The sequence below is a fragment of the Pelophylax lessonae genome (genome assembly GCF_965119305.1).
Source record: "Pelophylax lessonae genome assembly, chromosome: 6".
In the NCBI taxonomy this organism is placed as follows: domain Eukaryota; kingdom Metazoa; phylum Chordata; class Amphibia; order Anura; family Ranidae; genus Pelophylax; species Pelophylax lessonae.
In genome coordinates, this window is record NC_138773.1 from 7443567 (window position 1) to 7515655 (window position 72089).

Here is a 72089-nt window from a genome sequence, read left to right on the forward strand (position 1 = left end):
AGATATTTGTCTATTATAAATATATGATGTGTGGATAATACAACTGCATTATGATTCAACATCCCACATGCTTTCTATTGTATGTACTTCATTTTCTTCAGCACAATGTCCCCATATCAGAGCTTCTTCCATTGAACTGACTCTTCCAGAGGAGACTCCTCCAACCTCTCCTTTATCAATAATAACCTCTGGTGGGGGTATTAGAGGAAAAATATTGAAGGCACCTTAGAAAGAGAACTTCAACATTCATTTTTTTTCTACTCTACTCTACTCTACTCTACTCTACTCTACTCTACTCTACTCTACTCTACTCTACTCTACTCTACTCTACTCTACTCTACTCTACTCTACTCTACTCTACTCTACTCTACTCTACTCTACGCTATTCTACTCTACTCTACTGTGCTCTGCTCTGCTCTACTCTACTCTACTCTGCTCTACTCTACTCTACTCTACGCTACACTGGTGGGGGTATTAGAGGAAAATATTGAAGACACCTTAGAAAGGGAACTTCAACATTCATTTTTTCTACTCTACTCTACTCCAGTCTACTCTATTCTGCTCTACTCCATTCTACTCTACTCTAATCTACTCTGCTCTACTCTACTCTAATCTACTCTACTCTACTGTAATCTACTCTACTCTACTCTACTCTACTCTACTCTAATCTACTCTAATCTACTCTAATCTACTCTAATCTACTCTAATCTACTCTACTCTAATCTACTCTACTCTACTCTACTCTACTCTACTCTAATCTACTCTACTCTACTCTAATCTACTCTACTCTATTCTGCTCTACTCTACTTTATTCTGCTCTACTCTACTCTGCTCTACTCTAATCTACTCTGCTCTACTTTACTCTACTCTAATCTACTCTACTCTAATCTACTCAACTCTACTCTACTCTACTCTACTCTACTCTACTCTACCGTACTCTACTCTAATCTACTCTACTCTACTCTACTCTACTCTACTCTACTCTACTCTACTCTAATCTACTCTACTCTACTCTAATCTACTCTACTCTACTCTACTCTAATCTACTCTACTCTACTCTAATCTACTCTGCTCTACTCTACTCTACTCTACTCTACTCTACTCTAATCTACTCTACTCTAATCTACTCTACTCTACTCTACTCTGCTCTGCTCTGCTCTACTCTACTCTACTCTACTCTACTCTGCTCTACTCTACTCTACTCTAATCTACTCTGCTCTGCTCTACTCTGCTCTACTCTACTCTACTCTAATCTACTCTACTCTAATCTACTCTACTCTGCTCTGCTCTACTCTACTCTTCTCTACTCTACTCTACTCTATTCTGCTCTATTCTGCTCTAATCTACTCCACTCCACTTCACTCCACTCCACTCTACTCTACTCTTCTCTATTCTGCTCTACTCTACTGTGCTCTATTCTACTCTACTCTACTCTACTCTACTCTACTCTACTCTACTCTGCTGTGCTGTGCTCTATTCTACTCTTCTCTATATAACTAAATAATGCGTAAAGTATTCATAAATAGTGCTCAAAAGTCTTCTATAGGATGTCCTAACTACAATTTACCTTAATTTGAATGCCATAGCAGATTGGTGATTCTGGGTTTTCCTCTTCATTTGCTGTAGTAAGGTCTCACTTTCTGGCAGCTGCTGCAGTCACTTCAGCTCTGTGGTGTGAAAATAGAAATATACTAATCTTCAGACTGAACTGGGACCTGTGTAAATGAGCCTCGGGCTTGAGTAACAGGTCCTCATAATAATATATTGAATTTAATGCTTTTTAATCATTTTTTGTGGTCCTGATCATACAGGTTAAGACTTCTGGAAAATGGCCTGAATCCATCAATTTTTAGGTAATGTCTCTATTTTCTCAGTCTGCCCCATGCATTGTGGAGTAACTGGGATATTTCATCCAATATCTGAGAATTTTGATGAAATTATGTTTGTTATAAATACTGTATGTTATAGTTACTGTATATAATGAGGACTAATAGTTACATGTAATCATTAGTTTTGTGGAAACAGGAGTGTGCCTACAGGTGTAGAATGCCAGCTCCTACAAACCAAACACATTTCCACAACAATGGTGTGGTTCTTTTCCACAAAGTAGTCTTTATTGGATCCCAAAACAAATGACAACGTCAAAAAGAGTATATGTAAAATAATACATTAATTAGAAGCCTCCAGAGTCCCCAGTTCTCCTGTCATATATTAGCAAGCATATAGACATCCCCCTATCCAGTACAGATGTCCAATCTATATGATGCACCTAGAAGGCTTCCATGCATGCAATAATGTATATTATATTTCAGACCTTTCCTTCCATAATACCACTTTACCAGCAATCAATAATCCTTCCCTGATATACAGTTTCCTTCCCCATCTACCAAGATGTAAAGGCAACTGGTTGGTTAATTTTGTTTTACAAAATTAGCTCCTTGGCCTCATTTACTCCTTGTATTGTTTAACCACTATCTGCCCATGCTATAGGTGAAAGATGGCTGCAGCACAAGCTACCGGTGATGGGAAGGCATCCATAGATGTCCACCCATTATCATGCTGCTCATGCACCCCCTGCGGTGCATGGGCAGTGCGCTCTGTGATCATCGAGTCGTTTGGACCAATCACAGTGGCCCTTTACCACGTGATCAGCTGTCAGACAATGACAGCTGATCAAAGAAGTAAGCAGAAGCTGATTAGCTATTTTTTTCTCCTCAGCGTGAGGAGAAAAGAAGAAAGCCAGTAACTGGCTTCTGTTACAGGGACATCTGTCCCAATCTGTGCCCACCAGTGCTGCTAATCAGTGCCCACCAGTGCTTCTAATCAGTGCCCATAAGTGCTGCTAATCAGTGCCCCCCCAATGCTGCCAATCTGTACCCACCAGTGCCCCCTATCAGTACTTATCAGTGCTGCCAATCAGTGCCCATCATCAGTGCTATCAGTGCCACCTACCAGTGTCTATCAGTGTCCATAAGTGCCACCTATCAGTGTCCATCAGTGCCATCTCTCAGTGCCCTTCAGTGTCCCTCATCAGAGCCCATTAGTGCCACCCATCGGTGCAGCCTCATCAATGCCTCATCATCAGTGCCCACCAGTGCCACCTTATCAGTATAGCCTCATCAGTGCTATCTATCAGTGCCCATCAGTGCCAATCAGTGCCCTTCAGAGCATCTTATCGATCAGTGGCCATCAGTGCAGCCTCATAATCACACATCAGTGAAGGAGAAAAATTACTTGTTTGCTAAAATTTCTAACAAACTAAAAAAAAATGTTTTCTTCTTTAGCAAAAAATAATAAAAAAATGGTGATTAAATACCACCAAAAGAAAGCTCTGGTTGTGTAAAAAACATTATACAAATTTAGTTTAGGTACAGTGTTGCATGACCACGCAATTGTCATTCAAAGTGAGACAGCGCTTAAAGCTGAAATTGGCCTTGGCAGGAAGGGAGTGAAAGTGCCCAGTGGGCAAGTGGTTAAGGCAAAGTTGCATTCTCTACCACTTTTGCATCTAAGTAAACAAATTACCATAAAAAATACAATTTACCATAAACCAGTACCCTATAAATATTTAAGACCCCTTAAATCTATTTTCCAAATTTTAGTTTTTCGATCTGCATTTTTAGAACCCATGTTTCTGGTAAATAATTAACAATATCCATTTGAATAGAATTAGCAGACCAAGAGTCGACCAATTCTATTGTACCAGTCCTGAAGATGGATTGTTACTTCTCTTTGCCAGGAACACACACATATATATATACACTGTATATTACACATACAAATCCTATACATCCTATAATGTTGTAGGGGGAGACATCCTATAATGTTCTTGATGGTAACAAGAAACCATTACATATTTTCCGCATGCAATTGTGATCAACATTTTTTAATTTGGTTGGGGAATTCCTCTATTGGATATTATAGACATAAATCAAGCCTGTCAATGCATTTCAGAGGTGCATTGTGATTCATGTCTGTTTTCTTTTTTGTATTTACATATCTTATCAAGAAAAAAAAGTTTCAAAAATATTGCAATGAGAAATCAGACAATTTTGAAGGAGTTCTTTCTCTCCGGACTGTCTGACCTTCCGGCCCTTCAGCTCCCTCTCTTTCTCTTCTTCCTTCTCATCTACCTTCTGACATTAATCTGGAATTTGCTGATCATTGCCCTCATAGTCACCGACTCTCACCTCCATGTTCCTATGTATTTCTTCCTTGGGAACCTGGCTGGTTTGGACCTCTGTTGTTCCTCAGTCATCGTCCCACGAATGTTATTTGACCTTCACACCAAGAGCAGAAGGATAGGCATACCAGCTTGTATAACGCAAATCTTCTTCTTTATATTCTTTGCCAATTCTGAGATTTTTCTGTTGGCTCTCATGTCCTATGATCGATATATTGCAGTTTGTCATCCATTACATTACATACAGATCATGAGTTGGAAAGTATGTGGTCAGTTGGTCTCCATTGCATGGTGCTTTGCTTTGGTGAATTCTTTAGTTCACACACTTTGTGGATTCAATTTAAAATTTTGTGGATCAGATATTATAGAAAGCTTCTTCTGTGATCTCCCTCAGTTCCTTCAAATCTCCTGTAGTGACATTTACATCAATATTCTACTCATCTTTCACTTTGGTGGCATCCTTGGAGGCGGGTCTCTGATACTGACCTTCCTGTCCTATGTCTATATATTCAGAACTGTCCTACAAATCAAAGTTAAAGATAAAATGAGTAAAGTTTTTTCTACGTGTACCTCTCACCTGACAGTGGTCTTCATATTTTATTGCTCCATTATGTTTAGTTATTTTCGGCCAAGCCCTAAAAAACATTTTGCTGGAGACAAAGTGGTGTCCATCTTTTACACAGTGATTGTTCCTCTCCTCAATCCTCTGATATACAGTCTGAGGAACCAGGACTTGAGAACAGCAATTCACAATGCTTTTAGAAAGATGTCTCCATTGTAATAGAAATTCATCTAAACAAATCCTCATTTCTAGGTATTTTCTAGACACAGAAGTATCTTTATATCTGACCTGTGTCAATAAATCAGTAAAAAGCTGCTTTTATTCCCAGCTGTAGAAATTATTTTCTTTTTACTGTTAGAATTATGTTTATTATATGAAATATATTTTCCTAAGAGCTGGTTATGACAGCTACCAGCTGTCTGCTAGACTAATATACACAAAAAGGTGGATGGTTACCTATAAAAAAAAAATGATCTGGTAAATGTTTGAGTACCATTATGGTAAATATGCTTTCCATTTTCCAAAAGTAGGAGCAGGCGATACATTTGTACAACCCATATTATACAATTTCCCCATTCAAAAAAATCCAAAATGACTTTCAGAATTTGGACCATTTAACTGACAATTCTACTTTTCTTGAAATTTTATTCATATTTGGTTGTGTTTTAATATCAAACAGTGGCGGCTGGTGCATTGGGGGCGCAGGGGCACCACCCCCCTATCCATGTGCCTGGCCCCCTAATGCATGCAGGGGCGCCGGACGTATGGAGTTCAATGGGGCTTTTTTTTGTGATTAGAGCCAGAGGCTCTAATAGGCTAAAAAAAAAAGGGTGGGCTCGGGGCGCAGAGTACTGCGCCCCGAGCCCACCCAGTTGTGTGACAAAAGCGAATGACAGTTCACTATTGTCACACGGATCCTCCTCCTGGCCAATCAGGAAGCGGGTTATGAGTCCAGTTTCCTGGTTGGCTGAAAGGAGAAGCCATGCCATTGGGCATGGAGGAGGAGGGAGGAGACGCAGAAGACTGAGGGAAAAAACCTAAGCCGCCACCGCCGCCGCAGATGTCCAGGCAGGGTGAGTGAGTCAGGGTCCTGCTGGGGTCCTTGGGGGGAGGTATGGTGTGCGGCTTGGTGTGGTCCGGGGGGGGTATGGTGCGGTCCATCTACAGCCCCCCCCAGGCCCATGGAGCACCAGCCGCCACTGATATCAAATGATTCTGGTTTTAGGAAAAAATGATTTTACCTTGAAACATGTAAGGAACACATCAACCAACCTCACACTTTGTCACATATATTCAAATAAAATATTCTATCATTTCTTTAATGTAGTATCAGTACCACTGTCTTCTGATGCAAACAAATTTGCATTGTTTCTTCCTTACATGGGTGGAATGGTGCCGTAATAAATGTCCTCTGAATACTTTTGTCTTTCCCTTCTACTCTGAAATTTAAAAGAAAAAAAAAATGCCACCCTACAAAAAAAAAAGAAAAAAAATCATCTGTAAATTGTAGATATTAGTTTACTGCATAATCATATTTTATTTTATTTATAGTCTGCTTTTTAAAGAATTACTGGATAACCAATTTAGTATACTTATTTAGTGTAAAATTATGTATAATTGTAATATACTGTACCATATCACAAAAAATAAAATAAAAAATAGATTACATATTTATTTTGGTCAATCACATGACTTTCCTAAAACTATGGATTTAAAAAAACGTAGTCTGTAAGTGAATAGTGAAATGGTTTAAAGACTTCATTCAGATAGAAGTGAATATTGATACATACTCACCATGGTGTAAGGTTTTATGTTGTTCATGGAATATTTTTGCAACATGTAAGCAACTTGATTATACTACAAGACTGGTCAACTACTGTCCATACCAAATGAGGTTATACTGTATACTAAGGGGCAAAAACATGTAACTTGTTTACTTATATTTCACTCACACAAGGTTGGATTTTTAAACGGAACATTTGATCTTCTTATTTACCAGCATTCTGTGTGCAAAGTGTACTTTAACTTGTGTATGTAAAAAGTATTTTCCTGGGTGGATGAAAACTTCTAGTTAACTTATTTATTTCAAAATTATTTATATTTGTGTAGCCCCCCCCCACACACACACCCTCCAGAGGCCTGGGGGTGGGGCTACACAAATATACACAACATGTGTTGGCGCATGAGGATTGTTTCTACAGCATTCTATCTCGTCTGGCTCAAGTCTATAACTTTCCAGTACTATTGGTTTTATTATTGTTTTAATGTGACACACTTAATAAAATTTAAAATTTTACTGAAATCAAACTCCTTATTTCTGGTCTGTACAGTCCGACATTTGGGTGCTCCTTTTTTTTTAGAAATTGAAAAAGTAGCTAATAGTTGCCAACATTCCTTAACCACTTGCCTACAGTGCACTTTCACCCCCTTCCTGCCCAGACCGATTTTCAGCTTTCAGCGCTCTCACACTTTGACTGAGAATTACTCAGTCATGCAACACTGTACCCATACAAAAATGGTGTCCTTTTTTTCACACAAATAGAGCTTTCTTTTGATGGTATTTGATCAATACTGGGCTTTTTATTTTTTGTGCTATAAATAAAAAAAATACTGAAAATATCGTGAAAAAACGCATTTTTCTTTGTTTCTGTCATACAATTTTGCAAATTAGTCATTTTTCTTCACAAATTTTGCCCAAAATTTATACTGCTACTTATCTTTGGTAAAAATAACCTAAGTAAGTGTATATTATTTGGTCTTTGTGAAAGTTATAGAGTCCACAAGCTATGGTGCGAATCATTGAAAATTGATCACACTTGATCACACCTGATGTACTGATGGCCTATCTCATTTCTTGAGACACTAAAAAGTCAGGAAAGTACAAATACCCCCCAAATGACCCCTTTTTGGAAAGTAGACATTCCAAGGTATTTAATAGGGGGCATGGTGAGTTTTTTGAAGTTGTCATTTTTTCCCACAACTCTTTGCAAAATGAAGATTTTTTTTTTTTTTTTTTACAAATTGCCATATTAACAGGTTATTTCTCTCACACAGCACATGTATACTTGCAACTACACCCCAAAACACATTCTACTACTCCTCCTGAGTATGGCGATACCACATGTGTGAGACTTTTTCACAGCCTGGCCACATACAGAGGCCTAACATTCAAGTAGCCCCGTCCGGCATTCTAGGAGCACAAATTACACATATAATTTCCTGACAACCTATCGCACTTTTGAAGGCCCTGGAGCACCAGGACAATGGAAACCCCCATAAAATGACCCCATTTTGGAAAGCAAACAGCCCAACGTATAATTTTTGAGGCATAATGAGTCTTTTGAATATGTAATTTTTTTCCACAAGTTTTTGGAAAATGTGGAAAGAAAATGAAAACACATTTTTTTTTACACAAAGCTGTCCATTTATGCAATATTTCTAACACATAGCATGTACATAGCAAAAATTGCACCCCAAAATACATTCTGCTATTCCTCCTGAGTATGGCGATACCACATGTGTAACACTTTTTCACAGCCAGGCCACATACATAGGCCTAACATCTAAGTAGCGCTTTACACAAAGTTGTCCATTTATCCACTTTAAGACTGGGCCTATTTTTGACACTTGGTGTTTACAAGCTAAAATCATTTTTTTTGCTAGAAAATTACTTGGAACCCCCAAACATTATATATTTTTTTTTAGCAGAGACCCTAGAGAATAAAATGGAGATCGTTGCAATATTTTTTATCACACCATATTTGCGCAGCAGTCTTCCAGATGCGATTTTTTTGAAAAAAATTCACTTTTTTGAACTAAAAAATAAGAAAACAGTAAATTTAGCACAATTTTTTTCCATAATGTGAAAGATAATGTTACGCCGAGTAATTAGATACCCAACATGTCATGCTTTAAAATTGCGCATGCTCACAGAATGGCGCCAAACATTGGTACTTAAAAATCCCCATAGGCAACATTTTAAAAATTTCTGCAGGTTACTAGCTTAGAGTTACAGAGGAGGTCTAGGGCTCAAATTATTGCTCTCGCTCTAACGATCGCGGCGATACCTCACATGTATGGTTTGAACACCGTTTACATATGTGGGCAGGACTTGCATATGCGTTTGCTTCTGCGCGCGAGCTAACGGGGACAGGGCGCTTTCATTTTTTTTTTTTTTTCCTATTTATTTTATTTATTATTTTTTTATTTTTACACAGTTTAAAAAAAAAAATGTTTTGATCTTTTTTATTCCTATTACAAGGAATGTAAACATCCCTTGTAATAGAAATAGGCATGACAGGTCCTCTTTATTGTGAGATCTGGGGTCAAAAAGACCTCACACCTCACAACTACACTAAAAAAGAAAAGAAAAAAAAAATTGTTGAAAGAGAAAAAAAAAAAAAGAAAAAAAAAAAGCGGCCCTTTAAACCGGTTGCTAGGCAACGTCTTTTGACGTAGCTCCGGTCCTCCAAGACCATAGAGTTGAGTGAGGGCCATCTTGCCCTCACTCGACTTCCTGTCTCTGAGGATCCGGGACCGGATAGTTTTCCCCGCTGGCGGCGGGTCCGGTAAGCTGGGAAAACGTCTGGGACGCGGCAGGAGGGGGGGGGGCACCTCTTCCCCTGCACCGTAAGGGTAATTCCGCGGCGAATCTGCCACTAGGACCACCCTTATCTGAAAGCCGACCGCCCGCCGTTTAAAAAAATACCGGGGTTATGGGGGCTATCTGCTGCCATAACCCCAGTATTTAGCTTTTAATGGCCGACGCATATAGGCGGTCAGTAAGTGATTGCATGTATATGGCAAACAGGTGAAGATGACTGATGGGGTGACAGGTGACGATGACTGATGGGGTGACAGGTGACAATGACTGATGGGGTGACAGGTGACAATGACTGATGGGGTGACAGGTGACGATGACTGATGGGGTGACAGGTGACGATGACTGATGAGGTGACAAGTGACGATGATTGATGGGGTGACAGATGACAATCACTGACGGGGTGACATGTGACGATGATTGATGGGGTGACAAGTGACGATCACTGATGGGGTGTCAAGTGACGATGATTGATAGGGTGACAGATGACGATGACTGATGGGGTGACAGGTGACGATGACTGATGGGGTGACAGGTGACGGTGATTGATGGGGTGACGGGCGATGGTCACTGATGGGTGACAGGTGACGGGCGTTGGTGCACGGCGGTACTGATGGCAGTCTCTGGTGACAGGTGAACTTTAGGCTATGTCCACATGTGAGCGTAGCGATCCCGGGCAGAATCACTGCGATTCTGCCCGTGATCCAGAAATCATTGCAAATTGCGGGACGCCTGCCGTGCATTTCCTGGGTCACGTCATATGACGTCCGCCCAGGATAATAGCCGCACCGTCCCGCCGTCATATGACAGGGGCGGGCGGTAAGTGGTTAAACTGTAGAATAATGGAGAAGAACCCTCATAATGGGACTTTTATTGGCAACACATAGTTAAATATAAAAAGTTGTGATTTTGAGTCAACTGTTAAAATTAAACAAAATCTTTATTGTTGTAGCAAAAATATAAAAAATATATACACATTACTCAATATTAAAAAGAGTATTGCACAATTCCTAGGTAATCTCTAGTGCACTCAGATTTCCAATTGATAGCGCCAAACAGGAAAAAGTGATAGACAACCAACGTGTTTCAAAATGTCATTTATTTTTTTTCTAAAATAAGAACATAACAATTAGAGATGGCCTTGCGGTTCAGCCGGCGGTCGGTTCGCGGCAAACTTTGCTCGTTCGCAGTTCACCGATCTTGCAAACATATGGCGTTGTTTGCGGCGGCCATATTAGTTTACATTGGGGAGAACTTTGACTCATGACACAGCCGTCAGGTGGTACAGGACAGCCAATTGAGACATTTCAGCACATGGACATACCCCCTACCTTATAAATAGACCTGAGCTGGCTGCCATTTTACATTCTGCTTTTTGTCAGTGTAGGGAGAGGTTTGCTGTGTGCAGCAGGGACAGACTGTCAGTGACACAAATCGCTCTCTTATAGGTCCACAAAAGTCCTTTTAAGGACTGGTATTTGGCATAGGTGTACTGTCTATATTGTCTCTTTTGTCAGTATAGGGAGAGGTTTGCTGTGGGGAGCAGGGACAGATTGTCAATGACACAGATCGCTCTTTTATAGGTCCATAAAAGTCCTTTCAAGGACTGGTATTTGTTATAGGTGTGCAGTGCACTATATAGGGCTGTAATACACTTATAATATACTTTCTAATATAGAAAGCATATTATAGTGGATTTGTATTGTGCACTGTGCAGCATTGTGAATGGTGTGGTGAGCGTTTCTGCAGCAATAATACAAACAGTGACAAAAGCACTTTAAAAAAGGTTTATAACTGGTGTGATAGACCAGTGGCCCCCCAATACCATAGATTGAAGTAGTTAGTGTTATATAACAATATACTTTCATAACAGCATATTTGTGTCCTGCAAAAATATTGCCTCTTTTGCTGTGTTAACTCTGCTGCACACAGTGCCAAATTTACTGGCCAATATTTGTAGAACTGGTGTGATAAACCAATGGCCCCCCAATACCACAGATTGAAGCGGGGTGTTATATACCTTCTTCCACATATACTGCGCTTCTCTATAGACTTTTGTCACAGGGTAATTTAAAAAATGACAGGCAGAGGAAGAGGCAGGCCCTTACGCAGGGATGGTAGAGGTAGGGTAGGAGCAGTAGGCCGGAGCCAAAGTGTGAAGTTTCAGAAGGTGCGTTCGGTTACGTCAAAGGACGCACCAGACTTGGTTGAGTGGCTCACTTACCCTTCCTCTTCTGCACCCTCCTCATCCTCTCTATCTGCACCCTCTTCACTCACTGCTGTGTGCACCCCCAAAGACACCACCATAAACACCACCACCACGATATACCCTCCGCTTGAGTCACTGGAATTATTTTCCGATCCATCACAAGACATTTGCGATGCGCAGCCATTCTTGGCATCTGATCAGGAAGAGGAGGTAGCAACAGCCGCCACCCAGCAGTCTGACGACAGTACCCAGATCAGCGAAAGGAGGTTGGTCCCTGCTGTTGCTGCCTACTCCGAGATCTCGAATGTTAGTGGTGGGGAAGGTAACATCGATGATGACGTGTCTATGGACGTCACGTGGGCGCCCACAAGAGAGGAAGAGGAGGGGAGTTCAGAGGGAGAGATGGACCAGCAGATAGGGAGGAGAAGCAGGCAGAACTTACATTGCACAGGAGGGACAAAGCAGACTGCTAATATATCAAGAGCGAGCCATCAACCATGTACAGTCACATCTGGCGCTCCCAGGATGCCGGCACATGGCTCCACAGTGTGGGCTTTTTTTAACATGTCCGCTGCTGACAATAGTGTTGCCATCTGCAGCCTTTGCAGTCAACGCAAAAGTCTCAGTAAGCCCAGCACTCACCTAGGGATGACCGCCTTAAGAAGGCACCTGGACTCCCATCACCGAGCCCAGTGGGAGCAACGCGGTCAGAAACCACAAAGCCACACTCCAGGCTCTCACCATCCAGCCTCTTCTCCTTCCCCTTCTCCTCTCTCCTCACAATTGTCCTCCACTCAACCTTCCATCATGCCATCCTCACGTTGTTCTGGAAAAAGGCAGGCTTCCGTGGCCCAAATGTTGGAGCGTAAAAAAAATTATGACGCTGGATAACCCTCTTGCCCAACGTTGGACTGCTGGCTTGTTGGAAAGGATAGCCCACAAACTACTGCCATATCAATTTGTGGCCATTGGAACATCACAATGGAAGGTCCCAGGAAGCAAATATTTCTTGAAGAAGGGCATTCCAGAGCTGTATGGCCATGTTCAGCGGCAAGTGAATGTATCTCTGGCACACAGTGTCGGTGCCAAGATACATCTGACCACAGACACGTGGTCTAGCAAACACGGGTAGGGAAGGTATATAACTTTTACTGGCCACTGGGTGAAACTTCTGATGGCTGTCAAGCATGTAACCCGTGGCACCCGTGTAGATTTGGTTTTACCGCCACGGATTGCATGCAGGCCTGCCTCTTCTTCTCCTCCTCCTCCTCCATCCTCGCTCTCCTCCTTGGCTGACTCCTCCTTTTCCACTGCTACCGTCTCTCCCGCTGCGCCGCCCAAGATCCCCAGAACCTATTCCACATGCCAGGTGAGATGTTGCCATGTTGTGCTGCGTCTTGTTGTGCCTGGAAGCCAAGAGCCACACTGGTCCTGCACTCCTTTCAGCTTTGCGTTCACAGGCAGATCAGTGGCTGACACCGCTCAATTTGACAGTTGGTAAAGTGGTGTGCGACAACGGTGCCAATCTGCTGAGCGTGCTGAAACAGGGCAAAATTACACACGTGCCATGCATGGCACACGTCCTGAACATGGTCATGCAGCGATTTGTGGCAAATACCCTGGGGTCCAGGATGTCTTGCGGCAGGCCAGGAAAATATCGGGCCATTTCAGAAGATCTTACACAGCCATGGCTCGCCTTGCTGACATTCAGTGGCGACACAACCTGCCCGTCAGGAGTCTTATTTGTGACTGCCCGACGCAATGGAACTCAACCTTGTATATGCTTGATAGGCTGCTCCAGCAGAAACGTGCAGTTAATGATTACCTGTACGAATTCTGCGGCAGGACAGGTTCTGGGGAGTTTGTTTTTTTTCACTGCACCAGTGGCTGCTCATGCGCGATGCATGCAGACTACTGCGGCCATTTGATGAGATCACCAAACTGGTCAGTCGTGGCCAGGGTGCCATCAGTGACATCGTACCTTACGCCTTCTTTCTGGAGCGTGCATTGCGTCATGTCATTGATCAAGCCGTCGGGGAGCAGGAGCAGGAAGATGATGAAGTCGCAATGTTGGATGAATTCCCAGGGGGTGCTACTCCATCTGAGTCAACAAAAGGAGTCTGAGGAGGAGTCAGAGGAGGATAGTGCCAGGGCAAATGAGGAGGAGCAAGAAGAGCATGCTTTGAACCTTTCTGGGATCCCTGGTGTTGTCCGTAGATGGGGGGAGGAGAGCAAGGACGACATAATCGTGGATGATGACCTGGAGCCAGGCCACTACACCGCTTCTAGTTAAGTGCAAATGGGGGCCTTCCTGCTCCATTGTTTTAAGAGGGACCCCCGTATAAAAAGCATAAAGGGCAAGGACCAGTACTGGGTGGCAACGTACTTAGACCCCCGGTACAAAACAAAAAATGGCGGAAATTTTACCACTGTCACAGAGGGCGGTCAGAATGCAGCACTTCCAGGCCTTGCTTCGAGAAATGCTGCATTCTGCTTTTGCGTGCGCTGGCAGAGGAATTTCCACTCACAGAGAAACAGCTGCAGGTACCAATCCAACAGCACCTGCAAGAAGGGGGCATTTTGAAGATGTATTGGTCCCTTCTGATATTCAGCCGAACCATCGATAGCTGTACTCCGGATCCAGCATCAGGGAACACCTAGACCGACAGGTGTCCGACTACATCGGGTTAACGGCCGATGTAGACGCTCTGAGGAGTGATGAACCCCTGGACTACTAGGTGGGCAGGCTTGACCTCTGGCCAGACCTTGCACAATGGAACTGTTGGCTTGCCCCCCATCCAGTGTCCTGTCCGAAAGGACATTCAGCGCAGCAGGGGGGATCGTGACCGATAAGCGCACTCGTCGAGCTCATGACAGTGTAGACTACCTCACATTTATAAAAATGAATGAGGCATGGATCCCTGAGGAATTCAACACATGTGACCAGTAGACCATGTTTGATTAAAATTCCTCATGACAGGCCACAAATATCCGCCAGACCGCCATCCACCCATAACAATTCCTGGTCCTTGTCTTCAGTAAATACAGTGGCATAAAAGGCATTTTATGCCCATTGAATGCCTAATTTTTGGGGCCTTTAATGGCCGACATTATTTATTCTGTCAATGCCTAATGTACCTTCAGCCACAGAATACTACGTTCTTTGCTGTCAGGTAAACGCATGTGGGCTAATTTTTGGGGCCTGGAATGGGCGACACTTACTTATTTATCCTGTGAATGCCTAATGTACCTCCAGCCACAGAATACAATGTTTTTAGCTGTCAGGTGAACGCATGGGGGGTAAATTTTGGGGCCTGGAATGGGCAACAATTACTTCTGTATCCTGTGAATGTCTAATGTACCTTCAGCCACAGAATACAACATTCTTAGCCATCAGGTAAACGCATGTGGGCTAATTTTTGGGGCCTGGAATGGCCGACACTTACTTCTTTATCCTGTGAATGCCTAATTTTTCAGACTGGAATTGAAAATCAATGGGTCTTTAAACATGCCAAATTGTGGAATGGATGCGGACCCATTTTACAGATGTGTGAATGGACGCTATATGTATTTGACAATGTATTTACCGGCTGCTGTCACTTCTGGCTGATTTAGAAAAAAAAAAAAAATATTTGCTTAAAAAGAAAACAAAAATATGTTTTATGTCAACTTTTCCAATAGAAATACTTCTGTTATGACATTGTCCATGTGCTGGGACTATTTGTGCACAGCTAGTAATTATTTTGTGGCTGCAAATATGACCTGAAGGTTTTTAAAGTTTGCCTGCCATTAAAGTCAATGGGGCCCACCCCAAACTTGCGGTTTGCGAACATTTGAGAAAGTTTGCGGATGACGTTCGCGAACCGCCCCAGCCGATGTTCGTCCATCACTAATAACAATTACAAATATTGTAGATAGACATATTGATGCTATAAATACAATATTTCTAATTGGTATGTTCTTATTTTAGAAGATAACCTATTTTCCTAAATATGTTTATGCATCCCTGAAGAAGAAAAGAAAAAGAAATTACATTTCGAAACACGCTGGTTGTCTATCACTTGAATTTCCTGTTTGGCGCTATCAATTGGATATCCGAGTGTACTAGAGATTATCTAGGAATTGTGCAATAATCATTTTAATACTGAGTAGTGTATATATATATATTTTTTTTTTATATTTTTGTTACAACAATAAAGATTTTGTATAATTTTAACAGTTGACTCAAAATCACAACTTTCTATGTTTAACTATGTGTTGCCATTAAAAGTCCCATTATGAGGGTTCTTCTCCATACAATATATTTTTTTTACATATACAACATGGATGATGGCCTATAAATGTCACAAAATGTACCATATAGTCATTGAACACTAGATAATACTATATCTGGAGTTTGAGCACCGTGTGCCAAGCACAATCTTTTTTGGCAATTTGTTTAATTTACTAGTTCTCAGAAAGAATGTCTCGCAACTGAGTGCGGAGAATGAGAACTGAATTAACCACTTAAAGCGGAGTTCCACCCATTTTTAATAGTTGAGATGTACGTAATCCCCTTTAAAAATGCTTTTACCAATGTAAACTTTTTTTTTTTGTAAGGAAATACCTTTTTTCTTTTTAATTCAGCCACACATCCAGGTCCGGCCGTCTTCGGCCATTACGTCACTAGGCGATTTGCAAGGGCTCCTGGGATAGCGGCGTCATGTATCCCAGCAGTCCTTGCGATTTGCCTAGTGAAGAAATCTCACGTTATTTTCAGACCGGAAATAATGCAAACAGGGGGAAGAGCCACTGTTCTAGTGCGCAGGCCCGGGGTAGGTAGGGAAATCTGACACAACATAAAGCAGACAGCTGACTGAGGGGAGGCGGGGCTGAGGCGGGATGGAGTTGCCGCCGCGTCATCGAGTCCTTACTGGGGCGGATGGGAGAGCTGAGAGGAGGCGGGAGGAAGGTCGAGGAAAAGTTTGCAGAACTGATTTAGAGGAGGCGGGGCGGGAGAGTAGACCTTAGAGGAGGCGGGACGGAGGTGTGGCCGTGTCATTAATGCTGGGCTTCTAACCATTAAAAGAGCCTCCTTCTGTTATACTAGATATGTATTAATATTAAATACAAGTATACTAAATAATGATAATGAAAAATAAATAATAACGTGTGACGCGTCAACAGCTGATGAGAATGACCGGAAGTGATAGGGATAGGGGAATCTGACGGGGTAGGGAAATCTGACAGAACACCGCTCAGTGGTGCGAGATCAGGAGGTGCATGCTGGGTAGCCAGCTGCACCTTATCCCAGGAAAAACACACAAGCAGGCTTCAGATGCCCATATCCTCGAAAGCCCCTGCTTGCTTCCGAGATCATGTAAGTTATTACAGATTTAAAAAAAAAAAACAAGCATGAAGGCAGTCAGGACAGTATCCAAATATTAATGTACTAGTACTAACAGTCATTGGGAAGCTTTTAAAAAAAATTGATTATAACAGACTGGAGCTCCTCTTTAAGGACCGGAAGATTTTACCCCCTTAATAAAGAGGCCATTTTTCGCGATTTGGCACTGTGTTACTTTAACTGACAAAACTCCCCTCTCCTCTCCCGGTGATGTACACACAACCCTCCCCTTTCCTGGTTATGTACACACAACCCTCCCCTTTCCTGGTGATGTACACACAACCCTCCCCTCTTCTGGAGATGTACACACAACCCTCCCCTCTCCTGGTGATGTACACACAACCCTTCCCTCTCCTGGTGATGTACACACAACCCTCCCCTCTTCTGGTGATGTACACACAACCCTCCCCTCTCCTGGTGATGTACACACAACCCTTCCCTCTCCTGGTGATGTACACACAACCCTCCCCTTTCCTGGTGATGTACACACAACCCTTCCCTCTCCTGGTGATGTACACACAACCCTCCCCTCTCCTGGTGATGTACACACAACCCTTCCCTCTCCTGGTGATGTACACACAACCCTCTCCTCTTCTGGTGATGTACACACAACCCTCCCCTCTCCTGGTGATGTATACACAACCCCCACTCACAAAGATGTAAACACTGCCCTCCCCTCTTCTGGTGATGTACACACTGCCCTCCCCTCTTCTGGTGATGTACACACAACCCCCCTCTCCTGGTGATGTACACACAACCCCCCTCTCCTGGTGATGTGCACACAACCCCCCTCTCCTGGTGATGTACACACAACCCCCCTCTCCTGGTGATGTACACACAACGCTCCCCTCTCATGGTGATGTACACACAACCCCCCTCTTGGAGATGTAAACACTGTCCTCCCTCTCCTTGTTATGTACACACAACCCCCCCTCTTGGAGATGTAAACACTGCCCTCCCCTCTCCTGGCAATGTACACACAACCCCCCCCCCCCTCCCAAAGATGTAAACACTGCCCTCCCCTCTCCTGGTGATGTACACACAACCCTCCCCTCTCCTAGCGATGTACACACTGCCCTCCCCTCTTCTGGTGACGTACACACAACCCTTCCCTCTCCTGGTGATGTACACACAACCCCCCGTCTTGGAGATGTAAACACTGTCCCCCCCTCTCCTGGCGATGTACACACAACCCCCCCCCCCCAAAGATGTAAACACTGCCCTCCCCTCTTCTGGTGATGTACACACAGCACAAACAAATGGCCACTGCCCCCACCTATAACTGGCTTTCACAGCAAGGAGCACATGGAAGGGCAATGCATGTCAAACAAAACCAAAGAAAATGTCCAGCTCAACTTACCAACCAGCCTGCAACCAACCAAATTATCCTGTAACAGTTTGCGTTAAAAACAGGGGTTTCGTTTGCACACATTTGCAAATAAATGCATAAGTTGCAGAGCCGCTTCATGGCATCCCAGTAATACGTGACCTTTACTGCCATTGTGCTATGTGCTGGGTGTCTAGTGCACCCCTGTGCCTTTAACCACCTCAATACTGAGCACTTTCACCCCTTCCTGCCCAGCCCAATTTTCAGCTTTTAGTGCTATCGCACTTTGAATGCCAACTGCGTGGTCATGTAACACTGTACCAATATGAAATGTTTATTATTTGTTTGAGACAAATAGAGCTTTCTTTTGGTGGTATTTAATCACCACTGTTTTTTTTTTTGCCCTATAATGGAAAAAAGACCAACAATTTTGGAACAAAGCATGTTTTTCTTAGTTTCTGTTATAGAATTTTGCAAAAAAAATATTTTTCTTCATAAATTTTGACCAAAATTTATACTGCTACATTTCATCAGTAAAAATAACCCAAATCAGTGTATATTATTTTGTCGGTGTGAAGGTTATAACTTATATAGGTCTACAAGCTATGGTGCCAATCATTGAAAATTATTACACCTGATGTACTGATGGCCTATCTCATTTCCTGAGGCCTTAAAATGCTAGGACAGTACAAATATCCCCCAAATCACCCCATTTTGGAAAGTAGGCCACCCAAGGTATTTAGTAAGAGGCATGGAGAGTTTTTTGAAGTTGTAATTTTTTCCCACAATTCTTTGGAAAATAAAAAAATGACTTTTTTTTATTTTTTTATTTCACACACATGGCATAGGCAAACTTGCAACTACACCCCAAAACACATTCTGCTACTCATCCTGAGTATGTCAATACCACATGTGTGAGATTTTTACACAGCCTGGCCACATAGAGAGGCCCAACATCTAAGTAGCACCTTCAAGCATTATCTACTTTAAGACAAGGGTTCTTCTGCCACTTTTCGATTTACAAGTAAAAATCAGTATTTTTGCTAGAAAATGACTTAGAACCCCCAAATATTATATTTTTTTGTAGCAAAGGCCTTAGATAATAAAATGGTGGATTTTGCTAATTGTTATGTCACACTGTATTTATGCAGCGGTTATTCTAAACTCGATTTCACACATTAACGCATGAACACATTTTAATGAATTATAATGCACACAAAGACAATATAATGCTAAATTTTTGGTCAAATATAAAATGTGGTGTTGCACCGGGTAAATAGATTTCCAAACATGTCACGCTTTAAAATGGTGCACGCTTGTGAAATGGCTCCAAACTTTAGTATTTAAAAAGTCCCATAGGTTACACTTTATTAGCCTTTATTGGTTACCAGTTTAGAGTTACAGAGGAGGTCTGCTGCTAGAATTATTGCTCTCACTCTGACGTCTGTGGCAATACCTCTCATGTGTGATGCAATCACCATTTATATATGTCTATGGGACCAACCTGTGTGTTAGCCTTTGCATGAGAGCACAGGGGGACAGGGGGAGTATACATTTTTATTTATTGGTGGTAAATTGGTACACTTATAGATGTTTTTGTGCACTTGTACACTGTGACAGATTCTGATCTCCACCGGTGGACACTAGTGCAGATGTTTTGTGCACTGGTACAGATGCTCATGGAACACTTGGACAGGGACAGCGGTGATTGGTGTACTGTGTGGGATGACTGCAGTCTGTGTGATCTCTGTGTAACGGAACACTAAAATCATCATTTACTCAGAGAGCTGTCAACCCCCCCCCCTCGACATAGAGACTCACGTCTCTGTTTACACAGTGTGGAGGCTGTGATTGGACACAACCATCACATGATCGGGAGGACCAATCACAGCACCCATGTCCTGATCTGTGATGTAGGCCATCAAAGGATGGGGCTGCTCGCAGGCACCCATATTTGCAAATGTGTGCAAACAAAACCCCTATTTTTAATGCAAACTGGATATTTGGTTGGTTTCAGGTGGTTGGTAAATTTTCTTTGGTTTTGTTTGATGTACATACAGCCCACCCCTCTCCTGGTGATGTACACACAGCCCACCCCTCTCCTGGTGATATACACACAGCCCTCTCCTCTCCTGGTGATATACACATGCCCCCCCCCCCCCCCTGCACTATCCCTATGAAAGCAGGGGAGGGAAGAGCTGGGGGATGTGCACAGCCACACTGTTGTTCTGGCAGTAGCTCCTCCAAAGCTCATGCAGGCAGCTTGTACAAAATTGTAAGTTGTAGCTGCCCTTTGGTAACAGCCCCTGTCTCTTCTCAATGGTGCTCCCTAGGTGGAGGAGAAAGGATTTGAGTAAGAAAGAACAGCTGTTAAGTGGGAAGGCGGGTTTGGGGGGAAACCTTTGTACTAGGGGGGCTGAGAATTTGAGAAAAACTGGCATGTGATATATGCACTAGTTAACTCGGCATCCTGTACGTAGCAGACTCCTGAGGCTTTCACCCTGTACACGGTATTCTCTGAACTATGCACTCTGTACATAGTGCACTCTTTAATCCTGCAACCTGTATATAGCGCACTCCTGAGCCTTGCATCCTGTACATAGTCCTCCCCTGAGCTTTGTGCCCTGTACATAGCGGTCTCCTGAGCCTTGCACCCTGTACATAAGCCACCCCTGAACCTTGCACCCTGTACATAGTGCACTCCTGAGCCCTGCACCCTGTACATAGTGCACTTCTGAAACATGCACTCTTTACATATCTCACCCCTGAACCTTGCACCCTGTGCAGAGCACACTCCTGAACCCTGCACCCTGTACAACCTGCAATGCTGAGTTCAGCACCCAATACATTGCACACTGCTAAGTCCTGTATATAGTGCGCTTCTGCACCATGTACATAGCAGACTCCAGAGTCCTGCGCCTTGTACATAGCGCACTCCTGTTTTCTGTACATAGCACAATCCTAAGTCCTGCACCCTTTACATAGCACATTCCTGAGTCCTGCACCCTGTGCATAGTGCACTCCTGAGTCCTGTACATAGCGCACTCTTGGGTCCTGCTCCCTGTATATAGCACATTCCTGAGTTCTGCACCCTGTACGTTGCACACTCCTGAGTAGTGTTGAGCGAACCAGGACTGTATTATTCGTGTTCGTACCGAATAATTGGATTTTTTGTACCCGAACACGGACACGGACACTTTACTGTATGTTCGGGTAAAAATCCGTGTTCGGTCGTTTTATTTCCGGGTTTTGCATGCTTTGGCGCTCTTTTCATGGCGGGCTTTCAACAGCCAATCAACAATCGTTTAACTGGTGTGCCTTAAGCCATCCCAGCCATGCCTGCAAATGTCTCAGTAGCTGTGATTGGCCGTCTGAAGCATGTGACCAAGTCTTTATAAGTTCGAGGCAGCCGCAGCGGCGTCATTATGCTGCTTAGATTCAGGGACAGAGCACACATCAACGTGCTGGCTGCTGATTAGGGAAAGATAGGCAGGAAAAAACCATTTGTGTCCGGATAGAATTGAGGGACAGGTCGGAGTGTTTAGGCAGGGCGAGTTGTAGGCATTTTAGGGATAGAGTCTGCTGAATTATATAGGGTCAGTGTCTTCTACAAACTACAATCGATATTGCTGTGTGGGGGGTGGGGTCTGCACTCAATCCTGATCTACGATCTCTTCTCAATCCTGTTAGGGACAGAGTCTGCTGAATTTTAGGGAAACTGTGTTCTACAAACTACAATCGATATTGCTGTGTGGTGTGGGATTGGAGATAGGCAGGTGTCAGTGATCCACATCCATTTTTCTGTGTGTGAGCTGCAGTGAACACAATCTTTTTGGGCTGCAGTGAACACAATCTTTTTGGGCTGCAGTGAACACAATCTTTTTGGGCTGCAGTGAACACAATCTTTTTGGGCTGCAGTGAACACAATCTTTTTGGGGTGCAGTGAACAAAATCTTTTTGGGGTGCAGTGAACACAATCCTTTTTGGTGTGCAGTGAACACAATCTTTGTGGGGTGCAGTGAACAAAATCCTTTGTGGGGTGCAGTGAACACAATCTTTTTGGGGTGCAGTGAACAAAATCCTTTTTGGGGTGCAGTGAACAACATCCTTTTTGGGGTGCAGTGAACACAATCTTTTTGGGGTGCAGTGAACAAAATCCTTTGTGGGGTGCAGTGAACACAATCTTTTTGGGGTGCAGTGAACACAATCTTTTTGGGGTGGAGTGAACAACATCCTTTTTGGGGTGCAGTGAACAAAATCCTTTTTGGGGTGCAGTGAACAAAATCATTTTTGGGGTGCAGTGAACACAATCTTTTTGGGGTGCAGTGAACACAATCTTTGTGGGGTGCAGTGAACACAATCTTTTTGGGGTGGAGTGAACAACATCCTTTTTGGGGTGCAGTGAACAACATCCTTTTTGGGGTGCAGTGAACACAATCTTTTTGGGGTGCAGTGAACACAATCTTTGTGGGGTACAGTGAACAGAATCTTTGTGGGGTGCAGTGAACACAATCTTTGGGGGGTACAGTGAACACAATCTTTGTGAGGTGCAGTGAACACAATCTTTGTGGGGTGCAGTGAACACAATCATTGTGGGGTGCAGTGAACTCAATCTTTGTGGGGTACAGTGAACACAATCTCATACTGAAGGTTTGAGGGTGCTGCCTGTTCCATACTCCCCCTACTCCTCATCTAGCCTTTTAGGGGTACAAACAATAGTAATTGGGGCCTAGTGTGGTTGTGTACGTGTGATATACATACACTTTTTTGGGATCATATTTTCTATTCCGCTATTTAATCAAAAACCTTTGGGGATCAGTTAAATTGGGGGATAGTCTGTGTTGGTACGTGTGAGAGAGATCCACCTTTCCAAGTTGTTGAGGTTCATCTCATACTTCTGAAGGTTTGAGGGTGCTGCCTGTTCCATACTCCCCCTACTCCTAGCCTTTTAGGGGTACAAACAATAGTAATTGGGGCCTAGTGTGGTTGTGTACGTGTGATATACATACACTTTTTTGGGATCATATTTTCTATTCCGCTATTTAATCAAAAACCTTTGGGGATCAGTTAAATTGGGGGATAGTCTGTGTTGGTACGTGTGAGAGAGATCCACCTTTCCAAGTTGTTGGGGTTCATCTCATACTTCTGAAGGTTTGAGGGTGCTGCCTGTTCCATACTCCCCCTACTCCTAGCCTTTTAGGGGTACAAACAATAGTAATTGGGGCCTAGTGTGGTTGTGTACGTGTGATATACATACACTTTTTTTGGATCATATTTTCTATTCCGCTATTTAATCAAAAACCTTTGGGGATCAGTTAAATTGGGGGATAGTCTGTGTCGGTACGTGTGAGAGAGATCCACCTTTCCAAGTTGTTGGGGTTCATCTCATACTTCTGAAGGTTTGAGGGTGCTGCCTGTTCCATACTCCCCCTACTCCTCATCTAGCCTTTTAGGGGTACAAACAATAGTAATTGGGGCCTAGTGTGGTTGTGTACGTGTGATATACATACACTTTTTTTGGATCATATTTTCTATTCCGCTATTTAATCAAAAACCTTTGGGGATCAGTTAAATTGGGGGATAGTCTGTGTTGGTACGTGTGAGAGAGATCCACCTTTCCAAGTTGTTGGGGTTCATCTCATACTTCTGAAGGTTTGAGGGTGCTGCCTGTTCCATACTCCCCCTACTCCTCATCTAGCCTTTTAGGGGTACAAACAATAGTAATTGGGGCCCAGTGTGGTTGTGTACGTGTGATATACATACACTTTTTTGGGATCATATTTTCTATTCCGCTATTTAATCAAAAACCTTTGGGGATCAGTTAAATTGGGGGATAGTCTGTGTCGGTACGTGTGAGAGAGATCCACCTTTCCAAGTTGTTGGGGTTCATCTCATACTTCTGAAGGTTTGAGGGTGCTGCCTGTTCCATACCCCCCCTACTCCTCATCTAGCCTTTTAGGGGTACAAACAATAGTAATTGGGGCCTAGTGTGGTTGTGTACGTGCGAGATACATACACTTTTTTGATCATATTTCCTACTCCGCTATTCAATAAAAACCTTTGAGGATCAATTGAATTGCGGGATAGTCTGTGTCGGTACGTGTGAGAGAGATCCACCTTTCCAAGTTGTTGGGGTTCATCTCATACTTCTGAAGGTTTGAGGGTGCTGCCTGTTCCATACTCCCCCTACTCCTCATCTAGCCTTTTAGGGGTACAAACAATAGTAATTGGGGCCCAGTGTGGTTGTGTACGTGTGATATACATACACTTTTTTTGGATCATATTTTCTATTCCGCTATTTAATTTAACTGGGCCTCCATGCGAGACCTGTGTGCCTTGTTGCGCTGTTTTGAGTACTCCACCAACATGGCCAGTGGCAATGACGCCGTTCTCAGCTTAACTATCCCACTTCCATGCCTCCTTGAAAAAACAATTCAGGCGATGATGGAAGAGGATGTGGCACAGGATGAGGAGGAGGAGGAGGATGAAGAGGTAACATTTCCAAGGCTTTCAGGGCAGTCATTCGCAAGGGGCTCCGAGGGTGGGTTCCTGCACACGCAAACGCCAGGGACGCAATTGTCCAGCAGGGGCACAGTTCTGGAGGATGAGGAGGATGAGGAGGAGGAGGAGCTGGAGGAGGAGATGGAACCATGTTCACAGCAGGGTGGCACCCAGGCCAGCTCATGGCCATCACTGGTGCGTGGCTGGGGGGATACAGAGGACACGGACGATACACCTCCCACAGAGGACAGCCTTTCGTTGCCTCTGGGCAGCCTGGCACACATGAGCGATTACATGCTGCAGTGTCTCCACAACGACCGCCGAGTTGCCCACATTCTAACTTGTGCTGATTACTGGGTGGCCACGCTGCTGGATCCCCGTTACAAGGACAACGTACCGTCCTTAATTCACTCACTGGAGCGCGATCGCAAGATGCGCGAGTACAAGCGCACGCTGGTAGACGCCATGCTGCTGGCATTCCCATCTGACAGCGGGGCCACAGTGGAAGCACAAGGCAGAGGAGGAGGAGGAGGAGGTCGCCAACGCAACCAGGGCACCGCCAGCACCTCAGAAGGCAGGGTTAGCATGGCCGAAATGTGGAAAAGCTTTGTCAGCACGCCACAACAAACAGCAGCACCAGCAGCTCAGATGGAACGTCTTAGCAGGAGGCAGCATTTTACCAACATGGTGGAGCAGTATGTGTGCACACGCCTACATGTAGTGAATGACGGGTCTGCCCCCTTCAACTTCTGGGTCTCCAAATTGGGCACATGGCTTGAGCTTGCCCTTTACGCCTTGGAGGTGCTGGCGTGCCCTGCAGCCAGTGTATTATCTGAACGGGTATTTAGCACGGCTGGGGGCGTTATAACAGACAAGCGCAGCCGCCTGTCCAGAGACAATGTGGACAAGCTCACGTTCATTAAAATGAACCAGGCATGGATCCCACGGGACTTTTCCGTACCTTATGCAGAATAGCAATGGATACCGACCTTACCCACCCATTGTTCCATTTTTGCTCTTTCTCACTCTTTTGGGGTGTACCCTCATTTAAAATTTTTGAAAAGAAGCAGTGTTGGCTACCTCGTCCTCCTCCTCAGGGCCAGATTAATGTAGGGGCTATTGGAGCTGCAGCTCCAGGCCCCTACCTTTTATATAGGCCCCGGGTTGGCCATATTCACTGTTACCGCTCTTCTGTCACTTGTAAACACAGAAGTCTGGCTTCTATGCTCGCTTCCCCAGGCAGCACCCTCAGAACCTCCCCACACAGCGTGAAGGCCGGACAAGGAGGGACAGTTGGCGATGCATGGATGTGTTTATGGGCTTCAGAGACAGCATCCCATGTTGAATTAGGCATGCATGGCTGCACCCTTCCTCCTCTGGGTGCATGGCAAGGCACGGCCCTTAAGGCCCTTCAAAATCCTCAGCACCAAGCCCATGATGCTGTTAATCCGGCCCTGGTCCTCCTCCACCGCCGCTTCCACCTACACCGCCCATAGGTGTGCGCAGCCTATTGCATTAAGGTGTGCACCCCAAAGTTGAAATACACATGCATGTGTTTGCCAGCAGGGAGAGTAATGTATCGGGGCCATGTACCTGTAGGCAAGGAGAAATAGAGCAGAGCAGGTCCCAGGGAGATCTTTCCCATCTCCTCACTGGCAATGCTATGTGCCCTAGGTGATTAGGGTGTGCCCAGGCACACCCAGCACACCCTGTGCGCACGCCTATGTCACCGCTAGGCTTGTGACGGTATCAGATTTTCATGCTGCGATTAATTGATTAAGGTTTTGCCACGGTATACGGTATTATCACGGTATTCTATTATTAAATTTAAATTATTAAATTTCCACCTCACTTCAATTTCATTGCTGAATTTAGGGGCTTTGGTTCACTTATGCACATTATTATATAGTCAGTCAGTACAGACTCTGTGAACCAGGCCTAAAATAGGTCATCAAGCAGTGTCTGGCCTAACTGGTGATAACTGGTTCTGGCGCTCGGCTCCGATCCGATGGCCTGGTCATTAAGAGGGCAAATCCTTGTGGTCAAGAAGTGGTTAAACCTGAAGGAGGTGTTGTTTATAAATTACTTTACTATTGCTTTAGGCCTGGTTCACATGTATGCGGGTTGGTGGTTCACATTTGCACAGGCATAGCAGCCCATTGATTTGAATGGGCTGCTATGCCCTCATTTTCCGCAGAAAAAAGGTGCATGCAGCATTTTTTTAAAATTCAGTGGCCTTGAAATCCATCCTGCTTTTGCACCATGCGACTAACCTGCAGTTCCTGCTCTGGCAAGCTTTCTGCATTTTTTGTATACGTGGGCACGGCATTTAAAAATAAACAGTTTGCGTGTGCAGCAACGGCAGGTAAGTCGCATGGTGCAAAAGAAGGATGGATTTCATGGCCACTGCATTTTTTTAAATTCTGCATGCACCTTTTTTCAGCTGAAAACGCAGGCATAGCAGCTCAAGCCCATTCACATCAATGGGCTGCTATGCCTGTGCAAATGTGGGCCCCCAACCCGCATACATGTGAACCAGGCCTAAAGCAATAGTAAAGTCATTAATTGGTTAAACCTGCAGGAGGACCGGTGTTTTTATCTATATATATATATTTTTATCTATAATGAGCACTAATAATTACATGTAATCATTAGTATTTTGGAAACAGGAGTGTGACTACAGGTGTAGAATGCAAGCTCTTTCAAACCAAACACATTTCCACAACAATGGTGTGGTTCTTTTCCACAGAGTAGTGTTTATTGGATCCCAAAACAAATGACAAAGTCCAAAAGAGTATATGTCAAATAATATATTACATAGAAGCCTCCAGAGTCTCTGGTTCTCCTGTCATATATTAGCAACCATATAGACACCCCCCCCCCCACCTAGTATAGATGTCCAATCTATATGATGCAGCTAGAAGGCTTCCATGCATGCAATAATGTATATTATAATCCAGACCTTTCCTTCCATAATACCTCTCTACCAGCAATCAAAAATCTTTCCCTGATATACAGTTTCCCTCCCCATCTACCAAGATTTAAAGGCAATTGGTAGGTTGATTTTGTTTTACAAAATTAGCTCCTTGGCCTCATTTACTCCTTGCATTGTTTAACCACTATCCGCCCATGCTATAGGTGAAAGACAGCTACAGCACAAGCTACCAGTGATTGGAAGGTGTCCATAGATGTCCACCCATTACCGTGCTGCTCACGCACCCCCTGCGGTGCACGAGTGGTGCCCTCTGTGAATGTCGAATCCTTTGGACTCGGCTGATCACAGAACAGGGTAAAGAAACAATCACAGCGGTCCTTTACCACGTGATCAGGTGTCAGCCAATGACAGCTGATCAAGCAAGTAAACAGAAGCTGATTAGCTGCTTTTTTTATCCTCACGATCAGTGTGAGGAGAAAAGAAGAAAGCTAGTAACTGACTTCTGTTACAGGGACCTCTGTCCCAATCTGAGCCCAGCAGTGCTGTTAATCAGTGCCCACCAGTGCTGCTAATCAGTGCCCATAAGTACTTCTAATCAGTGTCCATAAGTGCTGCTAATCAGTGTCCACCAGTGCTGCCAATCAGTACCCACTAGTGCCACCTATCAGTGCTCATCAGTGCTGTCAATCAGTGCCCATCATCAATGCTATCAGTGCCACCTACCAGGGCTATCAGTGCCCATAAGTTCCACCTATCAGCACACATCAGTGTCACATCCCAGTGCCCTTTCGTGTCACCTATCAGAGCCCATTAGTGCCACCCATCAGTTCAGCCTCATCAATGTCTCCTCATCAGTGCCCACCAGTGCTGCCTTACCAGTATAGCCTCATCAGTGCCACCTATCAATGCCCATCAATGCCACCTCATCAGTGCCTATCAGTGCCCTTCAGTTCAGCTTATCAGTGCCCATCAGTGCAGCCTAATAAGCACACATCAGTAAAGGAGAAAAATTACTTGTTTGCAAAATTTTATAACAAACTATAAAAAATGTTTGTTTCTTTAGCAAAAAAACAAAAAAACAAAACACTGGTGATTAAATACCACCAAAAGAAAGCTCTAGTTGTGTGAAAAACATTATAAAAATTTAGTTTAGGTACAGCATTGCATGACCGGGCAATTGTTATTCAAAGTGAGACAGCGCCTAAAGCTGAAATTGGCCTTGGCAGGGAGGGAGTGAAAATGGCCAGTGGGCAAGTGGTTGAGGCAAAGTTGCATTCTCTACCACTTTTGCATCTAAGTAAACAAATTATCATATAAAATACAATTTACCATAAACCAGTACCCTATAAATATTTAAGACCCCTTAAATCTATTTACCAAATTGTAGTTTTTCGATGTGCATTTTAGAACCCATGTTTCTGGTAAAGAATTAACAATATTCATTTGAAGAGAATTAGCAGACCAAGAGTCAACCAATGCTATTGTATCAGTCCTGAAGATGGATTGTTACTTCTCTATGCCAGGAATACACACACATATATACTGTATATTACACATACAAAATACACATCCTATAATGTTCTTGATGGTAACAAGAAACCATTACATGTTTTCTGCATGCAATTGTGATCAACATTTTTAAATTTGGTTGGAGAATTCCTCTATTGGATATTATAGACATAAATCAAGCCTGTCAATGCATTTCAGAGGTGCATTGTGATCCATGTATGTTTTATTTTGTATTTACATATCTTATCAAGAAAAAAAGATCAAAAAATATTGCAATGAGAAATCAGACAATTTTGAAGGAGTTCATTCTCTCTGGACTGTCTGATCTTCCGTCGCTTCAGCTTCCTCTCTTTCTCTTCTTCCTTCTCATCTACCTTCTGACATTAATCTGGAATTTGCTGATCATTGTCCTCATAGTCACCGACTCTCACCTCCATGTTCCTATGTATTTCTTCCTGGGGAACCTGGCCAGTTTGGACCTCTGTTGTTCCTCAGTCACCGTCCCACGAATGTTATTTGACCTTCTCACCAAGAGCAGACGGATAACCACAACAGCTTGTATAACCCAAATCTTCTTCTTTATATTCTTTGCCGATTCTGAGATTTTCCTGTTGGCTGTCATGTCCTATGATCGATATACCGCCATTTGTCAGCCATTACATTACACACAGGTCATGAGTTGGAAAGTATGCAGTCAGTTGGTCTCCATTGCATGGTGCTTTGCTTTGGCAAATTCTTTAGTTCACACACTTTGTGGAATAAATTTAAAATTTTGTGGATCAGATATTATAGAAAACTTCTTCTGTGATCTCCCTCAGTTGCTTCAAATCTCCTGCAGTGACATTTACATCAATATTCTACTCATCTTTCTCTTTGGTTCCATCCTTGGAGGCGGGTCTCTGATGCTGACCTTCCTTTCCTATGTTTATATATTCAGAACTGTCCTACAGATCAAAGTTAAAGATAAAATGAGTAAAGTTTTTTCTACGTGTACCTCTCACCTGACAGTGGTCTTCTTATTTTATTGCTCCATTATGTTTAATTATTTTCGGCCAAGCCCTAACCAACATTTTGCTGGAGACAAAGTGGTGTCCATCCTTTACACAGTGATTGTTCCTCTCCTCAATCCTCTGATATACAGTCTGAGGAACCAGGACTTGAGAACAGCAATTCACAATGCTTTTAGAAGGATTTCTCCATCGTAATAGAAAATTCATCTAAATAAATCTTCATTTCTAGGTATTTTCTAGACACAGAAGTATCTTTATATCTGACCCATGTCAATAATTCAGTAAAAAGCTGCTTTTATTCCCAGCTATAGAAATTATTTTGTTTTTATGGTTAGATTTATGTTTATTATGTGGAATATATTTCCATAAGAGCTGTTTATGACAGCTACCAGCTGTCTGCTAAACTAATATACAAAAAAGGTGGATGGTTTCCTAGAAAAAAAAACAAAAAAAGATCTGGTAAATGTTTGAGTACCATTATGGTAAATATGCTTTTCATTTTCCAAAAATAGCAAACACACACACACACATCATATGTTGAACTGAATGGACTGTCTTTTGTCTTTTTTCAACCCCACAAACTATGTAATGAGTAGGAAATACATTTGTAAAACCCCTATTATACAATTTCAATTTTCCCCATTCAAAAAAATGAAAAATTACTTTCAGAATTTTGACCATTTAACTCACAATTCTACTTTTCTTGAATTGTTATTTATATTTGGTTTTGTTTTAATATCGAAGGATTCAAAGACTCTGGTGTTAGGAAAAAAAAGATTTTACCTTGAAACATGTAAGGAACATATCAGCCAACCTCACACTTTGTCACATATATTCAAATAAAAGTTTCTAGAATTTCTTTACTGTAGTATCAGTACCACTGTCTTCTGATGCAAACAAATTTGCATTGTTTCTTATTAAGATGGGTGGAATGGTGCCATAATAAATGTCCTTTATTCCTTGAATACTTTTGTCTTTCCCTTCTACTCTGAAATTTTAAAGAAAATGCCACCCTATTAAAAAAAAAAAGAAAAAAGAAAAAAAAGAAAAAATCATCTGTAAATTGTAGATATTCATTTACTGCATATTTTATTTTATTTATAATCCGTTTTTTTTTTTTTTTAAAGATTTACTGGATAACAAATTTAGTATACTTATTTAGTGGAAAATGATGTATAATTGTAATATACTGTACCATATCACATTAGAAAAAAAATAGATTACATATTTAATTTGGTCAATCACATGACTTTTCTAAGACTAGATTTAAAAAAACATAGTCTGTAAGTGAATAGTGAAATGGTTTAAAGACTTCATCCAGATAGAAGTGATTATTGATGCATACTCACCATGGTGGAAGTCTTTATGTTGATCATGGAAGGGTCAGAGAGCTGCTTGAGGGTGGGTGGGAAGGGTCAGAGAGCTGCTTAAGGAGGGGGGTGAAAAGGGTCAGGGAGCTGCTTGATGGGGGAGCTGGTGGAGGCCTCAGGCAATTATTTGGATCATGGAATGTCAGAGTGAGGAGACTAAGCAGCCATCATCCTCAGCGTCCAAGCCATGCCCCCGAAAAGTGTACTTTAATAGGGATGATCGAACTGTTCGGGTCGACCATCGGCTCGACCTGAACATTGGGTGTTCGAAATTCGGCCGAATTCCGAACTTTTTGCGGTAAAAGTTCGGAATTCGGTCACCAGAACCGCCCAAAATGCAATGGGTCAGGAAGTGGGCTTTAAAAGTCCATGATTGGCCCAGAAACGTCAGTAAAAGCCAATGAGGGGGGCAGGAGTCTGCTAGGAATGTGATTGGAGTGACTACGGGGTCCAGAGGCCAATCATGAGTGAATACGACCCCCAGTATATAACATAGCCCCACCTAACCTCTAGCACTGTGATACAGAAACTTCTGAAGAGAGTGGAAGCATGTGTGTTTCTCCTGCTGCTTGTAAAGCTCCAGTGTCATTTTGCAATTATCATCTGCTGTATGGAGCTGTTCTTTTAGTGTGAGGAAAGGGATATGCAGTGTAGTTAGGGTACTATATACCACTATAGTTAAATTCAATAATCTAGTTTTTGTAGGGATACCTTTAAGTGTCAGGGTGACCGGAATTTAGGGTGAGCTGACTCTGCCATGCCTGGGTGACCGAACTCTGCCATGTCAGGGTGACCGTAGTGTAGTTTAGGGTGACCTGACTCTGCCATGTCAGGGTGACCGTAGTGTAGTTTAGGGCGACCTGACTCTTCCATGCCAGGGTGACCGATCTCTGCCATGTCAGGGTGACCGTAATGTGTAGTTTAGCTGACTCTGCCATACCAGGGTGACTGAACTCTGCCATGTCAGGGTGACCGTAATGTGTAGTTTAGCTGACTCTTCCATACCAGGGTGACTGATCTCTGCCATGTCAGGGTGACCGTAGTGTAGTTTATCTGACTCTGCCATACCAGGGTGACCGAACTCTGCCATGTCAGGGTGACCGTAGTGTAGTTTAGCTGACTCTGCCTGCCATACCCGGGTGACCGAACTCTGCCATGTCAGGGTGACCCCACTATGCAGATTTTGGGTTAGGGGTATACATATATATATATATATATATATATATATATATATATATATATATATACCCCTATACAGAAGTTCAGATGTCATGCCTGCCTCCAAACGCCCGAAAAACGCCTGAAACAAAAACGCCCAGGTGTGAAAGGAGGGTAACACCATCCCTGCACTACTGAAATTCTAAGAAAAAGAATCCCTATACTTTCATCCCTATACTTTAACTTGTCTATGTAAATAGTCTTTTCCTGGGTGGATGAAAACTTCTAGTAAGCTTATTTAGTGCAAAATGATGAATATTTGTAATATACTGTATATTATAAGCAGATGATTTTTTTACTACAGTATATTACATTTTTTCTTTGCTAAATCCTTTCATTTTTCTAAATCATTACATGTAAATTTAACTTTGTTATGTAAAAACTTCACCTCAGTAGCTTTCATCGGTACAAAGCATTAGTAAGCCCTCATATTGGCTTAGCAGTTCAGTGTTGGGTAGTCGTTCTCAGAAAGAAGACGGGGGAGAGACAGCACCATGACAATAGTTCGGTATCAAATAAGTTTTATTTTTTTTTTCCAATAAAGTTTTTAATTGAAAGAAATAAAAGCATAAAAGCAAATTACAATATCATCATGTATACAATATGTAAATACAAAACGGTATTTGGTGTAGATATGTTGCATGAGACTTATGCATATAAAACAAAACAGCATGAACATTATTCAGTCTTAAAATCCAATGAGGATTCAATAGCAAATTAAGCAAAATGGGAACTCATCTGTAGCTGAGTTTATAAGGGGTGATATTGTATACATTAGAGATATACTTTTATCTTGTGTCATCGAAGAAAATGGGGATGGGTCCTTATAGTTGGTTAATTATTTAAGTGGTTGCATGGGATATGAGTCTAGGTTAGTGATGGCGGACCTTGGCACCCCAGATGTTTTGGAACTGCATTTCCCATGGTGCTCATGCACTCTGCAGTGTAGTTGAACATCTTGGGAAATGTAGTTCTAAAACATCTGGGGTGCCAAGGTTCGTCATCACTGGCCTAGGTAGTGTATTGTTTGGAAAAATAAATATTACTAAATAAGGGTTGCGCTCAACCAAATTACACTTGTAAAAACCACAAACCGTGTGAAAAAGTGCAAGTGTGAATAAATTATAAAGTGCAATTATCAAAGGTGCAAATGCAAATAATCATAATAAATGACTGTGCAATCATTAACAATACATGAAAGTCAAGTGCAAATATATAAAAAAATAAATAAATAAATAAATAAATGCATGTATTGCAACCAATTGATAGTCCACAATGGATCCCAATGGATGAAAAACACACTAAATGTCCAATGTGAACGTATCTCTTAATAAATAGTTGGTGATGATAACTTCAGCACTTAATAGACTTCAACACCTCCACCAAAATAGCAGGATCACCCGGTGTGCCCTCAAGGCTTACCAGATGGAATGGACCCCTTAAATTACACGGGGTCAATTCAAGCAGAGACAGGACACCAATGGTAATATCAGTCGATAGCCAGGATACAACGGCACCTCCAATACACTTCAGAATATCCACTTGTATAACTCCTTATCGCAGATGCCGGGACAGATCAGGAGAAGCATCCATAACTTCTACACTCAACCTATTAAGTATTGTATTGTTTAGCTAAAGGAGTTTTCCATCAGGAATAGCGAAATGATATTAGATATTAGGACATAAGCCTAAAGGCTAAGTTAAGGTGTTTTAAGGATGCATGAGTAGAGGAGGGTAGGAGGAGGGAAGAGAGTATGAGGGGAAAGGAAAAGGGTAGAGAGGTAGGATGGAAATGATGGGTGGGGCAGTTAGCTCCTCGGTCTCCACCAAAAGCCTTAATTTGTCTGCTCAACAACATAGTATTGTGTATGAGAGCAAAAAGTTGAAGAACATGCCATTGGTATGCTTGCGATTATTATCTCGACACAAGTCCCCCCATAATCATCCCTTGGTCAAACAAGGTTTATTAAATGTTAATGGTCCTACTCACAAACATGAACTTCAAGGAGCATAGAGGGATGTGGGGATGAAAGCCTCTGCATTACTGCATGGATGAATGAAGTGAATGCACAGGTTCTGAACCGCTGTCAGGCAAATCAACCTAGCATGGCGGCGGGTGAATCTCTGAGTGTCCTCAACCTCAGTCGTTCCAGCCTCTCCGATGATGTCCTTAATGGAGCATGCACATTTTTTCACTAGGTGCCTTAACATACAGCACATTTCCACAGGTTTACTGAACCTGTGACTTCTCCAGGTCATTGAAAACTATGTGAAAAAAAAAAAAAAAAGGAGCACCCATATGTCAGACTGTACAGGCCAGAAACCAGGAGTTTATTTGAGTAAAAATTACAATTTTATTAAGTGTATCACATTAAAACAATAACAAAACTTGAATAAAACCAATAGTACTAGGAAATTATACAGTTGAGCCAGACAAGATAGAATTCTATAGAAACAATCCTCATGCGCCAACAGGTTTCGTCATTTTGCTTTGTCAAGGCTTATGAGGAATATACAGCATGCAATTTATCTTCATGCGGGGCAGTGCCGGCTAAATTATTCCCTGGGTGGGCACCGGAGCATCAAAAGTAACCGCTAGGGGACTATCTACATATGTAGAGTGGTCAGTTGCTGGTACTAAAACAATCAGTATCGCATGGATTACTGCGCATGAGGATTGTTTATACAGCATTCTATCTCCTCTGGCTCAAGTCTATAACTTCCCAGTACTATTGGTTTTATTCAAGTTCTGTTATTTTTTTTAATGTGATACACTTAATAAAATTAACATTTTTACTCAAATCAAACTCCTGGTGTCTGGTCTGTACAGTCCGACATTTGGGTGCTCCCATTCTCAGTTGAATGTAACGCTCTTGCGTTTTCTGAAACAAGATGGATTTGCAGCTGCAGAAAAACTCCACTCAGCAGTCATGTAGAGATACGTTGAAATACCAATTCCAACTCCCAAGACTCATCACTGTGGTCTGTCTGATTCAGCATACAAATATACACACTCAATAAGTTGTTCCTGGAGTGATAGATGTATATAGCAGTATAGTGGTGATGAGCTGAAGAGACAGGTATGCACAGTGACAATAGGTGAACAGCACTTGAGAGAAATGTTCATGAGAGTATAGATGGTAACAGGTAGGATGTAGATAGGTTAGCAATCATGTATTGTAGTAGGTGGTAGGACAGCAGATGACATACAGGAGAGTCTAACCCAGTGCAAGGATAGATGTTAGTAGGCTCAAGAGCTAGCAATCTAATCAACAGTGCAGATGATAGTTACAGTCCTTAATATGCAGAGCTAGTTAGTGTAAGCTTTAGTAGGAAGGTTATGGAGGATTCCCCTGCGGGGTACTTATCACTAATAGCAAGCAGTAGTAGAGAGGTTCGGTATGAGCGAGTGATCCGGTAGCGGGATACAGGGATCAGCAGCGAGGTTCCGACAGCGAGGTACGCTTGTAAGCATATGAGCTTCAAGGCAGGTTGAACGAACATGTGAGTGAGAATGCCGGCGGTTGAAATAGACGCTCTGCGGCGCTCAGTGATGACAGCATTGGTCTTAAAGGTGTATGCGCACTTACCAGAAGAGAATGGTGGGACGCATACACTGAGTTGGAAAGTGGAATAAGGGTACCAGAGGTACCAGAACATTACATTGAAGCCCTATTGGAGGAAATGCGTCAGCAGGGGAGGCGTGCCGTCAATACGTCACTCGCAGTCCGCGCTGCAGCCGGACGCGAGTTGCTTTTGAAATTCTCTCTGCTTCGAGTCTACATCCATCGTTTGTGTTTATCCTGTAACATGTAAGTGTAATGCACTATTAGCCTCCATATATTTTTTATGTATATCGGAGATACACCGTGGGAGCCCAAAGCCAGTCATCAGCATTGAGGGAGAGGGGAACAATGCTTCACTGCAGCTTTACATCAGCGATTGTTGAGCTTGTCTCTCTTCCACATTTGGTAAGAGGCCCAGATTGCTTGTTTTGCACTGGTGTTTGTGCACGTTTGGAGGTGGAGTATATCAGGATACATATATCTTAACAGCTGGATTATACTCATTGCACTTATCTTTTTCCGCCGGGTAAGGAGGAATTTCACGAGCTGGTGGGACATTTCAGCCACTTTTACTTCATTTTTAAATTATTATTGGACTTTTCACATCACCTGTTCTTCACCATTTTATATTTTTCATCGTTGGAAGATTTCTCTTCCTTTTAGGAATCATTGGAATTCCAATATATTTCATTATTATAATAATTATACCTCACCAATTATTGCTTATTGCTTTTGTGTCAAAATTTGAGTTTTGTAACTTAGCAATTATTTAAGTGGTAATTAATTTCTAACCTGTAATAGGTTTATTTATCACATCACTGTTCAGTGATTTTTTATTCACATACTGAATAAGCGCACTACCTATTTTCACATAAATTACACATATAATTTCCTAACGACCTATCACACTTTTGAAGGCCCTGGAGCGCCAGAAAAATTGAATTACCCATAAAATGACCCCATTTTGGAAAGCAAGCACCCCAACTAATATTCTAGGAGGCATAATGAGTCTTTTTAACGTGTCATTTTTTTTCCACAACTTTTTGGAAAACACATAGCATGTATATAGCAAAAATGACACTCCAAAATACATTCTGCTCCTCATCCTGAGTATGGCAATACCCCATGTGTAAATTACACATATAATTTCCTAACGACCTATCACACTTTTGAAGGCCTTGGAGCACTAGGACAATGGAAACACCCACAAAATGACCCCATTTTGAAAAGCAAACACCCAAACACGTAATATAGGAGGAATGGGCTGCAGCTAGGTACTCTGATGAGCTGCAGATAGGTACTCAGGTACTTTTATGGGCTGCAGACAGGTACTTAGATACACTGATCGGCTTCAGAAAGGTACTCGGGTACTCTCATGGGCTGCATAGAGGCCTTTGGGTACTCTGGGCTGGAGACAGGTACTCGAGTACTCTAATTGTCTTCAGATAGGTACTCGGGTACTCTGATGGTCTGCAAATAGGTACTCGAGTACTCTGATTGGCTACAGAGAGGCACTCGGGTACTATGATGGGCTGCAGAGAGGTATTCGGGTACTCTGATGGGCTGGAGACAGGTACTTGGGTACTCTGAAGGGCTGGAGACAGGTACTCGGATACTCTGATGATAAGTACTCCGGTACTCTGAAGGGCTGGAGACAGGTACTCAGGTACTCTGATGTGCTGCAGAGAGGTACTTGGGTACTCTGATGGGCTAGAGACAGGTACTCGGGTACTCTGATGGGCTACAGAGAGGTACTCGGGTACTCTGATGGGCTACAGAGAGGTACTTGGGTACTCTGATGGGCTGATGACAGGTACTCGGGTACTCCGATGACAGATACTCGGGTACTCCGATGACAGGTACTCTGATGACAGGTACTCGGGTACACCAATGACAGGTACTCGGATACTCCGATGACAGGTACTCGGGTACTCCGATGAAAGGTACTCAGGTACTCTGATTAGCTGGTGACAGGTACTCAGGTACTCTGATGACAGCTACTCAGAGTACCCAAGTACCTGCCATCTGAGTACCTGAGTATACCTGTCACCGGAGTAACTTTGTATCTGTCATCGGAGTATCCGAGTACCTGTCATCAGAGTATCCGTGTACCTGAGTACCTGTCATCAGAGTACCTGATGGGCTTTGAGGAAAACAATGAATTTAATCAATTTTGCAATAAAGCTATAACATAACAAAATGTGGAAAAAATGAAGCACTGTGAATACTTTTCGGATTCACTATATGTGTGTGGATTCTATGTACATGTGAAAATGCAGGGTGTAAATGTCTGTATTCTTCCCGCCTTTGACATCAGTTTGAGATGCTTCTGAGATTATTCAGAATTCATTGACCGGTGCACTTGACAGCGGTTGACTCCTGCTGAGCAGCATTTCATCTCCTTCTAAACCACATCAAGCTGCTTTTGCCTTCCCTTTTACTTAAATTGTAAGAAAACCATTCTGATGCAAACAGAATCCCAAAGGCACAGGTCCTGATTGTCATATATTGCAATTACAGCATTTTAATCACATTTATGAAACCTGGTTTAGGATCTGGATCATACAGGCTAGGATTGCCAATAAATGGCATAAATAAAAATACCCATTTTATTTTGGCAAACCCTTGGTATATTTTTTTGTTTGTTTTTCGTTTTTCAGGAATAACTGTGTTTTCTAATTTCTTGGATGATGAACAACTTAAAGTGGAGTTCCACCCTCATTTTATACTTACCTCCATCTTCTCGCTCCGGGTCACCTGAAAAAGAAATGGATAATCGCATTTATTTTTTTTTTTACTTACCTTGTAGCGAAGAAAATATACTTACCTTACTTCCCTCTTCCTCCTTCCTCGGCCGCGGCCCGTCGTCACTTCCTGGCTCTGCAAGATTCCTGGGAGCTGAACATCATCGCTCCCAGGAATCATTGCGCCTGCACCGGCCCCGATGACAGTTCCGGGGCGCGCACGTCATCCCCTTCTAAACAGCTTCTGGGCATGCCCAGAAGCTGTGGAGGGATGACGCGCGCGACCCGGAAGTGACGGCGGGGCCGGCGCAGGGCATCGCGGGACCGAAGAAGGCGGAAGAGGACGCCGAAGGGGATCTCGCTGGCTTCATGCTGCCCACATCTGAGATGTCAGCGCTGGACAAGACGTTTTCAAGGTAAGTATTTGTCCTAACAGGTAAGTGCAACCCGGGACAGATCAGAGGCTAGCCATTGTGGAATGCACTAGCCCTGACTGTCCCGGGGGTATTTAAAAAAAAAAAAAAAAAATTCCAGGGTGGAACTCCGCTTTAAAGCATAACTCCACTTTTGTTGAGAAAAAAACATTCCCCTCTGGCTGATCTATGTACATTGCAAGGATTATAACAACCTAGATTCCTACCTTTTATTATTCTGAAGAAATCACTCTGTGTTTCTCTGTATCCATGTGGGAAAATTAGTCTAATGGGAGGGGTTTCATAATTATCAATCAGCTGCTTTACCTGCAGAGCACTAATGGAAAAAGCTGCAGGGCCTGCATCCCTTTAGACATGTTCCTATTGGAAATATCTCACCATAAAATGACATTTTTGTTGCAGGGGATGCCTGAAATCTGAGTTGTATCTTAGGCAGACTTCTGGGAAAATTGGTGAGCCAATCACACAAGCAAACAGAAATAGAATGAATGCGCCACCAGATAGCGGTTTACTGAGCGCATGAAAAAGTTAATATGCGCCACATCCTAATTGGGAACTAGACTACAAAAATGGAGAAGCATGGACTTTGAAGGCACAAGATAAGTAAAACATAAACATTTTATTTTTGATCATTTTAAAACAATGAAATAGAAATAAACACATCACCTAAAAAGGCATCCATATATTAGGCAACAATGTAATGAATAAATGGTATTATAACATACGAGACAAGCAAATAGGAGCTATTTGGATATTGACATATTTATCTGAATGGAGTTCCACAACAGGACGATCCGATGAAGACAGGTGCAAGAGCTGTCCTCCCAAAAAGATCAGTCGATGTGGTCATAATAGATAGATACAAAAGTTAATTGAGCCCGATCACTCAACATGTTTCGCATTACGCTTCCTCTAAAGCTTATCGTTCAATGCTCTGTAATCTGCTTGTGGGTATATTATAGTAAAACACAACAGGGTTTTACCCAGCTCACTCCAGCGGTCTTATAAATCTTCAATGACCCCCTAGAGAGACCCCCTGACACCCGGATAACCATGGAGTGTCTCCACAGAGCGACACAGAGAGACACAGATCCTCCTAGAGATGTAGTCTCCTGCCTTACTAACTTTCCCCAGAAAGAAGAGATTCTCCGTAAAGCGAGAAACCGCAACCGCCTAACATTTCAGGGAGCTGAGGTGAAAATAAACCAAGACCTTTCCAAATATCACCTTACAAGGTGGAAGGGAACTACAACCCCTATTAGACTTGCTACAGTCCAGACAAATCACTTACCGCTGGACGTTTCCTTTCTGCCTCTCCAGGGGTACAGCAAACCTCAGAGTACCAGAAGTTTAGATCACTTCTGCAACACCCTAGATGTCCCTCTCATTGATCTGTCTGACTGGTACAGTGATTGGCGCTTACCACCATTGAAAAGAGAAACATCCATGGAGTCTATGAAGCAGGCAGTCCCAATTTATTTATTTTTTTCTTTAAGTAAAGTAAAACTACTGCAAGCAAGCTCTTAAAAATACTTGATTTTTCTGTGCTGTTACCTGCAACTTTTTTCATTGGTGGGAGGGTCTCTTTAACCACTTCCGGACCCCCCTATAGCAGTTTTCTGAATTTCTGGGTATCGGACATGAGTGTGTGCTGCCGGTGGCTCGCTCACGCTGTGATTCTACACAGCAGGTCCCCCGGACCCGATGTCTGCCTTCTTGCACTGATCATTTAGGACAAAGGCAGATCGTTGTTCAGTCAGTAAGGAAGGCATTGATCCTGTGTAAGACAAAACCAGAGAAATTCCCAGCTCAACTCACCAACCAGTCTGCTTTCCAACCCAAATAACCTGTCTAACAGTATGCATTAAAAACAGGGGTTTAGTTAGCACACATTTGCAAACGCATGCTTAAGCTTCAAGGCCCTTCACGGCACCCTGTATTACCTGCAGTCCTAACCCTACTAATTTATGAGAGTCTCCACAATGGAAGCACGTTCACTCTAATGGGTAGATAGGGGGCAAAGCAGGGACATGGCTCTATGCCTTCCCCTAGTAGAAACACCTCCCCCACTACAGTAAAACACTGGGTAGGCAGACAGTTAACTCCTTGATCGCCTCTAATGTTAACCGCTTCTCAGCCAGTGTCATTAGTACAGGGACAGTGCATATGTTTAGCGCTGATCACTGTGAGGGTTACTTGTTCCAAAAAAGTGTCAAAAGTGTCAGTTAGTGTCCAATTTGTCCACCGCAATATCGCAGTCCCACTATAAGTCACTGAAATTACTTATTTCATAAATATATCCCATAGTTTAAATAGTGTATAATATGAGTGCGCTAACCTGTGTATTGGGGAGGCAGCACTTAAACTCTAAGAACTAGAGAATACAATAAATGGAAATAAATAAGCGCGCTCTCCAGAAATCAGGCCTGGACGATGTCGTCATCAGGCAGCGCAGGTTGCCGGAGACCCTGGAAGCCACGGAAAGGGAGAAGGAGGACCCAATTTCCATCTATTGGTGTCAGTGGTGGAGCAAAGGAAAGGATTGACCTTCCATACTGCCCTTCTGGAGTTACTATGGGAACTGCATCTCAGGCAACATATATACAACCGTTTCAAGGCTAATATATATGTAATTTCTGGTAAGGAGCCATTCACTTTATTTTCTTCACAAGCACGAGGTGTATATGGAAAGGAGGGGACGATATACTGTGAGGATACGGGCCATCGATTCATCTTGACTGCCATTATCATTATCTTTTTGGTAAGGAGCCATCCACAGTGCATGCCCCACCTTGCCTTGGGTGAAGATATAAGTGTTTTGGACATACTCACTTTTCACGGGAAATCTTTATTTGAAGAAACCAATGGACTTGTGTCAGAAAGGACTTTCTTTCCTCTATTTGTGCAAACTTAGTGGAAAGTTTTTGCCATTTGTTTCTTCTTAATGTGGAAATTTACACTTTATTGGGTGTTATTACACTATTTGTCACCAATACAGCCTTTGTGATATTAGTTTATTTTTTAGTGAATATTAGTTTTTCCTACCTTGCAATTTTCTATATTCCGTATATACTTGAGTATAAGCCGAGTTTTTCAGCATGTTTTTTCATGCTAAAAATGCACCCCTCGGCTTATACTCGAGTCACTGACTAGAGTGTCTTTTTAAAAATGGTGCCGCTCTGCGTCGACGTGTCACTGCGCATGTGCCGCATGCCCGGGAATAGCCGAACACCCGAGCATCGGCGGCGCATTTGCGGTGACGTATGGCGGCGCCGGGTGGCGCGATTTTTAAATCGAAGATGGCGCCTCACCGACAGGTAAGCAAGACGCCTCCGCAGCCCCTGCATTTCCTCATGCAGTGCTGCGGGCATGGTACATGACATTCTCCTGTACCATGCCCGCAGCACTGCATCTCCTGTGCCATGCCTGTACATACTGTGCCATGCCTGTAATTACTGTGCCATGCCTATACCTACTGTGCCATCCCTATACCTACTGTGCCATGCCTGTACATACTGTGCCATGCCTGTACTTACTGTGCCATGCCTATACCATCACCTGTGCCATGCCTATACAATGCCTGTACCATGACCTGTGCCATTCCTGTACCATGACCTGTGACATGCCTGTACCATGACCTGTGACATGCCTGTACCATGACCTGTGACATGCCTGTACCATGACCTGTGCCATGCCTATACCATCACCTGTGCCATGCCTGTACCATCACCTGTGCCCTGACCTGTGCCATGCCCTTACCATGACCTGTGTAATGCCTGTACTATGACCTGCGCCATCTCCTGTACCATGCCCACAGCCACTGTTTTGTGTCTCGTGGTGGTCCAGTTGGGTTCAGTATCTGCTGCATTTCCCACCCTAGGCTTATACTCGAGTCAATAAGTTTTCCCACTTTTTTGTGCTAAAAGTAGGGGTCTCGGCTTATATTCGTGTTGGCTTATACTCGAGTATATACGGTAGCATCTTCCTATTTGTCACTTGCACAAATTTCTGGAGAGCGAGCTTATATATCCCATAGTTTGTAGACGCTATAATTTTTTGCGCAAACCAATCAATATACGCTTATTTTTTTGCCAGAAATATGTAGCAGAATATATATTGGCCTAAATCGATGAAGAAATGTTTTATTGGGTGGGTTTTAGAGAGGAAAGTAAAAAATAGTGTTGGTCGTTTTTTGTTTATAGGGCAAAAAATAAAAACCGCAGAGGTGATCAAATACCACCAAAAGAAAGCTCTGTTTGTAGGGAAAAAAAGGACAGCTTTGCACAACTGGGCAATTGTCAGTTAACATAATTCAGTGCCGTATAGCAAAAAATGACCTGGTCAGGAAGGGGGGCAAATCTTCCGGAGTTGAAGTGATTGACAAATGAGTACAACGCATATCACAGTTTTGCATTATTTGAACACTGACTTTCTTTGGCGGCTCTATTCAATCAGTCTCTTGTCATAATTTTAGGCTTTTCTTCTAGTAAAAGAACAAAGCTAAAATGCATGCGGCAGAAAACAATCAGATTTCCTCTTTAAGTGATCTGAGCTCAGTATAGAGAGATCTGGATGCTGAGGGTTCTTACCAGTGTTGATATATACATCCCAGAGTAAGAAACAATCTGAGAGTGTGTGACGGTTTTGTATACTATAGTAAACTGAAGTCCATCTGAAATTTCAGTTTAAGTCAGCTAAATACATTCCAGAGGTACAAAGACATAAAGCGTGCAAATGAATGAACATACAGTGGGTACGGAAAGTATTCAGACCCCCTTAAATTTTTCACTCTTTGTTATATTGCAGCCATTTGCTAAAATCATTTAAGTTCATTCTTCTTCCTCATGAATGTACACATAGCACCCCATACTGACAGAAAAACACAGAATTGTTGACATTGTTGCAGATTTATTAAAAAAGAAAAACTGAAATATCACATGGTCCTAAGTATTCAGACCCTTTGCTGAGTATTTAGTAGAAGCCCCCTTTTGATCTAATACAGCCAGGAGTCTTTTTGGGAAAGATGCAACAAGTCTTTCACACCTGGATTTTGGGATCCTCTGCCATTCCTCCTTGCAGATCCTCTCCAGTTCTGTCAGGTTGGATGGTAAACGTTGGTGGACAGCCATTTTTAGGTCTCTCCAGAGATGCTCAATTGGGTTTAAGTCAGGGCTCTGGCTGGGCCATTCAAGAACAGTCACGGAGTTGTTGTGAAGCCACTCCTTCGTTATTTTAGCTGTGTGCTTAGGGTCATTGTCTTGTTGGAAGGTAAACCTTCGGCCCAGTCTGAGGTCCAGAGCACTCTGGAGAAGGTTTTTGTCCAGGATATCCCTGTACTTGGCCGCATTCATCTTTCCCTCGATTGCAACCAGTCGTCCTGTCCCTGCAGCTGAAAAACACCCCCACAGCATGATGCTGCCACCACCATGCTTCACTGTTGGGACTGTATTGGACAGGTGATGAGCAGTGCCTGGTTTTCTCCACACATACCGCTTAGAATTAAGGCCAAAAAGTTCTATTTTGGTCTCATCAGATCAGAGAATCTTATTTCTCACCATCTTGGAGTCCTTCAGGTGTTTTTTAGCAAACTCCATGTGGGCTTTCATGTGTCTTACACTGAGGAGAGGCTTCCGTCGGGCCACTCTGCCATAAAGCCCCGACTGGTGGAGGGCTGCAGTGATGGTTGACTTTCTACAACTTTCTCCCATCTCCTGACTGCATCTCTGGAGCTCAGCCACAGTGATCTTTGGGTTCTTCTTTACCTCTCTCACCAAGGCTCTTCTCCCCCGATAGCTCAGTTTGGCCGGATGGCCAGCTCTAGGAAGGGTTCTGGTCGTCCCAAACGTCTTCCATTTGAGGATTATGGAGGCCACCGTGCTCTTAGGAACCTTAAGTGCAGCAGAAATCTTTTTGTAACCTTGGCCAGATCTGTGCCTTGCCACAATTCTGTCTCTGAGCTCTTCAGGCAGTTCCTTTGACCTCATGATTCTCATTTGCTCTGACATGCATTGTGATCTGGAAGGTCTTATATAGACAGGTGTGTGGCTTTCCTAATCAAGTCCAATCAGTATAATAAAACACAGTTGGACTCAAATGAAGGTGTAGAACCATCTCAAGGATGATCAGAAGAAATGGAAAGCACCTGAGTTAAATATATGAGTGTCACAGCAAAGGGTCTGAATACTTAGGACCATGTGATATTTCAGTTTTTCTTTTTTAATAAATCTGCAACAATGTCAACAATTCTGTGTTTTTCCCGTCAATATGGGGAGCTGTGTGTACATTCATGAGGAAGAAGAATGAACTTGCTTGAAAAATGATTTTAGCAAATGGCTGCAATATAACAAAGAGTGAAAAATTTAAGGGGGTCTGAATACTTTCCGTACCCACTGTATACACAACATAACCAAGGGTTTCCCAGAACATAGTAGGACCCATAACAACAGATAGTGAAACAGAATGGATTTTTAAAATTAATACTAAATACCCTATGGGTATGAATATTGATATTGATTTAAACTGTTTCATTTCAAATTATTAAAGGAATTTTATATATATATATATTATATATATATATATATATATATATATATATATATATATATATATATATATATATATATATATATATATATATATATTTGTGACAGTGCAGTCAGCTGTGAGGGTGTTTGTCGCCCAGGATTGTCAACCAGACAGGTTGAAAGGCTCCAGGAGGATTCTTTTATTTGCAGGAAACTGGCTTTTAAGTTTCCTTGCTGTTTTGTAAAGTCCAGTTGGGGACCTGGAGCTTGGAGATTTCGCAGCGATCTGGGTGGGAGGAAATCTCCAATCCTGGGACCAGGTCTTAGGAATAGCCAGCACACTGATTGTGCAGGTGGATCTGGGTCTTTTAGTAGAGACAGGACCAGGGTTCTGGGCTCCACCCTCCCAAGGAGTTCTGGCAAGCAAGGGAGAAGTGTGCATGTCTGCACGGTGCAGTCTGACAGAGCAGACGGAGGGCCAAAACCTGTGGGCCTGAGCAGCAAGGAAGCTGTAAAAGGAGAGTGTCAGGAAGGGTACAGAGTGTGTACCATACAGGGACACAGGGCCAGATTAACATAGGGGCTATTGGAGCTGCAGCTCCAGGCCCCTACCTTTATATAGGCCCCGGGTTGGCCATATTCACTGTTACCGCTCTTCTGTCACTTGTAAACACAGAAGTCTGGCTTCTATGCTCGCTTCCCCAGGCAGCTCCCTCAGAACCTCCCCACACAGCACGAAGGCCGGACAAGGAGGGACAGTTGCCGATGCATGGATGTGTTTATGGGCTTCAGAGACAGCATCCCATGTTGAATTAGGCATGCATGGCTGCACCCTTCCTCCTCTGGGTGCATGCCAAGGCACGGCCCTTAAGTCCCTTCAAAATCCTCAGCACCAAGCCCATGATGCTCTTAATCCGGCCCTGCAGGGACACTGTTACAGGGTCAAGAGGACCGAGGTCAAAGCTTGAGGAGCAGTGCTGATCAGAGAGCCAGGTGGCTCGGTATTATTCTCTTATTATTTCTTTACTGCTGTGTAAAGTTGAAACCCCTGCGTGGGAAATCCTGGATGGACTGTTTTCCTTTTCTTTAATAAAAGTGGGCCAACAAGCCCTTGAAAGGAACAACTGGAGTGGACTCAGCTCACTGGTAAGCTCTACATTTAAGCTAAAATGCTAAAATAACCCCCAAATGTTACAATATATATATATACTGTATATAGATATCGATATCTATCTATCTATCTATCTATCTATCTATCTATCTATCTATCTATCTATCTATCTATCTATCTATCTATCTATCTATCTATCTATCTATATATATATATATATATATATATATATATATATATATATATATATTTTATATATATATATATATTTTTAATATATTTTAAATTAATTAGTTAAAATGGTCCAATTCAATTTATCTATCTATCTATCTATCTATCTATCTATCTATCTATCTATCTATCTATCTATCTATATATGTATGTATATATATATATATATATATATATATATATATATATATATATATATATATATATATATATATATATATATATATATATATATATATATATATATATATATATATATATATATATATATATATATATATATATATATATATATATATATATATATATATATATATATATATATATATATATATATATATATATATATATATATATATATATATATATATATATATATATATATATATATATATTTAATATATTTTAAATTAATTAGTTAAAATGGTCCAATTCAATTTATTCCTGTGAAGGAGTGCTAGCCACATCCAACCACTAAATGACATCTATATTGTGGGTTACAATTGTTTTTTTTTTAACCGTGTTACCATGAGATGGCATTAGTGTCTCCTATTGGTGGGGTTGTATTCCCCCTTTTTTAAATTACTTTTCCACCACTAGAGGTCTGGATTAGAGCCCTAGGCATTAGGGATGATCGAACGGTTCGGGTCGACCATCGTTTCGACCCGAACATTGGCTGTTCGAGGTTCGGCCGAATTCCGAACTTTTTGCTGAAAAGGTTCGGAATTCGGCAACCAGAACCAACCAAAATGCAATGGGACAGGAAATGGGCTTTAAAAGCCTGTGATTGGACCAGAACCATCAGTAAAAGCCAATTGAGGGGGCAGGAGAATGCTAGGAATGTGATTGGAGTGACTAGGGGGTCCACAGGCCAATCATTAGTGAATACGCCCCCCAGTATATAAGATAGCCCCAGCAAATTCCTAGCATTGTAATACAGGGACATGGAAGAGAGTGGAAGCAGTTCTGTTACTTCTGCTTCATAAGTGTCATTTAGCAATTATTAGTGTGAGGAAAGGGATATCTAGTGTAGTTAGAGTACTATTTTCAACTTTAGTTAGAATCAAAAATCTAGTTTCTGTAGGGAAAGTGTTAAGTGCCAGGGTGACCGTAGTGTAGTGTAGGGTGAACTGACTCTGACTGCTATGGCAGGGTGACCAAACCCTCCCATGTCAGGGTGACCGCTATAGAGAAAAGATAGTTTCTCTTAGGTCACTTATAGAACAGGGTTATGGCTTCTCGCCTGTCACCCTTCTTTTTGCTGCAGGTGTTTATAGGGCTTTTTTGAGGACATGTTTGGAGTCAGGCATGACATCTGAACTTGTGTGTAGGGGTATATATACACACACACACACGCATGTATGTATATATACACATACAGTATATAGGTGTGAAAGTAGCAGAACCCTATGCCAGCGCTAATGAAATAATTAACAGGCTTATGGCTCCGCTCCTATCACACCTATATATGTGTATGTGTATAAATACATATAAGTGTGTGTGTATATATACCCCTATACAGAAGTTCAGATGTTTTGCCTGCCTCCAAAGAACCCCAAAAAATGCCCAAAAAATGCCCAGGTGTGTTATTGCTGGCGTTTTTTTGGGGCATTTTTTGGGGGTCTTTGGAGGCAGGCAAAACATCTGAACTTGTGTATAGGGGTATATTTACACACATACTACTATGTATTTATACACTTACACATATATAGGTGTGATAGGAGCGAAGCCATATGCCTGTTAATTATTTCATTAGCCATATCCCTGTTCTATATTAATTCTAATACAAACAAACTTTTTTCTTTTTTCTTTCTTTTTTCTGGTTCTGGACATGCTACAGAGCTGAAACTTCACAGGTACACTTTTTAGACCCCCCAGACACTAAATTCAAAGAAATCTAATTTTTTTTTTCAATAATTGGCTCTCTATCAAAAATGACAATTTTTAAGAACTTTTTTGTGTGTGATTAATAGTCCCTGGGGCATGACCCAGAACCCTAGGCACTTTTTAGGGGCATTTATTGGGTTTTAGGTGTTTTTTGATTACCTAAGTTCGGGTCCCATTGATTTCAATGGGCTTCTGAAATCCGGGCCGAACTTTCGGGAAATTCGGGTGTTCTGGTCAAACCAAACTTTTGAAAAGTTCGATCATCCCTACTAGGCAACCACTTCAAATCCCTTGCTAATTTAATGCCCATAATATAGTTAACACTCGGATTGATTGATATAGCTAACATCTGAGTTATTTGGCCATAAAGAGTGGGAGGATTGAATCGGATTGGACCATCCCAAGGCGGCTGTGTAGATAATGAGTGAACGTATGTGACGTGTGTGATCACGTGACTCCTGATAACGTCAGACGCTTGCTGACGAAACGTGTAGAGATACGAATGCGCAACACGTCACTTCCGCTGTTTGGGATGCAGGTGGAATGTGGAACGGCGTCCCCTGCTTTTATAGGCTAAAGAGCAAGTTTCTTTTTCATATGTGCATTTTCATATTTATCATTAAACGGTTTTGATATACTGCGCAATGAGAGGCCTATCTCTTCTTTCTTATACACATCCCCACTCTGAAGAAGAGTACCTCATCTGACAGACCTATATATCCTTATGCTGGTTTTGACTGCCTGTAATGGGGTTTAAATGTATCTGGTGAGTGGCTTGTGCATGTGATTGTCGGTGAAGGAAGGAATGTTTTAACCCACAGGTGATTTCTGGAGTGGAGTGTCTTGGAGAAGATTGTTTATTATTTCACTGATTGGGTATAAGGAGATATTCTAGTGGGATTTTATAAGCACTGTTTATCACAATTCTTGGTGTTTTTCGAGCGCGGTCAACTTGATAGATATATTTTATATATCTATATTTTATATATTATATATCTATATTTTATATATACACATATTTCATAAAGCATGCAAATTCTTACATCTGGAGAACATCCAGAAGTCTTGAAGAGGGTGAGCAAACCCAGGGGGGTCTGGAGAACAATTTTTGATGGCCAGGAGCAGGCCTGTGAAGCCAGGTACTGCAATCAAGGCTGAGTGAGCCTAAGAGCCAGGTGGCTCTTTCAAAACAGCCACAGCCTGAGTATAAAAGCCTGTCCCCTGCCAGCATGCTGCAGAGAAGGACCATTTCCTCTTTCCTTTGCTGATGCTGTAATGTCTCTGCAGAGGTCCAGAGGACCATCCACTGGATCAAAGCTAAAGTTCTCCAGTCAGGTGGATCATGAGCTTTGATGATGAACTGCGCGCCTTTTGTTCTGGTGCATCTGAAATGTACAGTATGAGATGATTTTAGTTCAGTTCAGTTGGGCTTTAAAGGTTCAGTAGGTACTTGGAACTAAAATTGTTTATAACTCCATATACTGTACATTTTGATATGGGGGATGTTTAGCTCAGTGGTAGTTGCATTTTTGTACAGCAAGTCCACGTCACACAGAAGCTACAGTTAAGGGCTTGGTAGCCCACAAAAATGAAAAGGTCCATCCAGGATTCCCACGCAGGAGTTTCAACTTCACTCAGCAACAAATAATGAAAAAAATGCCGAGCCACCTGGCTTTTAGGCTCACACAGCCTTAATTGCAGTACTCGGCTTCATAGGCCCCCTCCTAGCCATCAAATTTGATTCTCCTGCACCCCTGGGTTTGCTCGCCCTTTTTAAGACTTCCAGACGTTCTACAGCGACCCTGTACTTGCTAGCCACCTCGGCTTTATCAGCCTCCCAGACCCTCTCTTGGTCTCCCATGCTGTCTTATCCATCCCAACCTTCAGTCCTTAAGCCAAGAAGTCCCCCTCACCAAGGATGCAGTCTCTGACAAACAACAACCAGGTCTCCTGCCAGGGGTCTACTTCCAAATGACAGGAACCGCAACTGCTCCAACTCCATCTGCTCTGAGCTATGCTCAGATCTGCCCTATAACGAGCACCTGGGCACACACACACACACACACACACACACACACAACCTGCAGAAATTTAGGAAAACATGGACACAGGAATGAAGTCTCCATCCCTCCCAATACTCTTTGGAGCCATCAAGCTTCCAGTCCTGATCCAGCATTACCAAATCCAGAGCAAAGAGAGAGAGCACAATTTTCCCTGCTCAAAAAACCTCTGCTGGCACTTCTCAAACAAACTCTTTGAGAGTCCTGTGTCCTTTTTAACCCCTATAGAGGTTGCACAGGCAGTCCAACTCCTCCAGGCTGGAACATCAATATGTGCCATTGCCAGAAGGTGTGCTGTGTGTTCCAGCACAGTCTCAGGAGCATGGAAGAGATTCCAGCAGACAGGCAGTTACTCTAGGAGAGCTGGACAGGGCTGTAGAAGGTCCTTAATCCATCAGCAGGTCCGGTATCTGCTCCTTTGTGCAAGGAGGAACAGGATGAGCACTGCCAGAGCCCTACAAAATGACCTCCAGCAGGCCACTGGTGTGAATGTTTCTGACCAAACAATCAGAAACAGACTTCATGAGGGTGGCCTGAGGACCCAACATCCTCTAGTGGGCCCTGTGCTCACTGCCCAGCACCATGGAGCTCGATTAGCATTTGCCATTGAACACCAGAATTTGCAGGTCTACCACTGGCACCCTGTGCTTTTCTCAGATGAGAGCAGGTTCACCCTGAGCACATGTGACAGACGTGAAAGGGTCTGGAGAATCCATGAAGAATGTTATGCTGGCTGTAACATCTTTCAGCATGACCGGTTTGGTGGTGGGTCAGTGATGGCCTGGGGAGGCAAATTCATGGAGAGACACACAAACCTCTACGGGCTAGACAATGGCACCCTGACTGCCATTATGTATCAGAATGGAATCCTTGGACCCATTGTCACGACAATGCACGGCCTCATGTGGTGAGAGTATGCAGCCAGTTCCTGGAGGATGAAGGAATTGATAAAATTAAATGGCCCCCACAGTTGCCTGACCTAAATCCAATAGAACGCCTCTGGGACATTATGTTTCGGTCCATCCGAAGCTGCCAGGTTACACCTCAGTCTGTTCAGGAGCTTAGTGATACCCTGGTCCAGATCTGGGGGGGAAATACCCTAGGACCCCAATCCGTTGTCTCATTAGGAGCATGCCCCAATGTTGTCAGGCATGCATACAAACACATGGGGCCATACAAACTACTGAGGACCATTCTTAATTGCTGCAATGAAATTTCAGCAAAATGGACTAGCCTGCTGCATCATTTTTTCACTTTGATTTTTGGGGTGTCTTTGAATTCAGCCCTGTGATAATTTTCATTTCCATCAAACAATGTGGTATCCTTTACTTCCTAACACATTACCCAGTCCATACCAGTATAGATCCTAACACATTACCCAGTCTATACCATTATAGATCCTAACACATTACCCAGTCCATACCAGTATAGATCCTAACACATTACCCAGTCCATACCAGTAAAGATCCTAACACATTACCCAGTGATACCAGTATAGATCCTAACACATTACCCAGTCCATACCAGTATAGATCCTAACACATTACCCAGTCCATACCAGTATAGATCCTAACATATTACCCAGTCCATACCAGTATAGATCCTAACACATTACCCAGTCCATACCATTATAGATCCTAACACATTACCCAGTGATACCAGTATAGATCCTAACACATTACCCAGTCCATACCAGTATAGATCCTAACACATTACCCAGTCCATACCAGTATAGATCCTAACATATTACCCAGTCCATACCAGTATAGATCCTAACACATTACCCAGTCCATACCAGTATAGATCCTAACACATTACCCAGTCCATACCAGTATAGATCCTAACATATTACCCAGTCCATACCAGTATAGATCCTAACACATTACCCAGTCCATACCATTATAGATCCTAACACATTTCCCAGTCCATACCAGTATAGATCCTAACACATTACCCAGTCCATACCAGTATAGATCCTAACACATTACCCAGTCCATACCAGTATAGATCCTAACATATTACCCAGTCCATACCAGTATAGATCCTAACACATTACCCAGTCCATACCAGTATAGATCCTAACACATTACCCAGTCTATACCATTATAGATCCTAACATATTACCCAGTCCATACCAGTATAGATCCTAACACATTACCCAGTCCATACCAGTAAAGATCCTAACACATTACCCAGTGATACCAGTATAGATCCTAACACATTACCCAGTCCATACCAGTATAGATCCTAACATATTACCCAGTCCATACCAGTATAGATCCTAACACATTACCCAGTCCATACCAGTATAGATCCTAACACATTACCCAGTCCATACCAGTATAGATCCTAACATATTACCCAGTCCATACCAGTATAGATCCTAACACATTACCCAGTCCATACCAGTATAGATCCTAACACATTACCCAGTGATACCAGTATAGATCCTAACACATTACCCAGTCCATACCAGTATAGATCCTAACACATTACCCAGTCCATACCAGTATAGATCCTAACATATTACCCAGTCCATACCAGTATAGATCCTAACACATTACCCAGTCCATACCAGTATAGATCCTAACACATTACCCAGTCCATACCAGTATAGATCCTAACATATTACCCAGTCCATACCAGTATAGATCCTAACACATTACCCAGTCCATACCATTATAGATCCTAACACATTTCCCAGTCCATACCAGTATAGATCCTAACACATTACCCAGTCCATACCAGTATAGATCCTAACACATTACCCAGTCCATACCAGTATAGATCCTAACATATTACCCAGTCCATACCAGTATAGATCCTAACACATTACCCAGTCCATACCAGTATAGATCCTAACACATTACCCAGTCTATACCATTATAGATCCTAACATATTACCCAGTCCATACCAGTATAGATCCTAACACATTACCCAGTCCATACCAGTAAAGATCCTAACACATTACCCAGTGATACCAGTATAGATCCTAACACATTACCCAGTCCATACCAGTATAGATCCTAACATATTACCCAGTCCATACCAGTATAGATCCTAACACATTACCCAGTCCATACCATTATAGATCCTAACACATTACCCAGTGATACCAGTATAGATCCTAACACATTACCCAGTCCATACCAGTATAGATCCTAACACATTACCCAGTCCATACCAGTATAGATCCTAACATATTACCCAGTCCATACCAGTATAGATCCTAACACATTACCCAGTCCATACCAGTATAGATCCTAACACATTACCCAGTCCATACCAGTATAGATCCTAACATATTACCCAGTCCATACCAGTATAGATCCTAACACATTACCCAGTCCATACCAGTATAGATCCTAACATATTACCCAGTCCATACCAGTATAGATCCTAACACATTACCCAGTCCATACCAGTATAGATCCTAACATATTACCCAGTCCATACCAGTATAGATCCTAACACATTACCCAGTCCATACCATTATAGATCCTAACACATTTCCCAGTCCATACCAGTATAGATCCTAACACATTACCCAGTCCATACCAGTATAGATCCTAACACATTACCCAGTCCATACCAGTATAGATCCTAACATATTACCCAGTCCATACCAGTATAGATCCTAACACATTACCCAGTCCATACCAGTATAGATCCTAACACATTACCCAGTCTATACCATTATAGATCCTAACATATTACCCAGTCCATACCAGTATAGATCCTAACACATTACCCAGTCCATACCAGTAAAGATCCTAACACATTACCCAGTGATACCAGTATAGATCCTAACACATTACCCAGTCCATACCAGTATAGATCCTAACATATTACCCAGTCCATACCAGTATAGATCCTAACACATTACCCAGTCCATACCAGTATAGATCCTAACACATTACCCAGTCCATACCAGTATAGATCCTAACATATTACCCAGTCCATACCAGTATAGATCCTAACACATTACCCAGTCCATACCAGTATAGATCCTAACACATTACCCAGTGATACCAGTATAGATCCTAACACATTACCCAGTCCATACCAGTATAGATCCTAACACATTACCCAGTCCATACCAGTATAGATCCTAACATATTACCCAGTCCATACCAGTATAGATCCTAACACATTACCCAGTCCATACCAGTATAGATCCTAACACATTACCCAGTCCATACCAGTATAGATCCTAACATATTACCCAGTCCATACCAGTATAGATCCTAACACATTACCCAGTCCATACCATTATAGATCCTAACACATTTCCCAGTCCATACCAGTATAGATCCTAACACATTACCCAGTCCATACCAGTATAGATCCTAACACATTACCCAGTCCATACCAGTATAGATCCTAACATATTACCCAGTCCATACCAGTATAGATCCTAACACATTACCCAGTCCATACCAGTATAGATCCTAACACATTACCCAGTCTATACCATTATAGATCCTAACATATTACCCAGTCCATACCAGTATAGATCCTAACACATTACCCAGTCCATACCAGTAAAGATCCTAACACATTACCCAGTGATACCAGTATAGATCCTAACACATTACCCAGTCCATACCAGTATAGATCCTAACATATTACCCAGTCCATACCAGTATAGATCCTAACACATTACCCAGTCCATACCATTATAGATCCTAACACATTACCCAGTGATACCAGTATAGATCCTAACACATTACCCAGTCCATACCAGTATAGATCCTAACACATTACCCAGTCCATACCAGTATAGATCCTAACATATTACCCAGTCCATACCAGTATAGATCCTAACACATTACCCAGTCCATACCAGTATAGATCCTAACACATTACCCAGTCCATACCAGTATAGATCCTAACATATTACCCAGTCCATACCAGTATAGATCCTAACACATTACCCAGTCCATACCAGTATAGATCCTAACATATTACCCAGTCCATACCAGTATAGATCCTAACACATTACCCAGTCCATACCAGTATAGATCCTAACATATTACCCAGTCCATACCACTATAGATCCTAACACATTACTCAATCTATATCAGTATTGATATCCAGCATGAAATTTTTCCTCATTCAGATCTGATGTGTTTTCAAAGCGTTCCTTTATTTTTTTGAGCAGTGTATATATATATAATTTATTCATATTTATATGATTAATCATTAATGTTAATGTGAACTATCTAATAAATTTAGAAAGTATCAAAAGTGAAATGGGGGAAAGTTATGAATTATACACACTAAAAAAGGTTTGTTGGATTTACTTTTTTGCATTCAATTTTTTTAAAAAATTACTATAATTACAATAAATACTTAAACATACATTAAAAAATTACATATTTACTAGGATTCTCTGTAGTATGAAAACTGTGAAAAAGTGATGTCCTTACATCCCCGGCCAGGTCATTGTACATAATGGCATGTATAGGACACATACATAAATGTGAGAGATAAGGGAAATTATAGGGAGAGTCACATCTGAGATTCCCCGGCCTCATCTAAGATTCTGATCTGTTTGGACTGTGCTGGGAACCTCCATTATTGGTCATCATAGGACTGGATGTTGGCCGGTGATGAGACTCTCTAATCCCGATCTTCTACATAAGGAAACGTTTTCCTTCATCAGTCTTTTTCAACCAGGGTGCCCAGGCACCCCGGAGTGCCTTGAGGTTTCTTCAGGGGTTCCTTGGTAAAATGCTTAAAAATTGTCCCAAAATAGATCTTCTACATAAGGAAACATTTGTCTACAGATGTCTGTCTCATTATTCACCATCACCTTCCCAACCCTTTACATATATGTCCTGTACATGTCATTATATACAATGACTTGTGATGACACATAGGCAGGGGGTGTCAGAAGAGAACTATTTATAAGGAGGTGATCTGATACCACCAAAAGAAAGCTCTATTTGTGGGAAAAAAAGGACATTAATTTTATTTGGGTACAGCGTCGCACGACCGCCCAATTGTCCGTTAAATTATCGCAGTGCCGATCCCGTCCAGCGACGTAGACCTACGTCGCTGGACTCCGCCCCTTGTGGGCGGCGCTCGCGCACCCCCGGAGGCTCGCTCCCGCTGTGTTCATTCACAGCGGGAGTCGGGCCAGGGGAGGAGCAGCGGCGATCGCCGCTGCTCTGCCCCGATCGTCGGGGAATCGAGTGAGGAGATCCACCCGCCTGTGTAAACAGAGCGGGCGGATCTCCATAGTGACAGGGACTGACAGATCGGAGTGTTCAGCATAGCTGGACATGCGATCTGTCCCTGTCTCACACAGTCACCTCCCCCCCACACGTCAGTAAGCACCAGGCATACATTAACCCCTCCCTCTCCAATAAAATTAACCCCTTCCCTGCCAGTGTCATTTTTACAGTAACAGTGCATATATATAGCACTGATTACTGCAGTAATGTCACTGGTACCCCCAAAAGTGTCAAAAATGTCAGCCAAGGGTCCGATCTGTCCGCCGCAATGTTGCAGTCCCGCAAAAAAAATCGCAGATCGCCGCCATTACGCGTTAAAAAAAAAAAACACCAAAAATGACAGAAATCTTTCCCTTTGTTAGTAAACGCAATAACTTTTGCGCAAACCAATCAAAATACGCTTATTGCGATTTTTTTTACCAAACATAGGTAGCAGAAAACAAATTGGCCAAAAATTTTAAAAAAAATTGGTTTTTACATCTTTTTTGGGGGGAATTTCATATAAAAAAATGTTAAAAATATTGTTATTTTTTCAAAATAAATGCTCTTTTTTTGTTTATAGCACAAAAAGTAAAAATCGCACAGGTGATCAAATACCACCAAAAGAAAGCTCTGTTTGTGGGAAAAAAAGGACGTCAATTTCGTTTGGGTACGGCGTCGCACGACCGCGCAATTGTCAGTTAAAGTCGCACAGCGCCGAATCGCAAAAAGTGGCCCAGACGTAAGACAGCAAAATGCTCCGGTGGTAAAGTGGTTAAAGGCCTTAAAATGCTTTTACACGTACAGTGACAGTAAATAAACTGCCTACAATGCATTTTAATAGGGTTTTTCTATTTTGCGGATTTTCACTTTTTGCGGCTGGGTCCGGAACGTAACCCCCGCAATGGAGGGGGGTTTACAGTATATATATCTACTAGAATTTCCTGTGGTATGAAAATTGTCCTGCAAAACAACGTAACTGTATTTTTTTTCGCGGGAGCGTGAGTGGGGGAGCGCACGCCCGTAATTGCCGCCAGGCACCCGCGATCGCTCCCCGTGGAGATAGAACGGTGGTCTGATTGTAAACATGGCAGACCGCTGTTCTGTCAGTAATGAACACAGGGATCCTCCTATTTAGGAACACAGGTCTCTGTGTTAATTGCATAAGTCCATCCCCCCCACAGTTAGAAAGCACCCCCTAGGTGTACATTTAACCCTTTGATAGCGCCGGGTGTTAACCCCTTCCCTGCCAGTGTCATTACTACAGTACCAGTGCATATTTTTAGCACTGATTACTGTAGTAATGTCACTGGTCCCCCCAAAAAGTGTCAAAAGTGTCAGTTAGCTGTCCAATCTGTCCGCCGCAATGTTGCAGTTCCGTTAAAAATTGCTGATCACCGCCATTACTAATAAAAAAAAGAAATAAATAAAAATAACATAAATCTTTTCCCTTGTTTGTAGACGTGATAACTTTTGCGCAAACCAATCAATATACACTTATTGGGATTTTTTTTTTTTTACCAAAAATATGTGGCAGTATACAAATTGGCCTAACAGGATGAAAAAATTTGATTTTTTTCAGAATTGTCGCACTTTTTTTTTTTTTTCCTTGTTTATAGCGCAAAAAAATAAAAATCGGGACATCAATTTAATTTGGGTACAGCGTCGCACGACCGCTCAATTGTCAGTTAAAATAACGCAGTGCCGAATCGCAAAACATGGCCTCGTCATTTATGGGGGGAAAATCTTCCAGTCCAGAAGTGGTTAAACATTTTCTCTTCACATTTTTGACATTTTTTGGAAAAGATAAAAATATTCCCATAAAATTTGATTTACCGTACTACGTTTACTTTAAACGTTTAAAAAAAAAAAAAAATCTCTCTTTTACTTTTTATGAAAGTCGATTTTATTCTAAGTCTGACAAAATCCAATAAAACATCAGGAGAGGAGAGCTGGATAATAAACTTTCCTCAGATCTCTCCATTCTTTATTATATTCACTTTTCTGCATTGTTTTGGTCATTTTTCTTTTTACTTTTTATCACTTTTGAGTCTCACTTTGAAACTTTCCATTTAAAACTTGAATTACTTTTTTCTTTTTCTTAAAGTTACTTAATTATCAGTTGGGAAAAGTTGTGTCTCTCTGAAGGATTCATCAACTCAGCTGATGTTTTATTTTCTGTAGAAGTTCATTGGAGGAAAGTTTTAGATGAATCTCAGATGAACACAGAGCCGATCTCCCCCCTGTGTGCTCCGGGGGTGTCAGGGGGAATTTCTCTATTATAAATATATGAATGTGCGGAGAATGAAATTGTATTGTGACCAGAAATGTCACATCGATTTTCTGACTTCGTCATTTACTTTGCTTCATAAATATGTCTCCATCAGACTTCTAGCACTGAGCTGACCCTTCCAGAGGAGACTCCCCCCCCCCTCTCGGGGGGGAACACCGACAAAATCTGGGCTAGGAGCTAAAACAAGGAAAATTCTTCATTTTACCAGTCTGGCCATTCACAGAATACAAAATATATATTTTTTTCTTGCATCTAAACTCTTTCATAATACACGGCAGGGATCACATTCATTTATTTGGTCTCGGTTTAGGTGATATGTCTTTTGTTTTAGTAGATACAGGGCAGGTAAGGAGTTACTTTTTATTTTATTTATTTTTTTTATTTTAACTATTGACCCAACAGGTGAGATGACATTGTACAATACAAAGAAGAGAGAGAAATCGGTAAGGAAATGACATAAGATGTGATGGAACATATCCCACATATTATCACTCTCTATACATTGTATTCTCATGTCTTTCTTTGATTGATGAAAACATAAATTAATAATCTATGAAATGTTTTATTTAAGGTCATTTTTTATATCTCATCTGTTTTTTTTTATCTTGGGTTTGATATTTCACTGATTATGTTAATAAAGAGCTAAGTATTGATACATATAAAGGGATCCCGACACTCTGACTTACCATTCATTTATACACTGCTCACAAACATTAAAGGAACACTTTTTAATCAGAGTATAGCATCAAGTCAGTTAAACTCCTGGAATATTGATCTGGTCAGTTAAGTAGCAGAGGGGGTTGTTAATCAGTTTCAGCTGCTTTCGTGTTAATGAAACTAACAGCAGGTGCACTAGATGGGCAACAGTGAGACAACCCCCAAAACAGGAATGATTTTACAGGTGGAGGCCACTGAAATTTATTTTCCCTACTCATCTTTTCTGACTTTTTTTCACTAGTTTTGCATTTGGCTGGGGTCATTGTCACTACTGGTAGTATGAGGAGATACCTGGACCCTATAGAGGGGGTCAGTGTCACTACCGGTAGTATGAGGCCATACCTGGACCCTATAGAGGGGGTCAGTGTCACTACCGGTAGTATGAGGCCATACCTGGACCCTATAGAGGGGGTCAGTGTCACTACTGGTAGTATGAGGCCATACCTGGACCCTATAGAGGGGGTCAGTGTCACTACTGGTAGTATGAGGCCATACCTGGACCCTATAGAGGGGGTCAGTGTCACTACCGGTAGTATGAGGCCATACCTGGACCCTATAGAGGGGGTCAGTGTCACTACCGGTAGTATGAGGCCATACCTGGACCCTATAGAGGTTGCAAAGGCAGTCCAACTCCTCCAGGATGGCACATCAATACATGCCATTGCCAGAAGGTTTGTTGTGTCTCCCAGCACAGTCTCAGGAGCATGGAGGAGATTCCAGCAGACAGGCAGTTACTCTAGGAGTGCTGGACAGGGCTGTAGAAGCTCCTTAACCCATCAGCAGGACCGGTATCTGCTCCTTTGTGCAAGGAGGAACAGAATGAGCACTGCCAGAGCCCTACAATATAATCTCCAGCAGGGCAGTGGTGTAAATGTCTCTGACCAAACAATCAGAAACAGACTTCATGAGGGTGACCCGAGGGCCCGACGTCCCTAATGTGCTCTGTGCTCCCTGCCCAGCACCATGGAGCTTGATTGGCATTTACCATTGAGCACCCGAATTTTCAGGTCCGCCACTTGCACCCTGTGCTTTTCACAGAAGAAAGGTTCACCCAGAACACATGTGACAGACGTGAAAGGATTTGGAGAAGCAGTGGAGAACGTTATGTGGCCTGTAACATCGTTCAGCATGACCGGTTCGGCAAGGGGTCAGTAAAGGTCTGGGGAGGCATATCCATGGAGGGACGCACAGACCTCTCCACAGGCTAAACAATGGCACCCTGACTGCCATTAGGAATTGGGATGAAATCCTTGGACCCATTGTCAGACCCTACGCTGGTGCAGTGGGTCCTGGGTTCCTGCTGGTGCATGACAATGCCTGGCCTTATGTGGTGAGAGTATGCAGCCAGTTCCTGGAGGATGAAGTAATTTATACCATTGAATGGCCCCCACGCTCGCCTGATCTAACGCCAATAAAACACCTCTGTGACATTATTTTTCGGCCCATCCGATGCTGTCAGGTTGAACCTCAGTCTGTTCAGGAGCTCAGTGATGCCCTGGTCCAGATCTGGGAGGAAATACCCCAGGGCACCATCCGTCATCCCATTAGGAGCATACCCTGACATTTACATTAAAAAGGAATAGCGCGCAAATGCAAAAGAAATTACTACCAAATCTGAAGACAATCCATAAATAAAAATGGGGATTTGGTCCCACCATATGGCCATATTGTGCTCAAGCCCACTACTGCGTCAAAGTTCCCCATTATCAGTGGGTCCTACACTATCCATGAAAAAGAGATGAATCCAGCCTTTCTAACCCTTGGAGATAATACTCCTTGCTGGGAAAGATGTGCAAATGCACTACAGGGGACTCCTCCTATATCCACTTGATGGTGGACACTGATTGAGTACAGGTGTGTGTGGGGGGTGGGGAGGGTTGCTCAACCTCGGTGGTCTGGTCAGACCGAATACATAATAAACAGGCACATGTCTTTTGGTTCATAGCTGCCGCAGCTTTAGAAATACATGGGTATGCTCTCCCAATTTTTTGCCTGTTTATTATGTATTCGGTCTGACCAGACCACCGAGGTTGAGCAACCCTCCCCACCCCCCCACACACACCTGTACTCTATCAGTGTCCACTATCAAGTAGATATAGGAGGAGTCCCCTGTAGTGCATTTGCACATCCTTCCCAGCAAGAAGTATTATCTCCAAGGTTTAGAAAGGCTGGATTCATCTCTTTTTCATGGATAGTGTAGGACCCACTGATAATGGGGTACTTTGACGCAGTAGTGGGCTTGAGCACGATATGGCCATATGGTGGGACCAAACCCCCATTTTTATTTATGGATTGTCTTCAGATCTGGTAGTAATTTCTTTTGCATTTGCGCGCTATTCTTTTTTAATATACCCTGACATTGTCAGGCATGCATACAAGCAGGTGGGGGGCCACATAAACTACTGAGGATCATTTTGAGTGGCTTCAATGACATTTTAGCAAAATGGACTTGCCTGCTGCATCATTTTTGGAGATGTCTTTGAAATCAGCCCTCTGTAGGGTGATCATTTTAATTTCCATTAAACCATGTGGCATCCTTTCCTTCCTAACACATTACCCAGTCCATACCAGTATAGATCCTAACACATTACCCAGTCCATACCAGTATAGATCCTAACACATTACCCAGTCCATACCAGTATAGATCCTAACACATTACCCAGTCCATACCAGTATAGATCCTAACACATTACCCAGGCCATACCAGTATAGATATCCAGCATGATATTTTCCCCCCAATGAGATCTGATGTGTTTTCAAAGTGTTCCTTTCATTTTTTTGAGTTGTGTATATTAAAGTGATTGCAAAACCTTTTTTCTTTTTTTTTTTAAAATAATAAACATGTTACACTTCCCTTCTCTGTGCAGTTGCTTTTTCACAGGGCAGCCTGGATCCTACTCTTCCCTGGTCCCTCTTTTCTGCTCCTGGCCCCTCCCTCCTGGCGAGTGCCCCCACAGCAAGCAGCTTGCTATGGGGGCACCTGAGTCGAGCTGCAGCTCTGTATGTCCATTCAGACACAGAGCTGTGGTTCGGCCCCACCCCCTCTCTCTCCTGATTGGCTAACTGACTTTGATTGACAATCGCTCTTGATTGACAGTTGCGGGAGCCAATGGCACCACGGCTGTGTCTCAGCCAAACAGGAGAGAGAGTCCGAGGGACTCGTGGACATCACTGGAGAGAGATGGGGTTCAAGTAAGTATTAGGGGGGCTGAGAGGGGCTGCTGCACACAGAAGTTTTTTTTATCTTAAAGCATAGAATGCACCTTCTGCCTTTACAACTCCTTTAATGAACTTCATATTTATCAAGAAATATGTAATAATTGCTATATATATATTTTTATATATATATATATATATATATATATAAATCAGTTCATGTTTTTTGTGCACAATTTTACTCCAAATCTGACCTTTCACTCATAGACCTTCTCTTTTCAGTATTTAGATTGTCATAAATGAAAGTAGAGGAAAATCTTATTTTCTTTTTCTTTTTCCATACAGTAGGTGAGGGTTAGAACATCTTGGTTTATTTTTTGTCATCCGTGCGCCATTGGGGAGATTTACCTTGACTTTGTGTCCCATTGCCAAAACAGGAAGTGAGAGGAAATCTCTTCATATTAGGGAAATCTCTTGGGTACCCCCAGGCCACCAGAACTAGTGTCCCCATTGGAAGATTTCCCCTCTATTACTTTTCTGGGGAAAACCCAAAATGTGCAATTTTCTTTTACTTTCACCTTCAATATTAATGGTAAACAGGACAAATAGAGAAGGTGAGTCTGTCTAATGGGGACACCGATAGCAATAAAAACCTGACAGGGGTTCTAATCCTTCTCCATTCTATCCAAACTAAAGAAAACATTTTGCCTTTAGTTAAACTTTAAGTCTTACTATAAAGTGGAGCTTCAGTCAGGTTTCCAAAAATAGAAATCAGCAGCTACAAAAACGGACATAATAAAGACTGCAACAAAAAGGGAAGAGCAACATCGCTTCAGGTGAAAATGATCCTCTCTTTGATGACCGGGTGCTGGTTCATTCCTTGATCTCACCAGATAATCCAAAGAAAAAAAAATGACCGCACTCCAGGATACAAGGAAAAATGTATTTCACGAATAGTCGTACTAAGCGAAGAAATTTGTGAAACGCGTCAACCATGCTCTCCTCCATGTGTGTCATGATGTTATTGTGAATCTATTTTTGGATAATGGATGGTTTTATGGAATAAAGCCTTTTTCCTTGTATCCTGGAGTGCGGTCCTTCTCTTTCTGTTCTGACTTATAATAAACACTCACCTGCCCAAGGATCCAGTGCCTTCTTGACCTGGTCTGGTTTCTTTCTGGTCTTCAGGTCCCCGGCACCAGCATGTTAACTGTGGGAAGCCAGCCATGACTCCTTGTGGTTTCACACTCAACCTTCCACAGTTCATGCAGAAGCAGTGCTGCACCCTCTGAAAGGGTCCTGCAGCCTCCTGGGACCTGTGACTTGTCCCAGATGGTTGCTGGTGGGGGAAAAAATTCCATTCCATTCACCTAGGCTATCTGAGTGGAAGTGGGATCTGACAAAACTAGGTGCCCATCCAAACTTTGTGCTCACCTCCATTACTGAACTTCCACTGATCAATATGGGCCCTCCCTTTTAAGGTGCTAAAGAAACCTTTGGTCAGAGTTGGATCTTTAGTGATAAGTAAATCCTTTATCACTAGTACTCATAAAGAATTCAGAAAACTGACATAGTGCTGAACCATTTGAAATGACAACTCACTGGCTCTGGTGCACTCATATAGCATGCGTAACAAAACAAGGGTGTGCAGCCGCCTTAAGGATCACTTGGATATAGTACTGGCAACCACCAAACAGGGTGCAATCTCGCTCTGAAAGCGCACTGACGTCACCAGGTCCTGTCCTGTCTACTTTCATTACACTCCACCTGACTTTATAAATTAGAATAGGGCCCAATGACATCCTGGGGGCTTGTAAACATCCCTTGTGACAGTAATACTCAGTGACAGGAACTCTTTATGGAGGGATCTGGGGTCTAAAAGACCCCAAACCCCTCCACTGCACCCAAAAGTATTCAAGATCTGCATTTTTGAATACTATAATTCTTTTTTAAAATCAACGCCGTTGGCTGCCGAGTAAACATGGAGTGACGTTGTGACGTTGTGACGCCACTTCCAGATTTTTACATCGAAGACCTGAATAAAGCTTAATCCGGCTTTGTTCAGGACTCCGGCCAGCAGGTGGATGTGGCTTGTGGCTTGGATCTCTGGTGGAGTCGGAGACCAAGACGGAGCAGCGGAAGGAATCAAGAGGGGGGCCTTGTGATAACAGCCGCATCGGTTGTTAATACTTGAAAGGTGACCCTCAGCTCTAAAAAACGGTACCTGGGTGATGCCTGTAGCTGTATATCATCCTGCTACAACCACTTCAGCAAAATAATGTACAGGTATGTGATTTTATGGTAAGTAATTAAAGTGTTTTTTGTTGTTTATTATGTATATATTACACACAATGTATTTAGTTCTAGTGATGTATAGGACCTTACATGTAGTATGCTCTTAGTGTGTCGTATTATACATTATCAGTGTGTTTTATTATGCAGTACTAGTGAGGAACGCTGTACAACATATCTAATTTTTATCATTATATATACAAAAATGAGAACTGAAAGTGTTTAGCCCCATCTAAAGTCCCGTGACCATGTTCTCATTTATGTATATATACGTTTAGGGATGGAGGCTCATCACTTATGGTGCCACAGACCATATACATTTTTTCTCCATAATTTTTATTATTGCTTACAATCAATTATAACACTAGCAGGTATTCAGCAGCAGACCCATACACATATATTTACTTTAGGTTTTCTCTTTATCTTATATCTCTTTTTGGTTCAATTTATACATTTCTTTTACACAATTCATTTGTGTGCACATAGTAGCACAGGGGATCAGGCACTTCAAAACTAGATATCCACTCCCCAAAAAGATTTAAAAAAAAATTCCAAATACGGCAGAGGACGGGTGGAGAGGGGAAAGAGTAAAACTTCCCTTTTTGGGTGAAGCTCCACTTTAAGTTGCAGAAAGTTAAAAATTTTATTTAATTTGCTGATTTTCTTTAGTTTTTAAACAAAATATGAAATAGTAAAAAAAAAATACAATTTAGGGAAAGCTTTATCCAAGTTTTTGTATTTTGGATTTCAGGTTAAGATATCAGAAATTATATATAGTTAACTTTTTTCAAAAGAGTCAATCAAACATTTTAATGAGAAATCAGTCATTATTAAATGAATTCCTTCTCTCCGGACTGTCTGATCTTCCGGTTCTTCAGCTTCCTCTCTTTCTCTTCTTCCTTCTCATCTACCTTCTGACATTAATCTGGAATTTGCTGATCATTGTCCTCATAGTCACCGACTCTCACCTCCATGTTCCTATGTATTTCTTCCTTGGGAACCTGGCCGGTTTGGACATCTGCTCTTCCTCAGTCACCGTCCCACGAATGTTATTTGACCTTCACACCAAGATAAGAAAGATTACTATACCAGCTTGTATAACCCAATTCTTCTTCTTTATGTTCTTTGCTGTTTGTGAGATTTTCCTGTTGGCTGTCATGTCCTACGATCGATTTAACGCCATTTGTCATCCATTACATTACACACAGATCATGAGCTGGAAAGTCTGTGTACAGTTGGTGTCCATTGTGTGTTGTCTCAGTTTTGCGAATTCTTTAGTTCACACGCTTTATGCCCTCAAATTAGCTTTTTGTGAATCAGATATTATAGAAAGTTTTTTCTGTGACCTTCCACAATTGCTCCGGATCTCCTGCAGTGACGTCTACATTAACATTCTGCTAATTTTTCTCACAGGTGGCTTCCTTGGAGGTGGGTCTCTAATTCTGACCTTCCTGCCGTATGTCTATATATTCAAAACGGTTTTTAAAATTCAAGGTAAGGGAAATAGAAATAAAGTTTTCTCTACTTGTACCTCTCACCTGACAGTGGTGTTTATGTATTATGGATCTGCAATGTTCAGTTATTTTTGGTCAAGTTCTAGTCATCATTTTTCTGGTGACAAAGTTGTGTCCGTCTTTTACACGGTTATCACTCCTCTCCTTAATCCTCTCATTTACGGTCTGAGGAACCAGGACTTTAGAACAGCGTTTCAAAGTATTTTCAAGAAGATCATCAAAATAGCAATATAGAAAGATATGGATCTACCTTCCTATGACCTATATCTGAAATCCTGAAGACACCATTGCTGCAAAATAATATAAGAGATCCACTGCTAGAAATTTTTGAACATCTTAGGCCTGGAACTATGTAGACCATTAACAAGCTTCCTATTTATGACCAGTTTGGATGGTGAAATACCTTCCCAAATGTATTTCACTCTGTGCATGGGATATTAAGATACTGGCATGCAGATGGAACCCAAGGTGGTGATATATGGTGGTATATTTCATGCCATTGCAACTATGGATGGAGCCCAGCAGTGGACAACACACCACTGATATCACTTGGTAAATCTAGCTTTATTAAACCATGCAGTACATGCCACAACTCTCCACCCAGAGACCTCCCCTCAGTGATGCGTTTCACCCTCATAAGCTTACTAGTTTTCTATGACTACGCCCATAAAGGTGAAAGGCATCAGTGTCATGGACAGTGAGGGAGCTGTGGGGAGGCAGGGAGTTGCGTCATGTACTGCATGGTTCAATAAAGATGGCTTTAACAAGTAATATCATCGGTGTGTGACCCGCTGCTTTATTCTTTCAAATTTGAGCTGTGGATGGGCTCTTTTGGTCAGCTCCTGTCTTGTCTTTGCCAGTTTCCAGCTGAATGTTTTGCCAAAATGAAGACACAAATAGCTATTGCTACATCATACTTTTTACTGAAGTTTTTTTTTTTTCCAAGAGTTTATTTGCAGTATGAAGGAAGCTTCACCTTCTGACCAGACTTAATCAGTGTCCCACTTTCCACAAAAGATAATCATGAAAATGTCAACTCTGTAACAAACATTCTTGAGTGGAAGAATAAATTGTTCTGCAATTTTCATTTTGCTATCTGTGTTGTTAGACTATCCTCAGTGATTCCTCTTGTTCACCTGTTCATCACTACAGGACACAGATAAAGTAGGGGACATGGGCATCAGTTTCAGTTTTTTCAGAGACTTCGGGAGGTAATTTGTTTTCACTGGAATGGTGTTTGGTGGCACAGGAAGCAGAAAAGGAAGAAATTTTCTTTCTTACTTTGAAATAAACTTTTAATCCTGACATTTGTTCTTGTGACTGATGTACCACAAACCCAGAGGAAATATAAAGGTGATGTTGTTAACAAATACACTCCAGTTGTCAGCCTGATACTCAGATTCCGACTGGAGAAAACTCATTTTGGTCACTTATATTACCATGCTCCTTGTATTATCAGTTCATATACTGTACACACACACAGGAAGTCTGTATCTAACTTATAGAAGTACAGTGTATTTAAAAAGATATTTAAGCTATCCACATAGTTAAATAATCTGATGGGGATACTCAAATTTTTTTTATAATCTTTATTTATGATGTTAAGATGGAGCAAGTACAATATCAAGCGGGCGTTCACAGTTACATGTTCATCATTGGAAACATTTTTGTCATTGTGTTTACAAAAAGTAATCTCTGTTGCATAAGAAAACATTGTCAGACAAAAAACCATTTAAACATCCTCTTAAGGTAAGGAAACATCTAAATGAAATAAAAAGCAATTTCCAGATTGGCCATAGAGGGTCTGCACTACCACAGCCAGGGTACGACAGGTACAAAGAGGAGGGCATCCTTTATGCAATTACAAACATGTGGGGTAAACTCCCACATGGGTCCTAATTCTCTTCAGCCTCAGATGAAGGGTAGGGTGGGACAAAGTAAGAACTCAGGACCAGGATCATGTCAAGAAGGAATATGATGCATCAAGGTTACCCAAACACTGTAAATGTTCTGATATAGTTCTGTACAAGTTGCCAACCATCTTTCTGCTTTCATCTTATTCATTTTTCGTATACAATCCATTCTTGATGGTACCCTAGTATGTCTCCAGAAAAGGAGAATACGATGATTAGCACCATTCAGGAGAAGTGATAATGCATACTTTTATTTCTTGGTGAACATGGGTGGCAAATGTAAGAAGATTGTCCCGGGAGAGTCTGGCAAGACTCTATCACTGGTTTCCAGATAGATTCCTGCAAACGTAAAGTCAGCCTTTTTTAGTTTCAATACTTCTTTATTAGGGATGATCGAACGGTTCGGGTTGACCATCGGTTCGGCCCGAACATTGGGTGTTCGAGGTTCGGCCGAATTTAGAACTTTTTGCCCAAAAAGTTCGGAATTCGGCAACCAGAACCGACCAAAATGCAATGGTTCAGGAAATGGGCTTTAAAAGCCCGTGATTGGACCAGAACCATTAGCAAAAGCCAATTGAGGGGGCAGAAGAATGCTAGGAATGTGATTGGAGTGACTAGGGAGTCCATAGTCCAATCATTAGTGAATACACCCCCCAGTATATAAGATAGCCCCCGCCAAATTCCTAGCATTGTTATACAGGACATGGAAGAGAGTGGAAGCAGTTCTGTTAATTTTACTTTAAAAGTGTCATTTAGCATTTATTAGTGTGAGGAAAGGGATATCTAGTGTAGTTAGAGTGCTCCTTTACACTTTAGTTAGCTTCAAAAATTTTGTTTCTGTAGGGAAAGTATGAAGTGTCAGGGTGACTGTAGTGTAGTGTAGGGTGAACTGACAGTGACTGCTATGGCAGGGTGACCAAACCCTTCCATAGCAGGGTGACCGCAATAGAGAAAAGCTAGTTTCTCTTAGGTGACTTTCGCTGCAGGGATATGGCTTCGCCGCCGCCAGTATTTTTGGCTGCAGGCGTTGCTAGTGATTTTTTGAGCACATGTTTGGAGTCAGACATGACATCTGAACATGTGTATAGGGGGTATATATACACACCCATGTCTGTATATACACACCTGCACATATATAGGTGTGAAAGGAGCAGAAAAAACTACTTGTGCTAATGAAATAATTAACACCAATATATTTCTGCTCCTATTACACCTATATATGTCTAGGTGTGTATATACATATAAGTATGTGTGTATATACACCACTATACACAAGTTCAGATGTTATGCCTGTGTAACGTTTATGCGTTTTTGTTTGCGGAAGGATTTACAGCTGCAGAATTATTACACTCAGTAGCCTTGTAGAGAATCTGTTGAACAACATATCCAACTCTCAGGACTTCATCACCGTGTACAGCCTGTTATATACTATATATATATTAATAGATGGTTAATGGAGGGATAGATATATGAGGATATATAGATGAGAGACAGGCTATTGTATGGTGAGCACTAGAAGTAGTATAGGAGAGTTGCAGGTGATGGTAAGCAGATAGGTTCTGATGTCAAGTATAGTGCAGATGGTAAGAGGACACAGATGGAGTATACTTTAGACAGAGTAACCTAGTGCAAGGATAGTTCAAGGTAGTCCCAAGAGCTAACAGTCTTATGCAGATGATAGTGAATAGATAGATACAGATAGTCTTGGTAATTGCAGTAGATGACAGTAGGAGATTGGTTAGTAAGAATCCCCTGCGGGGTACTTATCACTTAGATAGGTTAGGAAATACAATGTCCAGAGGAGAGGGGTGATCCCGTAGCGGGATACGGATCACCAGCGAGGTTTCCGGCTTAGTTCAGCAAGGAAGGTATGTCAGCAGCTCCGACTTCTCAGGCGTAGGTGCGATGAACATGTGGGTTTGAACGAGCGATGAGTGAGAGCAAACCGGCGATTGAAATAGCCGCTCATAGCGGCGCTCGGCAGTGATGTCATCCGGTCTTAAAGGTGTATGCGCCCTTTGTATATACAAGATGGGACGCAAAGAGAGGAGAAATATAGGAACAAGGGTACCATAGGTACCGGAACATTACAGCCTGCCTCCAAAGAACCCAAAAAATGCCCAAAAAAACGCTAGCGTCAAAAAAAAAAACGCCCAGGTGTGTTGTTGCAGGCATTTTTTTGGGGTTTTTTGGAGGCAGGCAAAACATCTGAACTTGTGTATAGTGTGCCTGTGAAGTTTCAGCTCTGTAGCATGTCCAGAACCAGAAAAAAAAAAAAAAAAATTCAGTAGAGCAGGGATGGTGGGACCCTACTTTTACACCTATATGATCTTTTTTTTTATGGTTCTGGACATGCTACAGAGCTGAAACTTCACAGGTACACTTTTTAGACCCCCAGATACTAAATCCAAATATTTTTTTTTTTTTATATTTTTATTTTTATTTTTTAATTGTCTCTCTATCAAAAATCTATCAAAAATTACAATTTTTAAGAACTTTTTTTGTGTAATTTAGTGTCTGGGGGTCTAAAAGGTGTACCTGTGAAGTTTCAGCTCTGTAGCATGTCCAGAACCCCCCCAAAAAATCATATAAGTGTAAAAGTGGGGTCCCACCAT

General features: G+C 42.2%; 3 protein-coding genes across 3 annotated transcripts; all 3 read left to right on the forward strand.

Moving 5' to 3' along the window:
- Nucleotides 1–4034: 4034 nt before the first annotated feature.
- Nucleotides 4035–4964, forward strand: LOC309558382 (olfactory receptor 8G17-like; the record flags this gene model as incomplete). Its single annotated transcript, XM_082261457.1, has 1 exon — nt 4035–4964. The coding sequence occupies one exon, from the start codon at nt 4035–4037 to the stop codon at nt 4962–4964; it is 930 nt and encodes a 309-aa protein (XP_082117583.1).
- Nucleotides 4965–29487: 24523 nt separating this feature from the next.
- LOC309558383 (olfactory receptor 5V1-like) lies at nt 29488–30417 on the forward strand (the record flags this gene model as incomplete). Its single annotated transcript, XM_082261458.1, has 1 exon — nt 29488–30417. The coding sequence occupies one exon, from the start codon at nt 29488–29490 to the stop codon at nt 30415–30417; it is 930 nt and encodes a 309-aa protein (XP_082117584.1).
- A 36442-nt stretch (nt 30418–66859) lies between these two features.
- Nucleotides 66860–67795, forward strand: LOC309558384 (olfactory receptor 5B12-like; the record flags this gene model as incomplete). Its single annotated transcript, XM_082261459.1, has 1 exon — nt 66860–67795. One exon carries the CDS (start codon nt 66860–66862, stop codon nt 67793–67795), a length of 936 nt encoding a protein of 311 aa, XP_082117585.1.
- Between the last annotated feature and the right edge of the window lie 4294 nt (nt 67796–72089).